Here is a 72,089-nt window from a genome sequence, read left to right on the forward strand (position 1 = left end):
AGATTCAATCTTTAGAGATAAAATGTATGGAAAGATTATGGTGGTGGTGTGGTGGTTAGTGATGGTGAGTGGTGGAGTTTGAAAAATATTAGAACAAATCAATGCTTCCGAAAAAGATGTTTTTTTAACAAAAAACAAACGAATCCGATAGATTTCTAATAAAAGTCATCGGATCTGACAACTCTTCTTTCAATGTCGAAAAAGATGAATTTAATCTGAAATGTGTCAGAGGAGATGAATTTAAATAAAAACGAGAAATTGATGACTTTTGAAAAATCACGGGCCATATAGATTTCATTGGCAAACCATGGTTTTTGTGAGGATGATTTTGGATTGAAAATTAACGGGAAAGACAGATTTCAATGGAAAAATCACGTCACCTTTACACGTATCATTAGCTGACTTGTTAACGAAATCTCACGTCACGAATCCAAATATATCGACGGAGATGAATTTCTAAGGATTAAAATGGGAATTTTTCAAAGTTGTGAACTATTTTGAATTTCTTTCTCCTGTTTTGAACTATTTGAGAAATTTCCCTTAAAGATAACTTATTAAATTTTTTTCTTTTTAGTTGAAGAAACATGAATTTGTATCATGGTATATGTTACTATAGAAGTTTTGGTATATATGAATTTTTTTATTTTATTTTTTTAAACTACATGGATAAAGTTACTAACCTCTTATTCTATACCTTAACTATTTTACCGCTTCTATTTGAGTGGGAATGACTAGTATATATATATGAAATTACCTCTAACATTTTAATAAAATTATATAGTATTCTTTTATGCGTTCCACGTAATTTTACTATTTAATGGTTTTACCAATTCTTTATTAAAAATACCCAAAATTATCATTGTTTTGTATAAATTAGTTGAAATTTTTATAATTAAAAATAAAACAAAATCCAACTTTATCTATTTCCTTTAAGTAGGAATATAAAATGTTGTGAATTTATCTTTATAATGACCCTTGTCTTTATTCGTAGGTATCGATAGATTGCGCGATAGTGATAAGTCCAAGTAAGCAGTCTCTTGTTTCCAAACAATGTGGGTTTGATGGTTTGCAGGTATGATGAAAGCATAGTCCAACCCAACTCGGGTGGATTGAAAGCACAGTCCGACCCAACTCGGGTGGTTAAATCTATAGCATCTTATGTTACTAGAGTTTGTATACATAATGGCTTGGTTAACACATGAATACTCAATCCAATCATGAATTTTGATATGCTTTCAATGATTTCTATATTTCTATCAAGTTCTTTTCTAATTTCTTTGGATCACTTGATTAACAATTTGGTTCGTATCACCGACTATGATTGGAGGATGTTGAGAGGCTGCTATCACCCCACGATATAGCTCAAGCAGATCATTAATGAGATACGATGAGAATAAAATAAAAATGATTATGATATGAATATGACAATGATATGGTATTGCTTAACTAAACATTATTCAATAAATAAAAAATAGGGATATTGATTTTTAATACTCTTAACTTTCACCCGTTGGTAAATAACATTCCAAACTTTTGATTTGATACCCATCACTTCCAACTTTCGCTCTATTTTCTTGTACCACTCCCCGTCTAATATTACACTAACCTCGTTAGTGTTTTGGACAAAAAATGTCATTCAAATTAGTTGAGGAGGTGGAAACGAAATTTAATTTGTTTAACTGATTTGTAAAAAGACAAAAGTACCATTACTTTAAAAAATAAAAACTATAATATTTAGTATATAAATAAGAATATTTATTGTGGGACCCATCTTCCCCTTTTTCTGAAACCAAAATTACCTTTTGTTTCTCCAGAAAATCAACCAAACCTCAACCTGTAACTCCATCTTATTCTTCTAGAGTTTTTATTCAATAAACTTATTCACAACTAAATTAATGCCAAATGGATCTAAAACCTTCCCTCCGATCAGGAACGTGTACAACAAACCAACACAATTTATTTTTTTTTTTTATCAAAAAACTCTTCAATGTTTACTCAAATCTTATCTTCAATTCTTAACAACCAACGCGTCTCCGATACTTCCCGATTCCTGTTCTTCTTGATTTTAGAGGGACAGAAAGATATGAATCGCCAGTGTCCTTTCTTTACCTTCACCGGTCGCCGGCCACAATCATTTACCTCCTCTACAAACGTCGCAAAGAGGTTGCTGGAAGTCTAGTGGCAATGTTCTGAAGAGAAGATCTTCACCGATGCGATTAGTTGTTAAAGGTATCCGGTACCGTGACGTCATTTCGGTGTTTAATGATGTTGTGTTTGTCTTACGCTTTCTGGCAAGAGTAGTCAAAGGCTTCAAAGTCACGTTAATCATTAGTTTGTTTCAATTAGATATTTAGTTTCTTTTTGTTTTTATGTATTGATTATTTTTCTTTTTTGTTTTGGATATTAGAGTTAATGGTATTTAGATTTCTTTTTCACACCCTCAACTAATGTGAATGATGTTTTTTGTCCAAAACACTAACGAGGTTAGTGTAATATTAGACGGGGAGTGGTACAAGAAAATAGAGCGAAAGTTGGGAGTGGTGAGTAACAAATCAAAAGTTTAAAGTGTTATCTACCAACGGGTGAAAGTTATGAGTATTAAAAACCAATATCCCTATAAAATATTTTTTTAGATATACTAATTTGAACTCAGAGAACACATTATGCTCGGTTACCTAATCAATTAATGCTTGTTTTATACTTGCCCGTTGTGTACTTTATGCAAACAAATAATAGGAAAATCCATAACAAGAATAAGGAGAGTTGTAGAAATTTATGACGAACTCAAGAACCCGACCAGCAAGGCAGTAACTCTGTAAGGATTTCAATATTATACACATTAAATAACTTCTTATGATACTCATGACGTGGGATACCTTTATTATTTTATAAAATTTGTTGATTTTAAAGCTATATTTATAGACTCATATAAGATTCATTTATCTTTTAGACAAATTGATGCGGATGCGGATGCGGATCAAGAACCGGTAGCTGATGTTTCAAGCATGTTTCACCTCGGTCCACCCAACGACCCGGTTGATTATTCGTGAGCTATGCGTGCATGGTTTATTTCAAGTTGGAGATTTCTTTCCTTTTTTTATTTTTAGTAATTGCATAACAACCAATCTTTGATTGATTGGGAGTTGATTCATTTTCCTTATTTTGTGGTTGAAGACTTTTTAATTGTTTTGTTTTTCGTTGCGGAATGAACTGTTAGTTTTTGAATGAGTAATTGAGATTCTTATCTCTAGTTCTTTTCTTTCTCTATTGTTGTATTCTTTCATCTTCAAATCCCTATCAAGTGATATCAGTTTCAGGACTGACGATCATGGCGGCAGAGGTCGATGACGGGTGGTCAATGGGACAACCTTTAAGTGGTTTAAGTTCGTTAATATTCATGCGTATAAAATCTGTTTATTCAGTTGAATTAGATAACTACGTTTACTCGTGTAATGACAGGTATGAGAAGATAGAAGATGGAATTACGGGAGCGTGGGCGAAAACGATGAAGAGAACGGACTTAGAACGAAAAAGTTATGGTAAAAACAAGAAAATGAGTTTGTGGTGAAAGCTACCGTAGCTTACGGTAGCCACCGTAAACTACGGTGGAGCTGAAGAATATTAGCTGCCGTAAGGCAATTTGTTGGCACCGTAGGCTTTTTAAAGCCACCGTAGCTAGCTTACGGTGGACGCGTGCTGCAAATTGTAACTGCCGTTTTTATTTGTCTTTTTGGACGGCCTTTGAGATGATTATCACATGGGATCATCTAAGAAACACCTGGAGGCGATTTTTGGAGACAAGAATATTATTTTGAGTGTGGTAATCTTTAAAGACTCTATTTTCTATTTTGATTCTTATGCAAACTATAATCGAAGGGATGATAAACCCAAACATGTGTGGCTAAATTCCTTTGTGTTTTCTCTCGGATTGTAAGGTTTCTTATGTTTGTTTGGTTGAATGTTTATGAAATTTCTGAGATGTTAGTTTGATCATATTGATTAAATTATTATGGTGTTGATGTATTGATTGATAGATTATTAGTTTATCGATTTTGTGTTCTAAACCGTCAGTTCTTGGTTCTTTAAGTAATCGAGATTAATCGGGAGGGATTTAGGGTTAGATAAACTAACTGGTTTTTGAGTGATCACCTTGCGTTGTTTAATCCAAGTACTTGATCTTCATTTATCGCATTCGTTTACATAAACACGAACTTTACCTATTGTTCATCTCAGTTAAACATTAATCGTAACATTCATGGAAACCTGAAACCGAGGGAAGGCATATTTTCGCATATTGATTAAAACTTGTTTATTGCTTTAGTTCTTTTTGTTATCAAAACCAAACAACCAAATCTTTGAATTTACTTTTTGCATTTAGTTTAATATAGTTAAATTTTATAGCTACTCAGTAACGCACTTTCCACAAACTCCCTGTGTTCGATACCCGCTTACTGCTATCTAATTAGTTGTAATCGGTTTATCTTTGAGTGAGTCTTCGACCTCACGTCAAATTTTGGCGCCGTTGCCTGGGAGTAGTGCGCAACGTGTGTTAGCTTTAGTAGTTTTTGTGTTATTTTCGGGTTTACGCTGGTTGTGTTAGTGTGCAGGTGTGACAACTGCCCAATCCGACCCGACCCAGGTACCCATTTTCGAATCCGATTCTTTTTATGATTTAAAATTTGATTATTAATCTTTGTAAATTTAACATTAAATAAATCATATATATATATATATATATATATATTTATAATACTTACTAATAATAAAAATTCCTTTCCGCCGTCCCGCCCTTTTCTCTCTTGTCGCCGTCCCGCTCTTTTCTCTCTTGTCGCCGTCCCGCCTTTTCCTCTCTCGTCGCCGTCCCGCCCCTCTGCTTAACCCTTGAGCCTTGAACCCCTTTTTCTCTTAACTCTTTGCTTGTCCTTTGGTTCTTCCCGCCTAAGGATGTCTGCGCAGCTCCACGCGCCAGACTCCTTACAAGGAAGCCTGCGCGAAGACCATCTGTTCCTGCGATACGCGAGGCGAACTGTTCCCGCAGCGCGCTAAGAATGGTAGTTCTTCCCGCGGCGCGCTAAGGATTATAGTTCTTCCCGCAGCGCGCTAAGAATTGTAGTTCTTCCCGCGACGCGCTAAGAATGGTAGTTCTTCCCGCGGCGCGCTAAGGATTATAGTTCTTCCCGCAGCGCGCTAAGAATTGTAGTTCTTCCCGCGACGCGCTAAGGATCGTTCTCTGTCTGCCTTCGCCCTCGCGCGCGCTCGAGCTTTCTCGCGCTAGACCTTAAGTCTTTTCTTCTGTTAGCCTGTATGCTTTTGAAATATCTTATCTTTTGTATGAGCACTATAGGTCAGTTCCGACATCTGTCCGAAAAGCCACTTTCGGCGCAGCATGCGCACCAATCCTATTGGTTGACAGAAAAAGTGACTGACATAATCTTTTGAAATCTTCTTTTGCATGTCTTGAACAGTGTTTTATCTGACACCTCCCATGCTTTGATCTGTAACCTGTCAGCTTTTCCCCATCCCCTGCAGCTGCCGGCATATCTTTGGATATCTTTTGCTTTTGTTTTCTTGTGCTTTTTAATATCTTTTGCTTGATTTGATAAGATCTTTTCCTCTTTTCAAGGGATTGTGTTCCCTTGGGTTTTCCTATAAATTAAGCTATTTTCTTGTTTATTAACACTTCACACACTACACTTAAACACTCCCCAAATCTCTCTTCCTTTGCTCTCGGCCGTAGTTCCTCAGCGACGCCACCCCTCTCTTTGCCTCCGTCTTCTCTTCTGTTCTGCCCAGAAATCTCGGTAAATATATATTATATAAATTTTGTTTAAGTAACTTACATATATTCAAGACATAAAAACCAATCGTTAAACCAATAACCTCTTATTTATAGGTTAACTTGTGCTTGTTTAAAATTTGGATTCTTGCTTATCTTTCAACGCACCGTTTACAGGTGAGTAATCTCGTACTTAATCCCCTTTTATTTTTAACGTTTTGGGATGTTCATGTGTTCTTACAACTTGAGTCTTAAACTTGTTTATGAAATTTATGTGCGCAAAACCCCATGTGTTATGGACGTTTACTTGGCTGTTTATTTGTATGTGTGAATCATTAACCGCTTTGTTCGGCCTATTCCGAAGTTTTCATGGATCCATTAGATGAACACGGGAGACCTATCGTTTACGGTTTTCTTGTTTTGTTTACACATGCACGTATGATTACTTGTTTTTGTGCTCGATTGGGAGCACGGATTGAACTATGAGCTATGATCTATTTAGGCTTGATCACAATCTGATTACACCCTATGTTAAACCCCAGTTAAGCACATGTTGCGCGCAGTGTTTGTTATTATCTATTTATATCTATTAAACTTGATTTCTCACCGACACGCAAGTGTTGACGTTTTATTTTAACACATGTTCAGGTTTGCTGTAGCTGCTTTTGGAATCTCAAGGACATGTAGGATGTTTTCTTTTTCTTTGGACCTAGATTAAAATGTAACAAGACAAATTATGTTATTTGGATATTTTGAGCTATGATATGATTTATGTTACTTTATGAGATTTGTGTTCTGCGCGTGCGCAATGAAAATGTATTTATTAAATATGGACACCCAAATAGTGTCGCGAGTAATGAAACAATACGTGGCGCCCCGATGTATAATCCGCCATCGGTCGGGGTGTTACAGATTGGTATCAGAGCTCCGTGACTTTAGGATAGGTGGTTAGACGTAACGACCTAGAATACCTAAGAGTCCCTTCTCGCGCATGAGAAATATCTCATGTTTGCGCGCTAATTGTTAATTACTCGATATTTATAAAATATGCTTGCGCATACGCAGCACATAATTTCATGTTTTATTCACAATCTTTCGATTTTTATTATTAATTTTCAATTTATTTCTTTACTTACATATTCGTTTGTTGTTGGGATTTAGCATTGAAAATCCGAAAAGTCATGGTGATACATGAATAGTTGATTTTCAATCCCCATTAACTTTATGTTTTAAATTGAAGATTTGAAAAGTCATGGTGATACATGAATTGTCAATCTCAAATATTCATTTACTCGATATTTTAAATTGAAGATTTGAAAAGTCATGGTGATACATGAATTGTCAATCTCCAACATTCATTTACTCGATATTTTTAAATTGAGAATTCGGAAAGTCATGGTGATGCATGAATTGTCGATTTTTAATTCGAATTCATTACCTGTATTAAGTTTGCATTTAAATTTATATTTTACTTCAAAATTTAATAGCATTTTACTCCGCGAAACAAGCTTTACGACGATATACTATGCGCTAAAACGATTTCCCATACCAAGATATTAACGAAAACTAAAACTTTTATAGAATGCCTCCGCTATCAGCTCGTTATCAGAGGAGAGAGGCCGCGCGCAGACGTAGGCAGCAACGTTCCCAGGAAATGGCCGCCGCAATAGCCCAAGCCTTAAACCAAAATAATACCAACCCCTCCGGATACAATATTAAATCCTTCAATGCGGGTAACCCTCCGAAATTCACAGGGCTTGAAGGAGCCACCGTAATGCTCCAATGGCTCGAGAAAATTGAGAACACCTTCCTCCATACCCATTGCCCTCCAGACCGACGAACCTTATACGCCTCAAGTGTCCTGGAATCAAGGGCGCTTACATGGTGGAACGGAGTAGCTCATGCGCGTGGCGCAGAGGCTGCTTCTAGCATGCTCTGGGAAGAATTCAAGGAACTTTTGACTAGAGAATTCTGCCCTCCCAACGAAATAAAGCGCCTTGAGGAGGAATTTTGGAACTTGAAGCAGTACAGTGGCGAAGCGCGCGAGTACGCTACGCGCTTCCACGAACTAAGTTTGCTTGTCCCGCACCTAGTTACCCCTTCCCGCCGAGCCATCGAGAAGTTTCTTGGGGGTCTCCCCATGGAAATTCAAGATTCTGTATGGGCCAGGAACCCAGTAACCCTCTCTGACGCCATCGAGTTGGCCGCTGTGCTCAGCGACAACCATGTCAGGGCAGGAACCCTGTCCCTGCGGGGAGCCGAGAAGACCAAACTCACCAAGACTGTCCCAGAACCAACAGAAACCAAACCAGAACCCTCAAACCGTAACAACCTTAAGCGCAGGCGCAAAACCAATCATCAAGCCTACGCGCTTACCAACCCGCTCGTTGTCCAGCAACCCGCCTACCAACCTCCAGTATACGCTCCTAACCCACTGTCAACCTACCCAACACCCCATATAGTCCATAACTACGCCATAACCAATCCCGCACTCCCTGCCCCGTCAACTAAGAAACCTTACACAGGAAACCAACCCTTTTGCCCAACCTGTAGACTTCACCATCCAACTCAAGTCCCGTGTCGACAATGTAACCGATGTGGCCGTACTGGTCACACTGTTGAGAACTGTAGAGTCCTTCCCGCCAACCCAATCGCGCAAACACCACCAACTTACCCGCTAAACCCACAACCAACATACCCTAATCCACGACCCAGGTCGTGCTATAACTGCGGTGACCCCAGTCATTTCCGGAACGCATGCCCAAGACTGCAAGTACAAATTACGCAAGCTAATCCGGTTAACCAAATTTCAAACCAAGTGACGCGCGGACGAGCTTTTAATATAACCGCGCACCAAGCGCAAGCGAATAATGACGTGGTTAATGGTACATTTTTACTTAACGGACTATATGCATCTATCCTTTTTGATACTGGCGCCGATAGAAGTTTTATTTCTCGCGCTTTTGAACAAAAACTTGCGCGATCGCGAGTAAACTTAAACGAAAACTTTTCAGTTGAATTGGCTAATGGTGAAACTATTTTAATAAACTCCGTGGTCAAAGATTGCACACTTAACCTTAATGAGCATGATTTTCTAATCGACCTCATTCCCATGCCTCTTGGAAGTTTTGATGTGATTATCGGAATGGACTGGCTCTCGCAAAATCGCGCCGAAGTAATCTGCGCCAAGAAGTTGATTCGCATACCTCGGGAAAATGGTCAAGATCTTCATATCTACGGCGAGAAACCATCCAACGGTCTTAAACTTATGTCATGCACTGAAGCCCGAAGACTTTTACGAAAGAAATGTGTCGCGTTCTTAGCCCATGTGGTCAAACCCGATGAAGGAAAGAAGAAACTTCATGAAATCCCCATCGTGCGTGACTTCCCTGAAGTCTTTCCCGATGATCTTTCTGGTTTACCTCCCGCTCGGGAAGTCGAGTTTCGTGTTGATCTTGTCCCTGGTGCATCCCCCGTAGCCAAATCTCCTTATCGACTTGCACCCGCTGAAATGCAAGAATTAGCAAGTCAACTTCAAGAGTTGACCGATAAAGGATTCATTCGCCCTAGCTCTTCGCCGTGGGGTGCTCCGGTTTTGTTCGTTAAAAAGAAAGATGGTTCGTTTCGCATGTGTATCGATTACCGCGAGCTGAACAAGCTCACCATTAAGAACCGGTACCCCTTACCTCGTATTGACAACCTCTTTGACCAACTCCAAGGTGCCTCTTGTTTCTCCAAAATCGATCTCCGTTCTGGCTATCACCAGTTGCGTATCCGTGAAGAGGATATTCCCAAGACTGCCTTTCGAACCCGCTACGGTCATTTTGAATTCTTGGTCATGCCCTTCGGTTTAACCAACGCACCCGCTGTCTTCATGGATCTAATGAACCGGGTGTGTAGGCCTTTCTTGGACCAATTTGTGATTGTGTTTATCGATGACGTTATGGTTTATTCCAAAACCAAGGCCGAGCATGAACAACATCTTCTGTTGGTGTTGCAAAAGCTTCGAACCGAACAACTCTATGCCAAACTCTCCAAGTGTGAGTTTTGGTCTGATGAAGTACAGTTTCTTGGTCATGTTGTAAACAGAATGGGTATTCATGTCGACCCATCCAAAATTGAAGCAATCAAGAACTGGATTGCACCGACCACTCCTACCGAAATCCGTTCCTTTTTGGGCTTAGCTGGTTACTACCGGCGATTCATTTCGAACTTCTCAAAGATCGCCTTGCCTTTAACAGCTTTAACACACAAAGGCAAACCGTATATTTGGGGCTCGAAGCAAGAAGAAGCCTTTCAAACGCTCAAGCAATTGTTGTGCGAAGCTCCTGTTCTAGCGTTACCTGAGGGTACTGACGACTTTGTCGTTTATTGTGATGCCTCCAACCAAGGTCTCGGTTGTGTACTTATGCAACGAGGCAAGGTTATCGCTTACGCGTCTAGGTAACTCAAAATTCATGAAAAGAATTATACGACTCACGACCTCGAACTTGGTGCAGTTGTATTTGCCTTAAAAATCTGGAGACACTACCTCTATGGGACTAAGTGTATCATTTACACAGACCATAAAAGCCTTCAGCACATTTTTGATCAAAAGGAACTTAACATGAGACAACGCCGATGGAACGAACTCATTAGCGATTACGATTGTGAGATCCGATATCACCCTGGAAAGGCTAATGTGGTAGCCGATGCGCTCAGCCGCAAACCCAGTCAACTCAACTGTATCTTGCCGCGCACGCAGCTTCATTTCGCGCCGATCCAAAACGATCTTGAATCGCGCATTCGCGACGCGCAGCGCGCATCGATCAGCAAGGGCAACCTACGCGCCGAGTTAGCGTGTGGTGCAGAAGCGCATCTAGTCCCTAACCTGAATGGAATTCTCTGTTATCTCAATCGCATCTGGATCCCCAATGATGAGAATCTTCGCTCTGTCATACTGAGTGAAGCGCACAAAACTCGGTATTCCGTTCATCCTGGTGCTGACAAATTGTACAAAGATTTGCGCCTTACCTTTTGGTGGCCCGGTATGAAAAAGGATATTGCTGTGTTCGTAGCTAAATGCCTAACTTGTTCTAAGGTAAAAGCTGAACATCAACGCCCATCTGGTTTGCTCGAACAACCTGAAATTCCTACGTGGAAATGGGAAAGTATAGCAATGGACTTTATCACCAAGTTACCCTTGACCGCAAGCAAACATGATAGCATTTGGGTGATAGTGGATCGATTGACCAAGTCTGCCCACTTTCTGCCCATTCGTGAAACCTACCGTGTTGAACAACTTGCGCATCTTTATGTCAAGGAAATTATCTGCCGTCATGGTACTCCTTTGAGCATCATATCCGATCGCGATGGCCGTTTTATATCTCGCTTTTGGAAATCTCTCCAATCTGCGCTAGGAACTCGTTTGGACATAAGTACTGCATATCATCCTCAAACTGACGGACAGTCTGAGCGAACCATCCAAACCCTTGAGGATATGCTTCGATCTTGTGTTCTTGATTTTGGAGGTAATTGGGATTCACACCTACCTCTGGTCGAGTTCTCTTATAATAACAGCTATCATTCCAGCATCGGTATGGCCCCATTTGAAGCACTTTACGGTCGAAAGTGCCGCTCACCGATTTGTTGGAACGAAGTGGGTGAAGTTCAAATCACAGGACCCGAACTAGTTCAAGAGACAACCGATAAAATCGCCAAGATCCGTGATCATCTGCTGACTGCCAGAAGCCGACAGAAGAGTTACGCAGATCGCAGGCGGAAGCCTCTCGAATTTCTAGTTGGTGATCTTGTTCTCCTCAAAGTGTCGCCCTGGAAGGGTGTTGTCCGCTTTGGGAAGAAAGGTAAGCTTGCGCCTCGTTATGTTGGTCCGTTCAAGATTCTTGCGAGGGTGGGAAAAGTTGCCTACAAACTGGACCTGCCGCCCGCGCTCAGCAATGTGCATCCAACTTTCCATGTATCCAATCTCAAGAAATGTTTAGCTGACGAGAACCTCCACATACCACTTGATGAAGTTCAAGTTGATGAGTCTATGCATTTCGTTGAGAAGCCTGTTGAGATTATGGATCGCGAGGTGAAGCAAACCAAGCGCAGTCGCATCCCTATTGTCAAAGTTCGTTGGCAGTCCAAGCGCGGAGCCGAGTTCACTTGGGAAAGGGAAGATCAGATGAAGATCAAGTACCCGCACCTTTTCTCTGCGCATCCTACTTCGAGATAAATTTCGGTACGAAATTTCTTAAAGTAGGGGAGACTGTGACAACTGCCCAATCCGACCCGACCCAGGTACCCGTTTTCGAATCCGATTCTTTTTATGATTTAAAATTTGATTATTAATCTTTGTAAATTTAACATTAAATAAATCATATATATATATATTTTTATAATACTTACTAATAATAAAAATTCCTTTCCGCCGTCCCGCCCTTTTCTTTCTTGTCGCCGTCCCGCTCTTTTCTCTCTTGTCGCCGTCCCGCCTTTTCCTCTCTCGTCGCCGTCCCGCCCCTCTGCTTAACCCTTGAGCCTTGAACCCCTTTTTCTCTTAACTCTTTGCTTGTCCTTTGGTTCTTCCCGCCTAAGGATGTCTGCGCAGCTCCACGCGCCAGACTCCTTACAAGGAAGCCTGCGCGAAGACCATCTGTTCCTGCGATACGCGAGGCGAACTGTTCCCGCAGCGCGCTAAGAATGGTAGTTCTTCCCGCGGCGCGCTAAGGATTATAGTTCTTCCCGCAGCGCGCTAAGAATTGTAGTTCTTCCCGCGACGCGCTAAGAATGGTAGTTCTTCCCGCGGCGCGCTAAGGATTATAGTTCTTCCCGCAGCGCGCTAAGAATTGTAGTTCTTCCCGCGACGCGCTAAGGATCGTTCTCTGTCTGCCTTCGCCCTCGCGCGCGCTCGAGCTTTCTCGAGCTAGACCTTAAGTCTTTTCTTCTGTTAGCCTGTATGCTTTTGAAATATCTTATCTTTTGTATGAGCACTATAGGTCAGTTCCGACATCTGTCCGAAAAGCCACTTTCGGCGCAGCATGCGCACCAATCCTATTGGTTGACAGAAAAAGTGTCTGACATAATCTTTTGAAATCTTCTTTTGCATGTCTTGAACAGTGTTTTATCTGACACCTCCCATGCTTTGATCTGTAACCTGTCAGCTTTTCCCCATCCCCTGCAGCTGCCGGCATATCTTTGGATATCTTTTGCTTTTGTTTTCTTGTGCTTTTTAATATCTTTTGCTTGATTTGATAAGATCTTTTCCTCTTTTCAAGGGATTGTGTTCCCTTGGGTTTTCCTATAAATTAAGCTATTTTCTTGTTTATTAACACTTCACACACTACACTTAAACACTCCCCAAATCTCTCTTCCTTTGCTCTCGGCCGTAGTTCCTCAGCGACGCCACCCCTCTCTTTGCCTCCGTCTTCTCTTCTGTTCTGCCAGAAATCTCGGTAAATATATATTATATAAATTTTTTTTAAGTAACTTACATATATTCAAGACATAAAAACCAATCGTTAAACCAATAACCTCTTATTTATAGGTTAACTTGTGCTTGTTTAAAATTTGGATTCTTGCTTATCTTTCAACGCACCGTTTACAGGTGAGTAATCTCGTACTTAATCCCCTTTTATTTTTAACGTTTTGGGATGTTCATGTGTTCTTACAACTTGAGTCTTAAACTTGTTTATGAAATTTATGTGCGCAAAACCCCATGTGTTATGGACGTTTACTTGGCTGTTTATTTGTATGTGTGAATCATTAACCGCTTTGTTCGGCCTATTCCGAAGTTTTCATGGATCCATTAGATGAACACGGGAGACCTATCGTTTACGGTTTTCTTGTTTTGTTTACACATGCACGTATGATTACTTGTTTTTGTGCTCGATTGGGAGCACGGATTGAACTATGAGCTATGATCTATTTAGGCTTGATCACAATCTGATTACACCCTATGTTAAACCCCAGTTAAGCACATGTTGCGCGCAGTGTTTGTTATTATCTATTTATATCTATTAAACTTGATTTCTCACCGACACGCAAGTGTTGACGTTTTATTTTAACACATGTTCAGGTTTGCTGTAGCTGCTTTTGGAATCTCAAGGACATGTAGGATGTTTTCTTTTTCTTTGGACCTAGATTAAAATGTAACAAGACAAATTATGTTATTTGGATATTTTGAGCTATGATATGATTTATGTTACTTTATGAGATTTGTGTTCTGCGCGTGCGCAATGAAAATGTATTTATTAAATATGGACACCCAAATAGTGTCGCGAGTAATGAAACAATACGTGGCGCCCCGATGTATAATCCGCCATCGGTCGGGGTGTTACAGCAGGTACCTACAGGTGTATACATACTATAGGTTCTAACATGCCATCACCGCTAGTAATTGATCCCGAGATTGACAGAACACTTCGAATAAATCGAGTCTTACTTAGGGAGAACAAGCTTCTTGGTTATCCAACCGCATCAAACAACATGGATTCACCACTTCCCACTTCGGGTCAAACGATCCCAACTACACCTCAACCAAATCCACCTCCACCAATCACTATCTACAACATCAAGTGAACTCCAACCACCACCCACAACTGAACCCATAGCTGTCCAATTCACCTATGCAACATCATCCACATTGCCACCTATTACCAACCTTTTTCCTACATTTGGTGCATCGTCATCTCAACAACATCAACAACCAACCTTTCAACCATCACAATCAAGCTACCAATATCAACCCCAACCTTTTATGCAACATTCAAGATCACAAGGTGACGGATACGGATATGGGTTTGATAGTGAATTTGAAGGGTATGAAGTGCAAGGTTACTACGTGGGAGGTGATGGAGGAAAAATGGTAAATCCGGGAACTTTTGGTTATGGTCAATGGCAACAACCACCACCGGTTATTCAACAACAACCACCACCAGTTCAACAATCTCAACAACCAGTTCAACAACCGCCAGTTATACAACAAGCTCAACAACAGCCACCGGTTGTTGTTAATCAACAAGTTCAACCGCCACAAATTGTTCAACAACCCCAAAGGCAACCTCAAGAACAATATTTCCAACCACAAATGCCCCAACCACAGTTTCAACAACAATATGCGCAGCCAAGGCCCGTTTATAGGCAAAGGGGCCAACCAAGAGTACCAATGGGGGTACCAAGAAGGCATGCAAAAGAGATAGTAAGGGGGATTGAAGCCCATTTCCGACCCATAATTACTAATAATCCGTCTCCAGTGGTTATCCCTCTCAATCATCAAGGGAGGACATTTGATGTAAGAACAAATTCACTTCAAAGTCTTCCGAAGTATAAGGGTCTAGCAACGGAGGAACCTTACTTTCACTTGGAGGCATATGACTCCATTTGCAACACAATTGGGGGTCAAGGTTTTACATCGGATGATGTGAAGTTGGTTCTATTTCAGTTCTCATTGGAAGACAAGGCAAAGTATGGTTTTACACTTTGTCTTCCGCGTCTGTTTATACTTGGGCCGAAATGCAACAAAGATTTTTAGAAGAATTTTACACGGCCCAAAAGACCAATGATGCGATAAGAAGTTTGAGAACCTTCCAACAACAATCGAGGGAAATGTTTCATGAAGCATTCGAGAAGTTTAACATGATGATCAAGAATTGTCCTCATCACAGTATTGCTTTATGGGAGTTGTTGAATGCGTTTCATGAGGGTTTGAGTATGGAAGATGAACGGGATTTGCGGTCGATCACTAATGGTACATTTGGTACCAATTATGAACAAGACGATTGGGAGTATTTGGAACAAATGGCGGTTACCTTAAAGAGAAAGGCTCAAACCGGTAGAAGAGCGAGACCGGCGATTGGTAGACCGTACGTGCAAGCTGTGGAAGAAGGAAATGTACAAACTACTAATCAAGTCATCAATGTTTGTACAAATTGTAACGAATTGGGTCATGCAATGGAGGTATGTACGGTAGGTCAAGTACCATTGGAAGAGGTAAATGAACTTCAAGGGGGAGGTGGTAGAAATTACAACATGAACTCCAACACCCACCACCCCGGGTTAAGAAATCACCCGAATTTTCATTATGGAAATCCGGCCACTCAATCTAACCCGAATTTTCAAGGAAGTCAAAGTAATTATGTTCCTCGTCAACAATATAATAACCAAGGTAATTATCATGGAGGGAATAATCAAGGATTTCAAGGTCAAGGAGGTGGCGGTCAAGGCAGGTCAACGGGTCAAAGTTCATCGAGTGGTAATGAGGTTATGGACATGTTGAAGTTGATGCAACAAGACGTGCAACGAAGAAAACAACTTGATGAGGCGCGAATGCAAAATGATGAAGTAAGAGATAAGTCCATCCAATCTTTGACTACACAAATGGGTCAACTCGCGACTGAAGTGTCCGAGTTGAAGAAGAATAAAGGTCAATTGCCAAGCGACACAAAGGTAAACCCTTCTCATAACTCTTCTCGTAATGTTCTTATTAATCACGTTAGTGTTTTAAGAAGTGGTAAAGAATATAAAAAAGATTTATCACTGGGTGTGGTTGATAGGGAAGTTGAGGATATTACGGGTAACGAAAGTGATGATGAAATAGTAACAAATAAACCCACTAAACATGTCACTTTTGAAAAACCGTTAAAAAATTCGGGTCAAACTTCAAATTTAAACGATGAAAATAAGGAAGTAGAACCAAAGGTGGTTCCATTTTCTTCGGCTTTACTTGACCCAGGTAAGAAAAATATAATTTCAAGAAGGGGTCCTCAAAAAGAAGAGATGTGGGAAGTTTTTAAACAAGTAAAGGTAAATTTACCTCTACTTGAGGCAATTAAGCAAGTACCCGCGTATGCTAAGTTTTTAAAAGAATTATGCACTCAAAAGAGGCAACAAAAAGTGCCTCTACGAGTGGATTTAACTGAGCGGGTAAGTGCGATTTTAAAAGGAGATCTTCCTCCTAAGCTTTAAGATCCGGGAACGCCTTTAATTAACATTCAAGTAGGCGATTTTCAAATGTCTAAGGCGTTACTAGATCTTGGGGCCGGAGTAAGTATTCTTCCGGGGGGTTTATACGACCAATATGATTTTGGTCCTTTAAAACGAGTCGAGACAACGGTTGTGTCAGCTGATTTGTCCCATAAACTCCCCCGAGGAATTGTGCGGGACGTAATAGTAAAAGTTGAAGAATTTTACTATCTGGTTGACTTTTTGGTTTTAAACTACTCATCGGTTGATTCGACCCAACAACAAAATGTTATATTGGGTCGACCGTTTTTAAACACCGCTCATGCTATTATTGACTGTCGATCGGGCACGGTTGATATGGCTTTTGGAAATCGGAAAATGCGATTAAATGTGTTTACTAACGGATCTAATGCTTTATGTGGTGATGTGTGTTTCATGGCAGATATTGTTGACACATGTGAACCGCACGATTATGAGGACGATGCTTTGGAAGCATGTGTTTGTGATTTTTCTGAACAGGTACATCTTTGTGCATTGAGGATGGAAGAGAAAAATCAAGACGTATTGGCGGTTAAAGAAGGACGACCACCATGGACTCATCAAATTGAAAGTTTGCCAGTTGTGATTGATTCGGGTACAAAACCATCATTGAAAAGCCCACCGAAATTGGAATTGAAGGATTTGCCAAGCCACTTGAAGTATGCGTTTTTGGGGGATAATGACACATTACCGGTCATTATTGCATCTAATTTGGAAGAGGCTCAAGAGCAACAACTGTTGAAGGTGTTGAAGACGAATAAAGCGGCCATAGGTTGGACAATTGCCGATTTAAAAGGCATTAGTCCATCTATAGTTATGCATAAATCATCACCGACGAGGAGGCAAAACCAACTCGGGAGACTCAAAGAAGGTTGAACCCCAATTTGAGAGAAGTTGTGAAGAAAGAGGTAATAAAGTGGTTGGATGCGGGAATCATCTATCCCATCTCGGATAGCGCATGGGTAAGTCCTACACAGGTGGTACCGAAAAAAGCAGGTATACAGGTAATTAAAGATAAAAGCGGTGAACAAATCGCCACCCGACCGGTCACCGGGTGGCGAGTTTGCATTGATTATCGTAAATTAAACGCCGCCACATCTAAAGACCATTTTCCATTACTGTTTATGGACCAAATTATTGAAAAATTATCGGGTCAAAAGTATTACTGTTTTTTGGATGGGTACTCGGGTTATAACCAAATTGCCATTCACCCGGATGACCAACACAAGACCACTTTCACCGGTCCGTATGACACTTTTGCTTTTCGGCGAATGCCATTCGGATTGTGTAATGCCCCGACCACATTCCAACGTTGTATGATGAGTATTTTTTTGAATATGGTCGGGGAGTCACTTAAGGTATTTATGGATGACTTTTCAATTTTTGGCCCAACTTATGAAAATTGTCTTAATGAATTAGAAAAGGTTTTAAAAAGGTGTGTTGAGACAAATTTAGTTTTAAGTTGGGAGAAAAGTCACTTCATGGTGCAAGAGGGTATCGTGTTGAGTCACGTGATTTCGGAAAGGGGAATGGAAGTAGATAAGGCAAAGGTTGGGGTAATATCATTTTTACCTCCACCTAAAAACATTAAAGGGGTAAGGTCATTTTTGGGGCATGCGGTTTTTTATAGAAGATTTATTAAAGGCTTTAGTGTTATCACAAAACCTTTATGTAATTTATTATTAAAAGATGCTCATTTTGATTTTACTAATGAGTGTGTGCAAGCATTTAATTTTTTGAAGGAACAGTTGGTGGAAGCTCCCATTTTACAACCACCGGATTGGTCAAAGCCGTTTGAGATCATGTGTGATGTTAGTGATACTACTATCGGAGCGGTATTGGGTCAATGAGTTGATAAAAAACCGGTGGTAATTTATTATGCGAGTAAAACTTTATCCGAAGCCCAACTTAATTATACAACCACCGAAAAAGAATTGCTTGCGGTGGTGTATGCTTTGGATAAGTTTCGCTCGTATATTTGGGGGAGTAAGGTGATTGTTTATTCGGACCATAGCGCGGTTCTGTATTTTATAGAGAAGAAGGATGCAAAAGCACGGTTAATTCGATGGGTATTGCTTTTACAAGAGTTCGATTTAGAGGTTCGAGATAAAAAGGGGTGTGAAAATGTCGTGGTGGATCACCTATCCCGAATTCCGTTAGAGGGTGTTGATGACCCGATGGAGATAAACGAACGGTTTCCCGATGAACAATTGTTAGCCGTGTCGACTACACCGTGGTATGCCCACTTTGTGAATTATTTAGCAACGGGGTCTATTCCAAGTCATTGGGTGAAGAAAAGAAGACAACGGTTCATGGCCCAAGTGAAACAATATATTTGGGATGAACCGGATTTGTTCAAGATTGGTTCAGATCAAATGATTAGGAGGTGTATTCTCGATTCTGAAGTGTGGGAAGTTTTGACTCATGCACATGCATCGGCGTGTGGAGGTAATTTTAGTGGTCAAAAGACGGGTTATCGGGTGCTCCAATGTGGGTTTTATTGGCCCACCATTTTTAAAGATTCAAGTGAGTATGCCCGACATTGTTTGAATTGTCAAAATTTGGGTAGTATCTCGAAACGGGATGAAATGCCATTGCAACCGATTTTGGTGTTAGAGATTTTCGATGTATGGGGAATTGACTTTATGGGCCCGTTTCCAAACTCGAATGGATTTTTATATATCTTGGTTGCAGTTGATTATGTGTTCAAGTGGGTAGAAGCGGTAGCGACAAGAACAAATGACCATTCGGTAGTTTGTAAATTCGTTCAATCAAACATATTTGCTCGGTTTGGCATCCCGCGGGTTATTATAAGTGATGGTGGGTCACATTTCAAGAATTTCAACTTTGGGAAGCTTCTAAAAAAGTACAATGTGAATCACCGAATTGCTACTCCTTATCATACACAAACAAGTGGACAAGTTGAAGTGTCCAATCGCCAAATTAAAGAAATTTTGATGAAGACGGTGCGGGTCGATAGGAAGGATTGGTCTTCTAAGTTAAATGATGCATTGTGGGCGTATCGGACCGCCTACAAAACTCCTATTGGCACAACTCCTTATCGGTTAGTTTATGGGAAAGGGTGTCATTTACCAATGAAGTTGGCACATAAGGCGTTTTGGGCAATCAAGAATGTCAACGCGGATTATAAGGAAGCGGGTGAATTGAGAAAGTTGAAGTTGAATGAGATCGAGAAAATCCGGGATGAAGCGTATGAATGTGCTTTCGCATACAAAGACAAACTAAAAAAGGTCCATGATGCAAAGTTGAGAAAACGGACTTTTGAAGTGGGTCAAAAGGTGTGATTGTACAACTCAAGGTTGAAGTTGTTTCCGGGTAAGTTAAAGAGCAAATGGATGGGCCCATATGTCATCACAAAAGTGGGCCAATTTGGTGATGTAGAGATAGAAGATGTTCAAGAGCAAACGAAACAAGTGGTGAACAGTCAAAGACTTAAACCTTATTTGGAAGGAAAGGACATCAATATGCTTGATGTGGACCGGGTGAGTTACTTGTTAAGCTCACCGGATGAGGAAACGAATTAAGAGGCCAAGGTATGTTGTATATTTTAGTATAGGTTAAATTAGTTTTTATTTGAAATTGGTTTTAAAAAATTACCTTCTTCGCTTTGGAGTTGTCCAAATCAAGTGTGGGGAAGTCCTTGTGATTTTTATACCGTGTTGAGGACAACTCGGCTTTTTCATGGGGGGTAGGGTAATTTTTATTTGGTAATTTTTATTTATATCTTAATTTGGTAAATAAGTTTTTATTATTGTTTTTATTTTTGTTGGTTTTTGTAAGATTTAAAAAAAAATTATTGGAAAACCTAAAGGCCACCGTAGCCTATGGTACCTACCGTAAGCTACGATGGGGTTGAAAAAACCCACGCTGGTGGAGGTCTGTTGTACGGTGGGGTTTTGTGAACCAAGGCTACCGTAGGCTATGGTGTCCACCGTAGCTTACGGTGGACATTGGGAGCTGAGCGACGGGATCGTTATTATTAAAAAAAAAACAAAAATCACAATTAACCTACACCACATACGTATTTCCTATCACTTTAACCATTCATTCCACCTACATCTTCTTCATCTTCTCAAAGCCTTCAAACCCTAACTCTCACTTCATACCGTCATAACTTTCTTATTTCCTAACCAAATCAATTGATTTTTGGCTCTAAATTGGCTAGAATCTCACAAGGGTTTCAATTATACAATTGTATTTGTGAGAATCTCTCGTTTTGGTGGTTGATTTTGGACAACCAAGTCCAAATTTTTTTGGGTTTTTTGTGTATTTTGAAGCTTGTTCATCTTCATCCTCTACAACAACAAGGTATGTAATCTGTTATCATTCTTGATGGTATATTGCAAGGAAATTGTAAGTTGTTCATAATTGTTGCTACACCCACACTTGCTTGAATTGTTGAATTGTTGAATAGTGAGTTTGAATGGGTTATGGTTGAAGATGATTAGTATGATTTGAAACATAATTATGGGCATATTATTGGTCATTTAGTGGACATAATGTCAAAAATTTTGTGAAATTGTTTGAAAGTTGGATAATATGTCTAAGTAACATCTTCAATCATAATGTCAAGCAAGTGTGGGGATGTTCAAGGTTGAAAAGTGATTAACTTGCTCTTTTGTTGTTTTGTTGTATGTTTAGAATGGGTTGAAAAGGAAAGGAAACAGTTGGGTCTTCAAGTAACCCGGCTGACCAACCGAAAAGAAGAAGGTTAATTATTCAAAGGGATGACCCGAAAAGTGAGGAGGAAGAGGATCAAATGGGGGAAAAGCCAATTTGGAGATCAGGGTCTTTGGCAGATCAACCTCAAGAATGGCAAGCGGAGCTCTTCCATGATCAAATGAACGCATTGAGACAGCAAACTGATGCGTTTATTTGCAAAAAAGAAGTTAGAGAAGAGGATTTTGGTCCATTTGGGGTTACCGCTAAATTTAGAGAGTTGGGTTGAGAAGCATCTCTGAAATGTTATGACAAGGAGTCAAGTAACCTGTTCGATACAGAAATACAAGAATGGATGGCTACCTTACGACAGGTTGCAGGTAACCATCCATCAAAGGACAAGTTAATTGGTACCGTCAATGGGGTTCAAGGGAAATGTCGTTTGATAGTTTGAGACGGGTGGCGAAATTTGATAGTAAACCGCATAACTGTTATATGTATCCAAGCTTGGATGATTTGTATTTGGCACCCGAGAAGCACCCGATGTGGAACACAATGTTGGATGATCTGTTTTTGCCCGGGACATACGCCGAGAAATTGTACCGAAAAAATTTGAAGATGGAAGCAAAATTGATGTTAACGATAAGCATCAATAACGTCATCCCGCGTCGGGGTGATAGGATCGAGGTACGATATCCCGAAGTTCCAATATTATACACGTTGCTACATGGCTCACCACTTATTTCATATCGATTTTTGGTAATAAATAACGCATGGATAAGCCGGAATAGTGTGGACTGGAAGATCATACCACATTGTCAGTTAATAACGGCATTGTTGAAGAAATATGGTGCTATTCGAGTGGGTGATAGGGGTTCTTATAAGAAATTCAAGCCATTTGACATTTCACATTTGGGGTCCGTTTGGGTATATTCAACTTCCGAACGGTACCACAAGTTGAAGAGTGACGGAAGGAGATGGAGAGTCTTGAAGGAAGATGCAAGACCATTAAATGCGGGTGAAGTGGATGACCCGGAAAGTGAAGATGAGATGAGTGGTGATGAGGCATATCATGATGATCCAAATGTAACTCATATGAATGTGGATCAAGCGGGACCGAGTGGGGATGGAAGGCAACCGGGGATGCAATCCGGTTATGTGGGAAGTGCATTTGACTATGCACGAAGGCCGTATGATTCGAACTGGGCTCACCAGGGAACGATGCAAGAGGTGGTCGAAAGCAAAAGACCGCCTATGTTTGGGAATTGGCCCGAATACTCCCAAACTATTTTTTGATCAACAAACCTTCATGGGTGCGAGTATGGAAAGGGCATTAAAGCAGAATTCTGATCGACAAGAGCAGTGGAACCGCACCCATGCATATGCCTTTGAGAATGACATGAACAGCCGATACCTTGATGATCGTCAACGACGGATGCATGACGCGTGACATGCGGGACAGCCGGTTGTGGCCGACCCGCCATATGTGGATTACACCACTTTGCCACCGTATGATGGTAGTGTGTCATACCCTACACCACCATTGCATCATTCTATGTGGGTGGATCCCAATCAAGGTTCAAGTCAAAGCACCTCGCAACAACAAGGAGGTTAGCAAGGTGGTGATGGTCAAGATGCATTTGGATCTAGTGAGTTCAACGATGTGATGACGTCCATTTTCGGGCCGGCCCGAGCGCCCTTTTTTTGAGGGAATCTCGTGTTACCAGGTGAACATCATTTTGTATAGTTTTGTATAAGTTATCTTTTGTGTTTTTTTATTTGTTTGGGTGGATGGGTGGTGGACAAAATACTTTTGATTAAGTATTATGGGAATGTGTTGGAATGATGGTGGTGTTTAACAAGTGGTTTGTTTTATTTTTCTTAAAACCGTACATTGGGGACTGATGTGCATGTGCGCGGCTTGTATAAAATATGATGGATTGGATATTTAGCTTTTGCACAAGATCATGTTTTAAATTTATAAAAGTGATTTCTACAAAGACTAAACACACACAAAATAGGCAAGTGTACCTATCGTATATGTAGAATAGTATTGGTAAGAACGAAGTATCGATCCGTGGACACAAATTTTTCTAATAATACATCGTTGTTTTACTTTAATCGGAGGTTTTAATCATCTTGGGGTTAATTTTTGAACTTTTTATAAAATATAAATACTTATATATAATATATAGGTGACCAAGACAAGAAATTCTAAACTAGTTGTTCAATTATGCGAAGGTTACCATCTAATATCTAGAATCCACTCCATTGTTCCTTGATGATTAATAGTTAAACATGTGATAGACTTGTCCTAATAATATATGATAGAATTATGATCCTCATTTTGGAGTGAACACATTCTATGACATAATGAATAATAGCATGCATATTTTCAAGTCCATCCTATGCTTAATAACATGCTGCCCCGAGAATGTCAATTTAAGTAGATAAGCAGTTGGTAAAGTAGAATGATTAGAATTGACTTCGATTTCTCAAATACCAATCCTAACAACTTGAGTGGTTGTAGTTAACTCACACAACCTCCCCTTGGTTGATTTATGTAGGTTATAATTACACATTCCGTTAACATATGATTTCTTTAACTAGCATGATATCCTAAGCAAAACCATTTTTGGATTACCAAGACTTAGAGAAATACATCATAACTTATATCTCATCATTTCTAAGTACAATATAAGGATCCATGTTTTGATAATGTATCAAAGTATTTCTATCTTTCAAGAACATGAATCGATCATGAACGATTGCCAATATAATTGACAATCACCAACTTTGAATTAGTATTTTAAGATGGTGAAACATTTCTCATCAAAAGATAATTGTAAGATAGCCATTTACTTTACCAAACTAAACCACATGTTTTATATAATCATCAAGTAAAACAAAGCTTCTTCTTAGATTTTAGATGGTAAATGGAGTTTAGCTCATAATGAGCATGATGATAAACATTAAGATGGATGATAATAACAAATACATGATTAAACTTGGAACAATCTAACCAACTGTAGATGAAGCTTCCTTCTTAATGATGTTGATGATGGATGATGATGATGGTTGATGGTGATGACCTCCAAGCCTTCAAACTCTTCACTAAATCTTCTATGTGAGTGTTAGTGTGTGTTTTTATAAGAGAAAGCCGGATAGAATTCTTTTCAAGGCACACCAAATGAGTGCAACATGAGTCACTATTTATAGGCAATCTGGAGTGAGAAGCATGGTCCCGTGCTTTCGTAGGCACGCCCCGTGCTTTTTAGTGACATGTGCTAATTATTTTTGTCGTTTCTGGAAGGTAGGCACGGCCCCGTGCTTCCTGAGGCACGCCCCCGTGCTTTTTAGTGACATGTGCTAATTCTTTTTGTCGTTTCTGAGAGGTAAGCACGGCCCCGTGCTTCCTGAGGCACGCCCCCGTGCTTTTTAGTGACATGTGCTAATTCTTTTTGTCGTTTCTGAGAGGTAAGCATGGCCCCGTGCTTCCAAAAGCACGACCCCGTGTCCAGCTGTTCACTATTTTGTCTTTTCTTGTAGATTTTTTTGTCTTTTCTGAAAAGTGACCAGAAGCACGGCCCCGTGCTTCCAAAAGCACAGCCCCGTGTTTCCCAAAAGCACAGCCCCGTGTTTCCAAAAGCACAGCCCCGTGTTTCCAAAAGCACAGCCCTATGTTTCCTGAAAGCACAGCCCCATGTTTTGCTGTTTTCTTTGGTTTTTCTTTGTTTTTTCATTCATTTCTTCGTTTGAGGCTTGGATTCACCTGAAAATACATTTTAGCATGATAAGTAGTTATTTTAACTATATTATACGATAGAAGTTGTAGTTTTTAGAGATTATTTGATGCTAAAAAGATGTATATTTTTATATACATCAGGGAAAATGTATCCCAAGTGTGGGGATGAGGAAAATTTTCGTTTGTTTTTGTTTGTTTTGGAAAATTTAAAAAAAAAATATATAAAAATAAAAAATCAGAAAAAATTAAAAAATCAGAAAAACAGAAAAAATTTAAAAAAAACGTGTTTAAAAGAATCAGAAAGTGGTAAGATGGCGGGGTAAAGTTTTGGTCCCTTTTCATGGTCACAATTCCCAAAATATCATGTGCCTAGTTGTTTTTAAAAATGAGATTATGTAGTTTTCTAACCAAGGTTAGCATGCTTTCGGTGTAATAACTTGCATAACACGTTCATTTACACTTGAGAATTGGGAAAGTATTGTTTGGTGAGACGGTTGATATTCTCCGATAGAACTTGTATAATTAGTGCACTTCGAGATCTTAGCTTGGCATAAGTGCAAAAGTGATAGAGGCACTTAGGTTAAGCCTTGTCTGGATGAGCGAGAGTGTGGGTTTTGGGGGGTTGGGGCCTTATACATTATACATATGAGGATGGTTATGTGAGGGGCGGGGGTTTGGTTCCTTTAGAAAACCTTATTGGGCCTATTCTTTTATTTAATCAACCACGGTGTTATATTGCGAAACGATCTGACTTAATAGGTTTCTATGTAATTGTTTTAATATTCATCAGTTAGAGATGTGAAGCATTATGTTTATCATGCTAGTATGTAATGTTTAAGTGTTATATTAGTTCCAAAAAAAAAGTTTGTATTAGAATTGCAATGTTTATGTATACAATGTTCAAAGTATTATGTATTGAGTGAAAAAAAAGAGAAAAAAAAAAAGAAAAGAAAAAAAGAAGTTAGTGATGTTTATAGTTGTTTATTTCATTGCTTACTTAGTTTGTTTGTAATAAGTCGGATCGGGTCGCTTGAGCTACTTTCAATATTCCCTTCCATACCCTTACACTTGGCCCCATTACAACCCGTTTAAAGACCTCTTGATTTGTATTCATGTCAATAAGCATTTACATAGGTGGAGATTTGATGATTGTACAAGCGTATGCGATTAGAATTGATTAAATATGAAATGTATGGATGATCACCAATAAAAATGGTAATGTGTAAATGTGTTATGTATAGGTAAAAGCCGAAAGCATGTTAGGTTTGGTTAGAAATATTCGGTTTAAATGGAACATCAAGCGAACTAGTGCACCCGATAAAAATAAGGGAATAGGGTATGACTTGGGACCTTAACTGAACCGGATTTGTGGTAAGATCGGTGGATACAAGTTGAAAATAATAAAGAGGTTGAGTTAACATGTTGCTTGAGGGCAAGCAACGTGTAAGTGTGGGAATGTGACGGGTGGTCCATGGCCGTTTAATCTTTTTATTCAGTTGAATTAGATAACTACGTTTACTCGTGTAATGGTAGGTATGAGAAGATAGAAGATGGAATTACGAGAGCGTGGGCGAAAATGGTGAAGAGAACGGACTTAGAACGAAGAAGTTATGCTAAAAACAAGAAAATGAGTTTGTGGTGAAAGCTACCGTAGCTTACGGTAGCCACCATAAGCTACGGTGGAGCTGAAGAATATTAGCTGCCGTAAGGCAGTTTGTTGGCACCGTAGGCTTTTTAAAGCCATCGTAAGCTACGGTGTCCACCGTAGCTTACGGTGGACGCGTGCTGCAAATTGTAACTGCCGTTTTTATTTGTCTTTTTGGACGGCCTTTGAGATGATTATCACATGGGATCATCTAAGAATCACCTGGAGGCGATTTTTGGAGACAAGAATATTATTTTGAGTGTGGTAATCGTTAAAAGACTCTATTTTGATTCTTATGCAAACTATAATAGAAGGGATGATAAACCCAAACATGTGTGGCTAAATTCCTTTGTGTTTTCTCTCGGATTGTAAGGTTTCTTATGTTTGTTTGGTTGAATGTTTATGAAATTTCTGAGATGTTAGTTTGATCATATTGATTAAATTATTATGGTGTTGATGTATTGATTGATAGATTATTAGTTTATCGATTTTGTGTTCTAAACCGTCAGTTCTTGGTTCTTTAAGTAATCGAGATTAATCGGGAGGGATTTAGGGTTAGATAAACTATATGGTTTTTGAGTGATCACCTTGCGTTGTTTAATCCAAATACTTGATCTTCATTTATCGCATTCGTTTACATAAACACGAACTTTACCTATTGTTCATCTCAGTTAAACATTAACCGTAACATTCATGGAAACCTGAAACCGAGGGAAGGCATATTTTCGCATATTGATTAAAACTTGTTTATTGCTTTAGTTCATTTTGTTATCAAAACCGAACAACCAAATCTTTGAATTTACCTTTTGCATTTAGTTTAATATAGTTAAATTTTATAGCTACTCAGTAACGCACTTTTCACAAACTCCCTGTGTTCGATACCCGCTTACCGTTATCTAATTAGTTGTAATCGGTCTATCTTTGAGTGAGTCTTCGACCTCACGTTAGTCGACCTACACGTAACGCCACACGTCGGGGTGGAGCGCCTGATGCTCCAGTTGTGAACCGTGACCCACGAGATATTGAAGAAATCGAGCGACTACAACAACGGATTCGAGAATTGGAACTTCAACAGGATGAGCGCAACGAGGAAACCGAGTCAGATTCTGTCGTCTGGGACGACGGTTTTGACAGAGAGGAGAATCCTTTTGGCCGCCGTCCGCCGCCGCAACTACGAACACAAAATCGCAACGAAATCCTCCGTTCTTTGGGGATACGCGTTGAGATTCCGGAGTTTGAGGGTAATGCACAACCAGACGAGTTCATCGACTGGTTGAGTAATGTGGAATGTGTGTTTGAACTCTGGGATATCCCGGATCATCTCAAAGTTAAAGTTGTCTCCATTAAGTTGCGCAAATACGCATCTTTGTGGTGGGATCACGTAAAGAAGAAGTGACTTCAACAGGGTAAATCTCGGGTTGAAACATGGGACAAAATGAAGAAACTTCTTTGTGCAAAATTTTTACCCGTCAATTACAGGCAAGATGGATTTTTTTGAATATCATAGTCTAATTCATAACAACTCTTCCGTCGAACAGTTCATCGCAGATTTTGATCGGTTACGCATGCGGTGCGGGGCCGATGAAGACGAAGAACAAATGATTGCCCGATTCTTGGGGGCGTTGCGTCCCGACGTTGCCGATATCGTCCAGTTACAACAGTTTTGGACCCTTTATGACGTCTATCGTCTTGCACTTAAAGTTGAAAAACAACTTAAGGCTAAGACCCGTGTCATTCCTACTAGGAACCAACCACCCGTGCGATCTTCTATCGCTTCCCGGACACAAACAGGGGCTGCTCCTATGAAGCCTTCAGTAGGTAAATCTACGGGAGATGCGAACCAAACAGGTGCACGACGTTGTTATAAGTGTCAAGGCTTGGGTCACTATGCTCGAGAATGTCCAAACAAGCAACTTGTTACTTTTGTTGATGATACAACGTGTGTTTATGATACTGATGGAGAAGATATGTTGCACATTGACCAACAAGTTTTGTACCCGGACCGAGGAGAAGCGTTAGTAGTGCAATGCGTCCTCTCTTCCACCGTTGACAAAACGAACGATGACACCCTTTGGTTACGAAACAACATTTTCCGCACTAAATGTACAGCAAAAGGCAAAGTGTGTACGGTTATTATTGATGGAGGTAGTTGTGAAAACATGGTGGCAACGACTATGGTGGACAAGCTTGGGTTACCGGTTGAAGACCACCCCGAACCTTACCAGTTAACGTGGCTAAAAAAGGGAAACATTGTTCGTGTGACAAAACGTTGTTTGGTACAATTTTCGATTGGCAATAAATATACAGATGAGGTGTGGTGTGAGGTTATTTCTATGGATGCATGTCACTTGTTGTTGGGGCGTCCATGGCAATATGACAGTCGAACCAAACATGATGGTTTTCACAACACTTATAGCTTCAAGAAAGATGGTCTCAACATTGTCCTTGCTCCCTTTGACATTAAAGATTCTTCTACATAAGCTCTTATTCTTACAAAATCAGATTTTTTGGAGTATTCTAGAAACATTGCACCACTTTTCTTACTTGCTCTAGTGGTGACAGAAGCAAACGACCAGATTGACCAGTTACACCCTCAAATTGTGCCATTAATATCAGAATTCATTGATGTTTTTCCTAATGATATTCCAGCAGGTCTTCCTCTTATGCGTGACATTCAACATTGTATTGACTTTTTACCCGGTGCAAGTCTTCCGAACAAACCTGCTTACCGAATGAACCCCAAAGAATATCAGGAGCTCCACCGACAAGTAACTGAACTCCTTGAAAAAGGGCTAATTTGCGAAAGCATGAGTCCATGCGTTGTGCCGGCGTTGTTTGTTTCCAAACACGGGGGTGCTTATCGTATGTGCATCGATAGCCGAGCGGTTAATAAAATCACCATTAACTATCGGTTCCCTATTCCACGGTTTGAGGACCTGTTAGATCAGTTACATGGAGCTAAAATTTTCTCAAAAGTCGATCTCTGAAGTGGGTACCACCAGATTCATTTACGGCCCGGTGATGAGTGGATAATCGCGTTTAAGACGCGGGATGGCTTATACGAATGGATGGTCATGCCGTTCGGTCTCTCCAATGCTCTCAGCACCTTTATGCGGCTTATGAACCATGTTTTTAAAGCTTTTATTGGCAGATTCGTAGTTGTCTATTTTGACGATATTTTGATCTTTAGTCAAAACATCTAACAACATTTAGAGCACCTTCATGATGTTTTCACTGTCCTTCATGATCAACAATTGTTCGCTAACCGTATGAAGTGCCATTTTCTCACTTCTGAAGTTGTGTTCCTTGGGTATTTGATTTCGGGTGACGAGATTCGGATGGATGAGACTAAAGTTAACGCTATTACTTCATGGCCTACTCCAAAGTCATTACATGATGTTCGTAGTTTTCATGGCTTAGCATCTTTTTATCGACGTTTCATCCGTAACTTTAGCACTCTTGTTGCACCCATCACTGAATGCTTGAAAGGTGGGAATTTTGTGTGGACGGAAGCTGCAAATAAGGCCTTTGAAGACCTTAAACACCATGTCACTAGTGCACCTGTATTGGCCCTCCCAAATTTTAATGATATTTTTCAAGTTGAGTGTGATGCATCGGGACTGGGCATTGGTGGAGTTCTGAGCCAAAATAATCGCGCTATTGCTTACTTTAGTGAGAAACTCAATGAAACGAGATGACGATATAGTACGTACGATAAGGAATTCTATGCTATTATTAGAAGTCTCGAATGTTGGCGACATTACTTGTTACCCGGTGAGTTTATTCTTTTTCTGATCATCAAGCATTACGACATATCCAGGGTCAAGCCAAACTCAACCCAAGGCATGCTAAATGGGTTGAATTCCTTCAAGATTATTCTTTTGTTATTCGACACAAAGCGGGTTCCTCCAACACTGTCGCAGATGCCTTGAGCCGTCGTCATTCACTATTGACATCGATACAACTACAAGTACAAGGTTTTGATTTATTTCAACACTTATATCATGATGACCCAGATTTCGCAACTGCTTGGAAAGGTTGCCCAAACCGTCCCTATCACGAGTTTTCAAAACAAGATGGTTTTTTGTTTAGAAAAAATCGGTTATGTATACCACGTTGTTCACTCCGTGACGCCATCATCTTAGAATATCATCAAGGGGGTTTAGGGGGACATTTTGGAAGGGATAAAACAGTGGGCCTCATAAGAGATCGTTTTTATTGGCCTCATTTGGTGAAGGATGTTTCCCAAATTTTGGAACGATGTCGAGTATGTCATATTGCCAAAGCGCATCATACCAATGCGGGTCTTTACACTCCACTTCCGGTACCGGATGGCCCTTGGGAAGATGTTAGTCTTGATTTTTTCTTGGGCCTTCCACTTACACAGCAAAAGAAAGACTCAGTTATGGTGGTTGCCGATCGGTTTTCCAAAATGGCTCACTTTGTGCCGTGTGCAAAAACGTACGATGCAAGCCAAGTCGCTCATCTTTATTTCAGCGAGATTGTGCGTTTGCATGGTATTCCCAAAAGCATTAACTCGGACAGAGACATGAAGTTTGTGAGTCACTTTTGGCGCACCTTGTGGAAACGTTTGGGGTCTAGTCTACAGTTTAGTAGCTCACACCACCCCCCAGACGGATGGTCAAACCGAAGTTACTAACCATACTTTGGGTAATCTCCTTCGCAGTCTTGTTGGTGACAACCCTAAACAGTGGGATTTGGTGCTACCTCAAGCAGAATTCGCCTACAATCGATCGAATCACGGGACTACAGGTAAGAGTCCGTTCTTTATTATTTATGGTCGAAATCCTTTTACCCCTCTTGACCTCACCCCGTGCCCCAGAACCGAGCATTATAGCGCTGAGGGTGAAACACGCGCAAAGCAAATACAAGAACTCCACATGCAGGTGCGTGAACAAATTATAAAACATAATCTACAATATCAACAACGCGCGAACCAACATCGTAAACGAATTGTATTTAAAGAAGGTGATCTTGTGTGGATACATTTACGGAAGGAGCGTTTTCCGAGGACTCGTTTTGGCAAACTTCAACCTCGTGCGGATGGACCATTTAAAGTTCTACAACGTATCAATGATAATGCGTATAAAATTGATCTACCGGGAGACTATAATGTATCAGCAACCTTTAATGTTGCTGACTTAAAACATTATGTTCCGGCTGATGGTGATGTTGCTGTGGACTCGCGGTGGAGTCCTTTTCAAGCGGGGGAGGATGATGCGGATGCGGATCAAGAACCGGTAGCCGATGTTCCAAGCATGTTTCACCTCGGTCCACCCGACGACCCGGTTGATTATTCGTGAGCTATGCATGCATGTTTAATTTCAAGTTGGAGATTCCTTTCTTTTTTTTATTTTTAGTAATTGCAAAATAACCAATCTTTGATTGATTGGGAGTTGATTCATTTTCCTTATTTTGTGGTTGAAGACTTTTTAATTGTTTTGTTTTTCGTTACGAAATGAACTGTTAGTTTTTGAATGAGTAATTGAGATTCTTATCTCTAGTTCTTTTTTTTCTCTATTGTTGTGTTCTTTCATCTTCAGATCCCTATAACAAATCTTTTTTCATGAGGGAAGAGAAAAGGAAAGAAAGTTGTCGCCATGAATCGATCATCTTATCAGTTCATAGATCGGATTGTCATTAATAATACTCCGTCGTTTGAAAAACACAAAGTTTACGGTAGATTGAATGATTATATTTTTTGCTTACCAAATGACAGTAATGCACTTGGAAATTGGGTCCAAAAATTGTTTATTAATGCTAGTTGTGTGTGTTAGAAATTGGCAAATAAATTTTGAAAATGAGCATTTGTAATGAGACAAACAGAAATGAAATATGGACAACTTTAAAGGGACGGAGAGAGTATAAAAACTAAAAATGTATATATATATCTAATACAAAAAGAAAAAAAAATCCTTTATGTTTGTGTGTGAAATTGACGTTTTTAAAAAATTATTTAAAACTTTTTATTTAAACTAATCGTATTAGACTAGAGGTGGGCAAATAAACCGGTTAACCGAACCTGTAACTGAACCGGTTTGAAACCAGCTATGTATAAACCGGTTTGGATGCGATTGAAATTGTAGGTTCGGAACCGGTTTGTAATTTTCTCCTTCAAAACCGGTTAACCGAACTAAAACCGATCAAAATCCGAACCGAAACTGATCAAAACCCGAACCAAAACCGATCGTAACCTGGTCTAGAAACTGGTTTCAGCCCGAACCGAAACTGATCATAAACCAACTTTGACTTTTGTTGACAAACCAAACCGGGTTGAGTTTTAAACCAGTTTGTACACCTCGATATTGGACCAAAAACTTCCTAACCAGGATGCCGTTTTTACCTGAAGCCCACTAAACCCTACCCGAATGAACCCGAAGCCGATTAACTAACGGGGCTTTAGAAGTATTAAGTTGGGCTTTCTATTGAATTTGGGCCATAAGTTTGAATAATAATAATAATAATAAGAAGAAGAAGGCAGAGGAAGAAACAACATAACATTGTATTGCAGGTTCCTTCCGATGGATTTCTCTGAGCTGACAGACGCCATGGCTTCAAGGTCGTACAACAAAGTCGCCGATATCTGTGACCAACTCATGCTTCAGGTAATATCACCATCGTCCTCTGCTGATTTCCTTTTTATTATTACTAGATTTGAAACCCTAATTTCATAACCCCCTGGCTTCAGTTCAATTCAATTCAATTCAATTCAGTCTTACTGTTTTTATTAGATTGCTTCTCAAGGCGTTGCGTTTCAAGACGAATGGCCGTACGCTGTTCATCTCCTAGGCCACATTTACCTAAATGATCTGTAAGCTCACTCACTCCACTTTACTCTGTTGTTTATGCGTATTTGCTGCACTGTCTTATTTATTACTTTATAAACACTCATTCAGGGGTTAGAGATTTTGAACAACAAACCCTAATTTTAATATTATGATGATGATGTTCAACAGCTTAAATTAAGTATCCGTTTCAATGCCTAGTTTGTAGATGGTATATTAGTTAGCTAATAAATTGCTAATGTTAGCTTGAACCAAAAACACTTCAAGCATAATATCGTAAACTACCCTTTAACTTTAAGTTTTCATATAACCATGGAATCTTATTCTCTTAAACTTAGTCCATGAAATTTATCAATTACAAGTTAGGGTTCTCAATATGACAATTTTCCAGAAAAATGAAAAATCACTACCGAATGAGGGTTTGAGTCCAAGATAAGAAGTTATTCCACCTGGCAAACACTTGAAACAAGAAAAAGTAAAATCTGTTTTATGGAAATTGTTGTCTGCAAACATTGGAACAAGTGAAGAAACATATAAACAATTACTCTCAAATTTCTTAGTGTCGGCTGAACATAAGCCTACCAACATAATCCTTCTTATTGAAGTAGGAACAGTTTCACTTTGGGAAGATTGTTTTTCGTTTGGTTGAAACTGGAAAACAAGAAACTTAGTCTTTGGTTTTTTCCCCCTAAGTTTCAGACTTCTGGGTATGTCTCGGTCTAGTGTCTCAAAGCCCCTCAGTTTCACTTCTTCCCTATGCAGTCAATCTCGGTGGTATATCGGTGGTATCTCGGTTATCGGTCCTCATGTGTAATATTGGTCAGAATCTCGGTACTGATAATATCGACGATATTGACCGATATTTCACCGATATTCCCGATATGAGTGTTTTAAGTCTTAATTTTCAACTTTTAGTGTTTAATGTTGGTGGTTTGAGTCTTGAACAGTTCCTACTTGCTACAATTGTAAGTGTTTTGCAACTTGCAAAAGGATAATTTGTTAATATTAGGAGAGTATTCTGAATTGTTAGTGTTAAAGTGCTTATATATAAATTTTGTATGATCTTAAAATTACCGATATCCCACCGATATCTCACCATGATAACCGATATCTCAAATATCGGTCCTTGACCGATATCCGATATTTTTCTGCATTAACTGCTTAGCTTCTTCCATCTTTATACTGTTTTGGGTCGTAAGTTTAAGGAGGGACCTAGTAAATTTTAGGGCTTTTGATTTGATATTCTATTAAGAAGACTAACTATGATAGAGGATACAGCTCTGCATTTTAAAATAGGATTTTAGACATCTGTAGGATAAAGAGGCCCGCATGTAAAAGAGTATATGCTTTAAATCGGCAATTTTAGTATAATACAAACTTTACACAATACATCAGCAAAGTATTTTTTTATGCCGCACAATACATTACTTGGAGTCACACACTAAAGAAAGTATGATAATAGATGAAACAGAGGATATGGTCTTTACCATGGACTTTTTTTCTTCATTTTTGGTATGCAATACAGTTTGAGTCGGTGAGTGCAGCCTTTTGGTTTTAGATGAAGTTCCTTTATTCAGAAGCAGATTAGATGACAAGAAGATTGTTGCTTTTGAAGTTAGTTGGGCATTATTTTCTGTTGGTGAAAGTAAAACTGGCCCTTCCAGAATCCGTATATGAGAAATTCGGATTTACTACTGCTGTATCACTATTTTGTATTCTAGATAGTTTCTGATCTATGTGAAGATCAAGTATAGACAACTAAGTGGTATACTTGATCAATTTTTGGTCATTAAGTCGTGGAAAGTGATGAGTTAACAATATTTGTTTTCACAAAGTGTGTTACTGATTCTGTAATTGAGGGAATGTTATTCCAAAATATTGATTAATAAATGTGTGATCCAATTATCTTTTTACTTCTACAATGTGATTAAAAGGAAGAATATATATTTGAAATTCAACATTCTCTCCGCCTTTTTTTTCCTCTTAAGATACACTTGATTTACATATTTATTTATTTACAATTGACAGAAATAGCGCCAGGTTTCTGTGGAAATCCATACCGGTTTCAATTAAAGAGAGCCGCCCAGAGGTGACCGCCGTCTGGAAAATCGGTCAACAGTTGTGGACTCGAAATTATGCTGGTGTGTATGATTCAGTTCGTGGATTTAACTGGAGTGCAGAGATTCAAGATTTTGTTGCCTCATTTGCAGGCAAGTTATCATTTTTTAAATCCTATTCTGTCACCAAATACATACAAACTTCAAATACATAATAGCTGTATACATTTCATCTACTTTATAAGATGTTTACTTAAATTTTGCAGAAAGATATACGCGAAGGATGTTAGCGCTACTGATGTCTGCTTATTCAACTATAAGCATTCAGGACACCGCTCTCTTTTTGGGAATGAACGAGAATGATGCCACAAATTGTAAGTTCATTGCTTTGTGGACAGTTTTATAGAATACTTTGTTGGTCATTGGGTCATTCAGTTTAATAGAATAAGTAAAATGGAAAATGCAGATGTATTGCAACAGGGGTGGACTGTGGATGCTGCTTCTCAAATGCTTACGGTTAAGAAGCACGCGGTTGTTACTGAGCAGAAAATTGACCCGTCCAAGTTGCAGCGTTTGACTGAATACGTCTTCCATCTTGAGCATTAGTAGTGTGTAAATTTCAATTCTGGTTTTGGTCACATACTTCATTTTGTTAGAATTTGTTATGATATGAAGAAAAACTCTACTGGCTCAGATCGGTTGTGGATTGGCTTAAAATTGGGGACAGTGAGGTATAAAATTTGGTACCAAGAACTTAATCGTTAATCATAGCTCGTATTGAACCATTTCGGCGTATCTAACACTGTCTTCATTATGGATTGGTCAGACTGGGAACCATTTAACCGGCCCGGTTGAGTTTACACGAAAAACCTTCATTTTAAATGCTGGTTATTATTAAAACTAATTTCAGTTTTTAAAAAAGGATTTTCCTTTTTTGAGAGTTTCATTCATTGATTCATTTACCACTCCATATTTGCTTTAACACTGTGAGCGTATGCAAAAAGAAGAAAAAAAACCAGAAAATGTGGAAGTTTTATATTTTGTTTCTTAAAAGTATTGCGTCACCCGGTTTTTGAAACTAATCTGATCAGTCGATTGGAGAAGACGGGCCTGTTTGACAAAATATATGGTTGCTTTGGACACTGGAAGTTTGCAAAATTTGAATGTTTTAACTGTTGCTTTGAAATTAAAGAAAACTAGTAGTTTACCCGGCGCGCTCCGCCGGGGCAGGTAGGTAAAACCCAAGCGATGATAAAAACCCAAGCGTTGTCAGTTATGGGTGTTGATGCGGTAGGTCAACGCAAATTGATCGATTTTGGGCTTGGAGTTTTCTAGTGGAGATCCAAATTTGATCCTCATTTGTCACTTTTGGCGGATTATGGAAATGAAGGATTTAAGTTAGGCCTTGTGAGGTGGCCAGATAGAATATCGATCCCACCCGGGTATTCGTCCCACCGCATGTTACGCCAAAGAGTTATGCTCTTGTAGCGGCACAACGACTTTCAAGTGGTAATCGACGGTATGATTTCCCGGGAAACGCCCAAGCCAAACTTTTAAGCCAGCGTGGACTGATTAACACGACACAGTATGGTCAGAGTGGAATAACAAAGCTCTTCAAAATTAGAGAATACAATGACCTAATAACAAAAGAAAGTCATCATTAAATATATATATTAAAAAGAACAACAAAGTATAGAGAGTACGGATGATAACTCTATCTACAAACACCCAAGGTTTTTACAAAACACCGACCCTATTGCAGCGGATGATAACTCTATCTACTGCGGATAGAGAGTGTTTTAGAAAAATGTGTTTTTTTTGTCCTGGATACTCCTCATAAGTGAGACTTCATTCTTGAAAATTTTGACGATAATATTTATCTTTGATAATTTTCGGTGATTTTTTTTGGCGGGAAAATCGGAAAAATTTTGCTCTAAAGCAAACCTTGCTCGACTAAAGAACAACCTTGCTTTCTGAAGTGTAGTTTGCTCGAACTAACACTTAAAAGAATTCTAGAAGATAACTTTGCTCGAAAGTAAAATACCTTGCTTGAATAAGTGCTATGCTTGCTCGAAGTGACAAGTTTGCTCGTATTCCATACTTAGCCATTTCTTTGAGGATGTTGAGAATATTCCAATCTTTCTTTGTCAAATCTTGATCCCAACAATTTAATTTGTTAATTTATTCTTGGATCATATTTTAATTATATGGAATAATTTTAAGGCGTGAGACCTCATTGAACAACATTTGGTATCGGCGTATGGCTATAATGAGATGTTTGGGAGATATGTGTTTTATTGCTTATAATAATGCATGTGCGGTGTCCTCCTTTGCCTAGGAGTTTTGTCTTTTTGTTTGGATAGTTTTAGCTCATTTGGTCCTGATATCAACAATAACTATACATGAAGAAATGGTTATTCTATATAACACTTTTATCTAGAGCATAGCATGTGTCATAAGTATGATTAAGTTTTTCATGTTGTGTTTTAGACAGTTGATGGTTTTTCTCTTTATGATCCGCTAATGAACATTTTTGTCATTGTCACTATCGGTTGGCAGCCCAACTGCGCCGCAACGCAGCGTGTGAGCCGACTAATTCTATATAATGATCGAAGTAAATAGTTAGTAGTAGGTTAAATGTAAATTCATGCACACACAATAGATAAATAAACACGCATAACTTTACTTGCATGTAATCGTTATATGGCATTTGCTATATACAACATCAAATATATTAAATGTATGTTCTCTCTATCGTAGGGATTAATATTTCTTCCCAAATACATGTACCCATACCTGTTTATATGTATCGGTCTATTCGGTATCAATATTTTACGGTTTTGGTATTCGGTACTTATGGTTACGAGTATGGGTATTTCGATACTCGAAATCCTTTCAGATATGTAGTGGTTTATATTGGGATGTCCAACACTCAAGCCGCGGGTATAATCTTCAAGCGGTTCAAGGCTTCAAGCAGTAACCGTTGGTACCAGTCAGGTATCTGTTCAAGGCTTCAAGCGGTACCCATGGTATATGCTGCGTACCGGTTCAAGGCTCCAAGCCGTTCTGATTTTGGTGTTATAGTTAATTTATTACATGTTGGTACATACCTCTACCCATACCAATTTTGCTAATCTGGTACCTGTCGCGTACTGGTAACTGGGCCGATTTAGTTTATTTGTTTTCCGTACCGGTATCAATATCAAGTTCAATGGGGATTTTCAAAAAATGATACAAAAACGGGTACTACCGAAAGTACCTGTATCATAAAATTCGGTTCCCGGTTATACTAATCTTTGTTACGGATATAGTACCAATCTTATTGGTACTCTATCGTATGCGATTTATCCTACTAGGATCAATTATGTCATTTGAAAAATAGTACGCAAATTGTTTATCGGTTTATTTATGTTCAAATCATATTTAAATCTTAATTTCTTTGTTAAGCTGTTATAACTGGAACTGTGTGACCTTCTAGCAACACTACATTATTAACAATATAGTTATACGTTATGTTATGTAGGCCGATCCAATGGCCAAACGAAAAGGAGGAACTCGCATGCCCTCCTATCTTTTTCTTTAGTTATGGATCACCATTTATATAAAACACTATACTTTATTTATGAACATGAACTAAATGCAGAAGCTAGGGAGTTAAATAAGTTGTCTACCCCAATGCATTAAGTAGAAGTGCTTTATACTGTTATCACAATAAAATTGTTTCTACAAAATAATCATAATTATATTTTTAAATTTACGTGTATGGGATCAAATATAGCAACGTTATTAAATGTTTAAGTAGGCTCTTTTTAAGATAAATCTTTTATGTTGTCTTCTCAAATAATCTATTAATCAGATTGTGGTGGGCTTTAACAGGGAGCGGAGTATGTTGACGGGCGGTAAGAGGGTAACTTCCATAATAATTATATAAGACGGAGTGGACGGGAACATGGAAGCCTGCACCCATCGGTACAGAAGAGTGGGAAGGACTAACTGGGACTACAACAAAGATCCGGAAGGATTATCGGGATGGAAGTTGAATTTTGGTTCAAGATGGAGCGGGAATATCGTCCAACCCATCTAGATACTGAATCGAGATGAGGGGGTGGTGGGACTGCCATCACCCTAAGGGGGTAAGTGGTAAGGGGGCTTTATTGCCTTAAACTACCACAGTGGGGCTTTAACGCGGCGTTAACTTGCACAACAACCGGCTAGTAATAACTATTCAGGTTAATTGCTTAATGTTGAAGGAAAAGCAGTGCAAATTCAATACATGATAATTATTAAGAGTTTTATTTTCGTACATTTTTATGTAAAGATTGTAAACTACTAGCAATGGAAAGAAATTATAAAAACGTTCATTTCATCACAACCAAATTCATCTGATTGAAAAATTCAGACAAAAATAATCAGAAAATTGAATTTTAATAATTAGAAAGCTTAAAAGTTTGATGACGAAGATGATGATAATCCAAATATGTATCAATCGATATGATCAAACTCTTTTGATTTGACAAAGCGAAATCAAAGTCAATTTAGATATTTAACCGTCAAGAACTCTATCTCTTAACGAAATTGCTTTCAAAGCATGAGTCAGTACGTCAATAACATGTAACGTAGAAATTCAAACATTATCAAAGTGAATCAAAAAACGTAATAAATTTACAAGTCCCAACTTTTTTAAATCAACCCACAAGTGACGGACCCATGATATATTTTTTTTCTAATGGATCGAGGCTTGATCAATTACGTACTTACTTCGTAGATTTCAGCAATAGATCTAAACTTCTTCCTCTTCCTTCGGCTATCAACGACGCTGGAGGTTATGTCATAAGCATCTTTAACGATTTGTTTTCTTCTCTTTTTCGTCGTCGTCGTTGATGTTTCGCAGACGGAGTTACTGCGCGCTTGATCAGCATCGGAGTCGCCGCTGAGTTGAATCAGGACCTCCATCTCCGGTGCCGTTAGTTGTGTAGGGTGGAATAATTTGGTCATAGCAATTAGGGTTACCGGAAAGAATAAGGTTGGGTTATACACTTGTATGCATATATAGTAATATAGACGAAAGCTTATGCAATATAACAAAAGATACGTCACAAGCTGGGACTTTGTAGCTCTAGTGTCCCACACGGCCTTTTCTTTTCAAAGGATGGATTTTTAATTTATAAATTGTGAGTTTCCTAGAAATCTATCATTGTCAGGGCTGATTTTTATTTTATTTTTATATATACAATTCTATCTCATTTTTTTTCTTTTAAATTTATGCTTCAATCGTGTTAGTAGGAATATGCGTACCCTGTAAATGACATGAGTGGCTCGCGGGCTAGGATGGCATGCATTTTTAAATAAATATAGCTCAAATCAATCTGAATCTAAATGAGTCTAAATATCTAGGATCACCTTGATAAATAGACCAATCCTTCGTTTGAAGAAGAAAATGTGGTGACCCGACTCATCCACCTATGGGGAAATACAAAATTGCGATAACCCCAAGCTCAATCTGGAGCAAATTATTTAAGGTGAGATCTGAACTTATGACCTCTCATAAAAAAACCATAGAGTAAATTGCTTCACGCAAGACTCAAATCCATAACCTTCTTTAACAAAAACCATAGAGCAATTGCTTACAAGCCTAAATAAGCTTACAATTTTGTATACTTTTTATTTAATATACTAAATAACTATTATTAGAATATATATTTTCTATAATGATAAGTAAAACAAAATATACTATGTTAAATATTACTCCCTATGTCCTATTAAAAATATCCACATTTCATTTTTTATTTGTCACATTACTAATGTTCACTTTCAAAATTTATTTGCAAATTTTCAAGTTTAACCTTAAACATACACAACTAACAGTAATGAACATTATTGATGAACTCAATTTTCAAGGGCATTACTATCATTTGGTAAGCAAAGAAAACAATAATTTAATCTACCTTAAACTTTGTGTTTTTCAAAGTAAAACAGTTTGACCGAGATGGTGAGAGTACTTCTATAACTTAAATATATAAAAGATAATAGTTTTATGTAATAAAATAAAAAAAATATTTAATAAACGAGTCGATCACGAGTCATGTTTGAGCTTAATAATATGTTCACAAGCCGAAGTCTAACTTCGATCCTCTCAAGTTAAACGAGCATAAGGCCCAAACCTGAATCGGCTCGTTTGCCATCTTTCGATATAATAAATATGATAATTGTGTAACGAGAAAGAAAAGAGTAGTTATGATCGTTATTATGATACAACGTTGCTAGTGTGACATATATATATTTTCCGAAAAAAGAAAGTAAGTAATATGCTAGACTAGTTTTTAGACCCGCTGCGTTGCGGCGAAGGTTAAGATGTGTAACATACAGTTTTGACAGCTTTTACATGCATTAGCATAAACCCCGCGTAATACATTCATTTTGAGTAGCAGCTAACTAATTAAAACCAATCTGATGCTTAAATCTGATGCAAATAATGGTCTTGACAGAGAAGGATTATCACACTTTTGACAACTTTGAAACCAACTTATGCAAACCAGCTGATTCTTTTACTTTAGCTTCACCTTTAGTTGTGCTTCATACCGATCAACCTATTCACTCCCAGCAAGATAAAAAAATACATATAATTCTTTTGGTCATTTGCATGTTACATAAGTGTAAACAAATTGAATGCAAAAACCTAAAAAGGCCAAATGTTACCAATGTTTTTACAATATACAAACTTGAAACTTTGACTAACCTTATGCAGGATAATGGAGACACGGGACACCCACATCCTTAAAATTTACAAAGAACTACACATATTTAATTAATTTTACAACATTATTCTCAATCAAGAGTTTAGCCTTGATTTCATTAAAAACATAAATGTATATTACTATTTTGACCGTATATAATCAAAAACATAGTTACAGTCACTTAACCCAGACATAAACAATGAGACTTCAACACACAATAACCAGTAGCCACTTTGTCAAACATTAATTGCATATCCAAACACCTCCACTAACTCCCAAAATTTAAAAGTCGTCCAGCTGTATAAATATTTCCTAATTTTGAAAAATGCAAACGAAATTGGATTTAAGGTTTTAATGTTGTGCATGTGATCCGTACCGAGCCGAATACCGACGTGAAAAAAACCCATTTTTAGTCGGGCCGTTATGAGACAACCCATTAATGACTCGAACCCCTTTTTAGTCGGCTAGTTATGAGACAACCTGGTAATCACTTGAACCCTTATAACTCTAACCAACGACGACCCAAATCCACGTTAACTGAAAAAGAAAAAAAAAGAGCAAACTACAATACCTTTCAATTGGGAATTTGGTGCATAATGATGACCGAATGAGCTCGAGAAACATCTTGCTAATTAACTTATCCTTGTTTTTTTTGGCAAAACAGGAGGAAAATGTTCCTTTTCTTAATCCTGCAATGCACAGCACACACAAATTTCAATTCTTACTCGAAAATTTTCTACTTCTTTTTTGAAAAGAAGGAAAATATAAAACGGCATAAGTGGAAACAAAGTTAAAGCATGTTCACAAAACAAAATAATACTTACCAATATGTTACTCTAGAATACATATCATCCAATGGGTTAAGTCCAACCTACAATTGTTTTCTTTATTCTGTAAATAAAGTAAACAAAATAAAACATAAATTAATTTTCTATCTATAGATTCCTAACCCTTATTTTTGGCTCTATTAATAGAGCAATTTAATACCTCTTTGTTCTTTTAATAATGGAGTCAAATAGTTTTGTACAAAAGTAATTTGAAAGAAAATTGTTGAAAATTTACTATAAGATGAACGGATATTTTATTTATTATTTAGTGAAATCATTAATAACACTCTTAATATGGTGAATTAAAAAAAACTGTTGGGCTATACACTAGAAAACCAACGGTTTAAAAGGTTTTATCTCAACGTTTAATATTTCATTTATGTATAGCCTTTTCTGTAACTTACGTATTGGAAATGTTTAAGTCCTAACTTGTTTGTTAGAATTACTGATCGGAAATGTTTTATGTAAACATTTACTTTTCTAACGTATACGTTAGAAATAATTAGAAATAGTTTCTTTTATATACTTTATCCTTAGAAAATGTTATATGTGAACGTTCAAGTTTATAACGTGCGCGTTATAATATGTTTTTTTACTTGCGTTCTAGAAACCGTTTTAGTACATGGGTATTGAACCTAAACCATATAAAATCGTTTGATATTTTAGGTTTTGATTTTATAAACCCTTATTGATATTGTTAATATAATATATTACAAAACTAAAGAAATGTTTTAAAATGATTTTTAAACAAAGTTTTGCATATTTTAGATAAGGGATTACTCCATAGAATAATAACCAACTTTTAAAGTTGTTTCAATTAGGTCGATGATAAAAACTTTTGTTCCTATCAGGTCATTGAACTTTCATTTTTTTCCAATTCTAGATATTTTACCTAGATAGCAGGTAATCTAGATTTTTTTAAAAAAAACCCTTAAAAATTCAAAAAAAACAAAAAAAAAACCATAATTCAAAATAAAAAACAAAAACAAAAAAAGTAAAAAAAAACTAAAACGTTTCATTCGTTGTCCTTGTTCAACAAACAATAACACAAAAAAACGACCTGAAACCCGTTTTGACCTTTCCGACCTGAACCCATTCCGACCCGGACCCGTTCTGCCCGAACCTGTTGACCCTAACCCGTTCCGACCCGAACCAAAACAACCCATTTTAGTCAAAACGTGCTGAAACAAGCTGTTAAGCGCTTAAACCAACTGAAAAATCGCTTAAACAAGTTGTTATGTGCTGAAACAAACTGAAAAATCGCTTAAACGAGCTGTTAGATGCTGAAACGAACTGAAAACTCGCTTAAACGACCTCTTAGGTGCTGAAACGAACTGTAAAATCGCTTAAACAAGCTGTTAGGTGCTGAAACGAACTGATCGCTTAAACAAGTTGTTAGGTGCTGAAACGAACTGAAAAATCGCCTAAATGAGCTGTTGGGTGCTGAAACGAACTGAAAAATCGCTTAAACGAGCTGTTAGGTGCTGAAACGAACTCATAACTCGCTTAACGAGCTGTGAGGTGCTGAAACGAACTGAAAACTCGCTTAAACGACCTCTTAGGGGCTGAAACGAACTGAAAACTCGCTTAAACGACCTATTAGGTGCTGAAACGAACTGAAAAATCGCTTAAATAAGCTGTTGGGTGCTGAAACTAACTGAAAAATCACTTAAACGAGCTGTTAGGTGCTGAAAAAAACTGCAAAATCCCTTAAGTGAGCTGTTAGGTGCTGAAACGAACTGAAAAGACGCTTAAACGAGCTGTTGGGTGCTGAAACTAACTGAAAAATCACTTAAACGAGCTGTTAGGTGCTGAAAAAAACTGAAAAATCCCTTAAGCGAGCTGTTAGGTGCTGAAACGAACTGAAAAGACGCTTAAATGAGCTGTTAGGTGCTGAAACGAACTGAAACATCGCTTAATCGAGCTGTTGGGTGGTGAAACGAACTGAAAAATGGCTTAAATGAGCTTTTATGTGCTGAAACGAACTGAAAAATCGCTTAAAGGAGCTGTTAGATGCTTAAACGAACTGAAAAATCGCTTAAACGAGCTGTTAGGTGCTTAAACGAACTGAAAACTCGGTTAAACGAGCTGTTTGGTGCTGAAACGAACTAAAAACTCGCTTAAACGACTTATTAGGTGCTGAAATGAACTGAAAAATCGCTTAAATAAGCTGTTGGGTGCTGAAACGAACTGAAAAATCGCTTAAACGAGCTGCTAGTTGTTGAAACGAACTGAAAAATCGCGTAAACGAGCTATTAAGTGCCGAAACGAACTGAAAACTCGCTTAAACGACCTATTAGGTGCTGAAACGAACTGAAAAATCGATTAAACGAGCTGTTAGGTGGTCAAACGAACTGAAAAATCACTTAAATGCGCTGTTAGGTGCTGAAACGAACTGTAAAAATCGCTTAAACAAGCTGTTAGGTGCTGAAACAAACTGAAAAATCGCTTAAATGAGCAGTTGGGTGCTGAAATGAATTGAAAAATCGCTTAAACGAGCTGTTAGGTGTTGAAACGAACTGAAAAATCGCTTAAATGAGCTGTTAGGTGTTGAAACGAACTGAAAAATCGCTTAAACGAGCTTTTGCTGTTAAAACGAGCTGCAACGTGCTGAAAACGCACCGATTCGTTGGTAAAAAAAACTGACCCGAAACCCGTTTTGACGCGTTTTCACCCGTTTTGACGCGTTCCGTCCTTGACCTGTTCTAACCCGAACCTGTTGACCTTAACCCGTTCCGACACGAACCAAAAAACCTTTTTTTAAATGACTCGTTTCGACCCTAACCCGTTCCAACCCATGACCCATTTCGACCCAACCCAACTCATTTGCCACCTCTAAATTAACAATATAACTAAAAGGATTGTATTTATTGCAAATTTCCAAAAAAAAAAATGAACATTTTTGCAATTTTTTTTTCTAATTTTTGCAATTTATTGCGATTTTCCGAACTTTTTTTGTAAATTATCGGAATTTTAAAACTATATTTCGCATTTTTATTATTTTTCGCAACCTTTAAAAGTTACTATACAATGTAAAAACATTGTGAAAAATTTTAAAAAACCTAGATTACCTGCTATCCAGGTAAAATATATAGGATTGGAACAAAAATGAAAGTTCAGTGACCTGATTGGAACAAAAGTTTATATAAGTGACTTGATTGGAACAACTTTGAAAGCTGGTAACTATTCTATGGAGTAATCCTGATAGATAATTCAAAATGATTCGCTACTCGTACTAAAAGTAGTACATGTTAATCTAAGATGACATTTTCAATTATACTTTATGGTGGAAAACAACTTCGTGTTGTGAGTGTTTAAATGTAGTAATTGTAACAACTTAATGTTGTTTGTAACATATTTGTTCAAGACTCAGGAGTATAGTTTTAAAATTGAAACGAAGATATGAGGATATGTGTGCATGGATTTCTATTTGAGGGAGACCCTCGATACATAACATAATATGATATAATTGAGATGATTCATGTTATTTGATGAAAGTGTTGAATAATAATAACACTTTGAGATTTGATATCTAGATGTTGTCTATTTATCTATTGAGTATAAGTGTTTTACACTTTATGTTGTAGTTTTAGCTGTAGTTTTCAATATTTTCGGATAACATATGCAATTTTACAACCAAATACAACAATATTTATTGTGACGTACAAATTATTTTATAGAGATTTTTAATGAAAAATTTATGCTCTTTTTTTAAAGGAATAATTTTAAATGGATAATGCAAAAAGAATATTGCATAAGCAAGAATTTGTGAGTTGTTGCACTCACAAAAGTCTAATGCGAGACATCAAATGTATAACCACATCATGAGAGTATCATGGAATAATGTGGTGAATGTATTAAGATGAAATACACAAGAATGTGGTATTTAACTCCTGAAAAACCAGTAAATGTTAACTAATATATGTTAATGACGTATTTAACTCCATGAAGATTCACTAAATGTGAATTGTAACATGATATACGTTAATGAGATATTTATATCATAGGATATTCATCTTTGAAACATTAATTGCATATCCAAACACCTCCACTAACTCCCAAAATCTAAAAGTCATCCAATTGCATAAATATTTGCTAATTTTGCAAAAGGCAAACGAAATTGGATTTAAGGTTTTAATGTTGCGCACGTGATCCGTACCGAGCCGAATACCGACGAGAAAAATATCCATTTTTAGTCGGGCCGGTATGAGACAACCCATTACGACTCGAACCCCTTTTTAGTCGGCGAGTTATGATACAACCCGGTAATCACTTGAATCCTTATAACTCTAACTAGCGACCAACCAAAACCACGTATACAGAAAAAAAAAGAACAAACTACAATACCTTTCAGTTGGGATTTTGGTGGATAATGATGACCGAATGACCTCGAAGAAATATCTTCCAAATTAACATATCCTTGTGTTTTTGGCAAAACATGAGGAAAATGTTTCTTTTCTTAATCCTGCAATGCTACACACAAATTTCAATTCTTACTTGAAAATTTTCTACTTCTTTTTTGAAATGAAGGAAAATATCAAATGGCATAAGTGGAAACAAAGTTAAAGCATATTCACAAAACAAAATAATACTTACCAATATATTAATCTAGAATACATATTATCCAATGGCTAAGTCAAACCTACAATTGTTCTCTTATTCTGTAAATAGAGTAAACAAAATAAAGCATAAATTAATTTTCTATCTATAAAATCCCGACCCTTATTTTGTTGGCTCTATTATTAGAGCAATATAATACCTATTTGTTATTTTAATAATGGAATCAAATAGTTTTTTACAAAAGTAAATCTGAAAGAAAACTTGTTGAATTTATTATAAGATAAATGAATATTTTATTTATTATTTAGTAAAATCATTAATAAAACTCTTAGTATAGTGAATTAAAAACAAACTTTTGATAGAGTTTTATTTATGTCACCTGATGAGTTTTATTAGAGTTTATGTCTTAAATCAAGTGAGACTTTTCACTCATCCTTATCTCTTGTATAAATTTGCCTAAAGTGAAGAAGATGAATTTTTGGGAACAAAAATGATGATCATCAAGAAGAAGCTTTCGGATATTTCTTTTCAAGAAACATTAGAGATGAAAAACTCTCTAAAATTCATCTTTATGTTATCAAGTTCAAGCACATTAAAGTATCCAGTGTAGTCTCGGGCGCGTAGCCTTTTCCGGCACTACATACTGTTTTGGCTGTTGTACCCTGGGAAACAAACGTGTTGTGTAAGTAGAGGCGTGAAATCTGTTTTAAGGGAAGCGTGTTAAACACATATCTCAGCCTCAACCGTCAACATTTTGTTTTCTTTTTTGTTGTAGTCAATGCGCTTAGTCGAAGACTAAATGTGATTAAGACACAAGACAAGGATATTAAATGAAGACATGTTAAACTACCCGCTAAAGACTTTGGATCATATCAATTTTGAATATAAAAAGTTTGTATTTTTTTAGTTTTGTAAATGTTATCGTACTAGAATATTTCCCATTACTAACGAGAGTATCGTTAGCATTTATTTTATTTTATTTTTTAAATAAAATGTGACCAATATCCTACAAATTTACACCAAGTAATGTTGAGTATGACTTGCCACCATTGGAGGTCTCATAATGCTGAAACTCCTGATTTTGAAAGCTACAACAACATCAACAAAGACCTTAAATTCTTCTATCTAATAATCTTTAGAATAGTTTTGAATTCGGTTCAATCATTCGATTTTGCCTCACGGAATAGGTATTGATTGATCAAGCAAGCAACTTACCTATGATTCAGAAAGAAAGTGGCAATAGGTAGATCGACGGTGGAGAGTGATATCTACGGCGGTGGTCCTCAGTCTTCTCGGGCTGGTCTTCCTCCTCTGCCTCTTTCTCTTTTCTTTCGATAAACTCAGCAACTTCCATTCTCTCTGTTTGGTAGTGTTTCAGCAACATTCAAGAAATTAGGAACGGCAAATTAGGTTTTTAAACTCGATTTTACCAATAAACATTAAACATAAACCACCTGCAACTACCTGTTGAAGAACACGTCGCATAAGAAGAAAGAGATGGTAATGGATGGAAGAAAACATTAATTGAGGAAGAACCCTTAGACGTGGGCATACCACGTGCCCGGTCATCGCTACACGTGTACGCCCCACTAAGTGGAAGGAGAAGCCGGGACTATGAGTGGTGTATAATTTTATATACAAGATGTATAACTCATGATGTAGAAGTTTGTTTGTAATTTTATATATAACTAGGATGAACACCCCTCGTGTTGCTGTGGGGGCTTGAAACCGTGTGATTACACGTCAACTCCATTCGAAAACATCACGTCACCTTTACCAGCACCACCGTCTTCGGTCACTATCCCCTCTCACGTGACTAGTAACTTTCGTGAACCATTAAGAAAACTAAATAAAAGTAGACGTAAAAATGTTAAACCATAACACCAGTTGGTGGTTGTTAACACACAAAAAAGTTAACTTGCAAAATTTAGACAAAAAAATTAAACCAAAAAAATTGTAAAAGATGAAAAGTATAGTACACCAAAATTGAAAGTTGAAAATTGTTGAGATTAAAAGGTAAAAAAATGTTTTATGACAAAGACGTAAAAAGATCAAAAGTAGGACTAAAAGTAGAAAATAAAAAATAGAAAAGCTGGTGAAGAACACATATTATATAGAGTGATAACCGTATAAAGATTCAAACACAATGTACAAATTAAAACAACACAAAATCAAGTGAATAGTAATAATGTGAGACAAACTACCTTTTGAGAATTGTATGTATATATAATAATAATATATAAATTGTAAGAAATAATATTTTTTATAAATGTCATACACTCATCCTAAAAGGGGCCACCTGTCAACAAGGAGGGCCCGTGGAGGCCGTCATGAACGGTCTTATTCAAATTTATTGCAACCGATTCATACGGTTACTTCGATTGAATCGTCGCTCATTCAATAAGAGTTGTAGTTTCGATTGTTGTTGTACGGTCATATCTTCTCCAGAAGATTTGTTATTTGGTTGGATTTCATGGTACTTGGCTTTCTCTCTTTAGTCGATCTTTACACAGTGACATTGGGAGTTTCCACTTATGGCACTCGTGCGTTATCATTGTGGGTTCAAGGTGCTTAGTTGTTGTTGCTCGCATGGTGCCACGAATGTTAGTCACCAAAGACGGATTGTCACTCGCCAACTGCTAGGCAGTATAAAACTATAAATTGTTTCTCTTTTTGTTGTGCCTTGGAGACAAACGTGTTTTCAGAGACGCACAATTTATTTCAAAGGGATTGCAGCCAAAGCATCAACAAATCATCTTTTACCCGTTATCTGCATTTCAGAATTTTCATTTGTTATTTGTAGCATAAGTTCTTTTCATACCAATGCTTCAAGAACTTTTTTTTAAACGGATCGGGATGGACTTAGAAATGATACGACTGGTTGTACTGGGCACTTCATACCCGTATGATTAGTTAACAATGTACATCTATAAATTTAATAAAATACAACCTCGTTTAAAAAAATCCACATATATGAGGATGAACATTTAATGTTGTAACGGATAAATTTGATCGATGGCAGAAACTGAATTTGATTGATGGTATAGGAAATGAAGGGCCCTAGGTTAGCTGGTTAATTAGAAGTTATGATCATTTTTTCAATCATCATCGTACTCAGTATATCCCACCAATAGCAAAGCTATGGTAGGGTCTGAGGAGGGTAAGATGTAGATAACTTTACCTCTAACCTTTAGAAATAGAGATGTTTCTTCCGGTGAGACCCCCGACTCGATTATCGTCACAATTTTAATATCTGACCTTTATGATTATCTTCACAATTTTAACCTTAGTATGGTGTTAGTCTTAGTTTAAGTGGTTAGATTATATGTTCTTCTTTTGACTGGTATTCTTTATTTTGTTTGACGGTATTTGTTCTTGTATCTTTGTATATGGATTTGTAAAACTTTTGTTTCTTTGCACAGGCAATAATAAATGTTCTTCACTTAAATCACTTTTATCAATTTATTTGATTTAAACTTTTTATAAACATCTTACTTTCTGGCTATTCTTTACATTAATTTTTCTTACACTATTATGGGGAGAGGGGCACAATCGGCAACCATAAATCGGGTTGGTGCCCCCGTTGGGTACACCATCCCCTATTGTTGTGTGAGAGAGAGGGGGGGGGGGTGTTAGAGATAGGGGTGTTCAAAACTATCCGAATTTGAATCCGTATTATTCGACTATTCGTATCCGAATTTTCGGATATCCGAATCCCGTATATCTAAAAATTCGGATTCAGATAACAGTTTTCAGATTTTTCGGATATCCGAATTATCTGGTATTTTAATTTTAATGTTTTTTAATTTCATTTTATATTATACATAATAATACAAACCCTACCTAATCACACACAAGTTATAATAGACAACACAAGCAGGCAACAACGACGCCTCTTTCTCTCACACTAACCCTCGTTGCCGCCGGTCACACAAACCCTAGTTCACACACATCCGTCTCTGTCACTTTCTCTCACACAGTCATGACGCCTCTTTCTCTCACACAGTCACGAAGTCATCCGCCCGTCTCCGTCTCCAGCCAGTCATTCATCTCCGTCTCGGTGCACCACCAGTTTTTTCTATTTCTTTTTCAGATATTCGGATATCCGAAGTTTCGGATTCGGATTTGGATAGTGATTTTCACTATCAGAAAGGTTCGGATATCCGATTTTGAACAGCCATTGAGATAGAGAGAGAGAGAGAGAAGAGTTACATATTATTTAAGTAATTTTAAAGTAATATATGAGGTAAATGACATGGCATGATGTGACCACCCCTTTTACCCTTATTACCCTAACTTCATTGAATATTATTTGTTTGTATTCATTGAAGTTTGATAAATCAAATTTTCATCCGTCAGTCTCTGGCCAGTCATTCGTCTCCGTCTCGGTGCGCCACCAGTTTTTTTTATTTTTTTCAGATATTCGGATATCCGAAGTTTTGGATTCGGATTTGGATAGTGATTTTCACTATCTGTGAAGGTTCGGATATCTGGTTTTAAGAGTTGTATATTATTTAAATAATTTTAAGATAATATATGAGGTAAATGACATAACATGACGTGACCACCCCTTTTATCCTTAATACCCTAACTTCATTGAATATTATTTGTTTGTATTCATTGATGTTTGATAAATCAAATTTTATATATTACAATTTTGTCTGATTTTATGCAGTGACTGTTGTACTGTGCGTTTGTAGTGTTTGTACTTTGCATTTCTCATCTTTGTTTGCCAAGAATCCTTGCAGTTGCTACGTGTATGTCTTCAATATTTCAGTCGCTTCTCCTGTATTCTCACCACTGCCATTTTTTTTGTCTTACATAATCCATTGGCTCCCGGTGACAGCTTATTGAGATGTTATAACAGAGAGAGAAGGTGATTCTAGAGAGAGAAATAGAGAAAGGGTGTGCATGTTGTTGACGGCGGTTCCCGACAGTGGTTTCATCGGCTTTGGCCGACGAATGATCATTACTGGCCGTCTATGGCGGCGGCTCTATTATTTCTCTCTACTTGGGGAGGTGTCTTGTCTCTTATCTCTCTGTACTCGGATTGTAGTTCTACTTTCGGATTGGGAACCGTGGGTGGCAGTGGAGTGGTGTCTCAAATTATTCCCAAAGGTTCGGTTTAGTTATCTGCAAAGTCTTATTTTGCTCTTTTTGTAATTATTGGATACTTAGTTTGACAGAATGATATGTTAGGGCTGTGATTTACTTTTCAATGTTGGTGATATCTGTTATTATATTTTGATGTAGCTCATTGACTAGCTATTGTCTACCGGCTATCATTGTCGGGTTATGATCGGAACCATAGGTGGTGGTAGATTGGTTGTGGGCAGTTGTCTGTTGTGGTTGACGATTATCGGTGCTCAAACGTTGTCCGATGACAATGTGTTCGGAAAACCATATGGCCTTGGGATTTTGGTTGTTATCTCAGTGTTGGTGAGTGTTGGGATTTTTTCGTGTATGGACTTGATAGCTTTTTCGTTGCTAAACCCTGTCCTTTTTTGGGTGTTCAAGGCTATGATTATGGGCCTCGGCTCAAGTGAGCCGTGATTTTGTTCACTACGGTTTGGGATATGATGATGGGTCTTGCCTCACCTGAGCCACAATTTTATTTGCTATGCGCGTTAACACTTTTTCGTTTATTCCTGGCATCTGTGATGGTCATGTGATTGAGTTTTGCATTCACAAGGCAACCACTAGCAGCCAAGATGGTTGTGTGAGTTGTATTTGAGCCTCATATTTGGTTTAATAATGTTGGTGGCAGTATTGTTTGATTGCTTTGCGTTGTACAAGTTTTGAAGCTTACAGCTTATTGTTGCATCCATCAATTCTCTTCTGTCACGTAGCGTTTATCTTTAAACATGTTATTTTCAGAGGAGGCTGTGATGATGATTTGAATTTGCACAAAGATTAAATTTGTTGTAAACATGGCAGGGAAATCGAGATGGTCATGTGAGTTTCTTTACATTTACATGGCAACCGATCAATGTACAGCCAAGCGAATCTATTCTCATTCTTTGATGTTTCCATATGTGAGCCTCACTATTTTTTCATTATTTTACACATGTTTACTTTGTTTTGTTGGTACCAGGTCCCTTCTTGTTTGATAATGAAACTAGTTTTGGTACTAGGTTTGTGTTTTAGGATGAATAATAATATAGAGAAAGAGAATTGAGTATTTTGTTGTAAAGGGAAAAGCTTATTTTATTCAATAGAAGTACTTGGCTATATATAGCCTACATGACACTTACTGAAAACAAACTACAACCACACAAAATGTGGTAGAATTATTCAAAACTAACTCTAAACATGTGCACCCCTCAACGTCCACATCCCTCCTAAATCAGTCAACGCAACCACTTCTCAACTACCTAAGTTGGTCAACCCAAGACCAGTAATTAAACAATACTAAAATACTAATTAATAAAACACAATAAAACTAAAGTCAAGATTAAACCCAACATGTTTTTGGATTACTATTCTTATAGGGTTTTCACGTGTTTACTTTCACTCGGAAATTGGTTTCTATACGTGGTAACGATTTGGTTTGACGTCGCCAGCATTCCAGTTGCCTACTTGGTTACTTCAAGAAGTGAGCAAATTTCTTATTCTTCTACCGTTACCATAATTATTAGTAATGTAGTTTTTGAGTTTTTTCTGTATCAAGCAGCTCCTTATTTCCTTCATGGGTTTTGTGGAATATGGTCAGTAGTTAAGTCTTCTGATTATCCTACATTCTTTTTCTCCTATTGCTAAGATTGGCATCTAGTAGTGGGGATAACTTTCATACCAAGTGATAATATTTTTGTTTTTATGTTCTTCATTATGTTACTCAACAAATCTTTTTAATGCAAACTAAAAAGGTTTTTATGCGGCCTCCTTATGTCTTCAAAAAATATAGAATCTAGATCACCCATGCATGTCAAAGGTATGTTGTTATTTGAAGTATTATTGTTTAATTTCTCACATTTGTTATGATTTTGAATTTCTGATAATGTTTTTGTTTTCACATTTCATTAACATTGTTAGGTGCTAAAGCCTTGGAAGGAGAAACAAGGAATTAAATGTGTTAACTGAAATGGTTATATGCGAACCGAGAGAATTGCCCATTCTCGCAGGTTGTCCTACTAAATGGTTCGACGGTTGTGCGTTTTCTATATAAATTAGACCTTGAAACTTTTATATGAAGTGTGCTTTTGGTTTTTAGGCAGGTTACTACCAAAAGGTGAAAGTATAATTTCTAAAGAAAGAAAGAAAGAGTGCAAAACATTGTAAAGCTTCAAACATTGTAAATGGCCATAATAGCTTAAAATAACTAGCTGTAATTATTTTTTTGTTTTGATTAACTATAATTTGCCATTACGTTTTTTCATTACATTCAAATCGACTGCCCCCGCAACGCGGGGGGGGGGGGGTGTCAAAATACTAGTTAAGTTCTAACTATTAATTTCAACATATTGGGAAAATAGGAAAAGGATTTTATTTTATGAGCTCCATGGAACATGTTTCAGCTTCATGCCATCATGGAAGTCATTTGAGATTTATGATTTTTTTGTTATACAAAACCAGTCTCATCGTTGGAAAGAGTAAGCACTTTCACTACATACCATACAACTCATTTGTCTTAGAACGGAGTAACGGATAGTGTTTTAATTGGGCCCATGAGAGTGTTGGTCCTGTTGGAGATGTTATGAATCATTATTTATTAAAGTGACTATCCACCAACGCTTAGCGTAAAGTAACGTACGTCTCTTGTATTGTTTAATTCCTCTTTGTAATACTTTGTGTTAATGAAAGAAGCCTATAATGACTTTTTACTCCATGTTACAATATGATTTATATGAATAAGAAATCATTCCTTCATCCTCTTTATAGTTAATAGGTTCATAATCCATTATGAGCATTGCTCTTGAAGTTTAATTCACACTACAAGAAAATTGCTCTGATAAGACCGCCTTTACGTCAATATAGGTTGGTCACTACAAAAAGGTCGCAACAAATCAAATTTGTGGTCGGTATAAATTTAGTCAGTATACCTTACCTTTCCAGACCACAAGTGGAGTCAAAAAATTATGTCACAATTTTTTTACTCATTTAAAAAAATGTAAAATAAAAAACTAAAAACTATTTCCGACAATATGTGGTCGGTATAGGGTTTATTTAAAATACCTTTACCGACAACTTGTGGTAAGTATAGATATTATGAATATTCAAAAAAAATTATTTTATAATTTTTCCAGATTTTTTACCAATTAAAATCTAATTGTAAAGCTGTAAATTTTATAGATATTTATACAAATAAAACCATAAATCATCAAATTACAAAATGTTAAACTAAATAGTTTAAATAATTGTCATACAAACACACAATAATTATAATCATTCATATCGGTTTCTTAATCATTTTGGCGCGGCCTTCCTTTGTTTTGTTATCACTTAATTTCATCATCCTTAGCGTGCAATTGTGTCAAATGTTCTTGCATGACGTTTCATTGTGATGGTATTGGTTGTTAGTGCACGCACACCACATTGGTGGTTGTATTTTCACCTTTCGCTGAATATCCAGTTCCCAACAATGGTGTACCTAGACCAAGTGAACGTCGAAGACACCCGACCACATCAACCAACAAATCACCCGCTTCACTTTGCCTCCGGGTGAGCTCGTCTTGAACTTTATCCCTATATTAAACACACATAAAAACATGTCGGGTCAAACAGTCTATGTTCATAATATTAACATAAATATGCATAGATGAATTATAAATGAACTCTGTGCGAGAAACCGTTCATACCTCAGATGGATAAGAACATAGACGGGGATTAAATAGAAGATCGATATGTAAAAACAGTCTGCGTTATGAACAACAAATAAAAAACATAAATTAACTCTCTATAGCAGGTTATCTATTACACACGCATATCTTTATCATGATGACTTTTATTTTGTTGACTTTCAAGATAAAACCTAACACTTTTAACATAGCTACGAATAAAAATGTTTAATTGTTAGAGCTGTAAATGAGCTGAGCCAGGGTGAGTTCAGGCTCGGTTCATTTAAAACCTGAACAACTAGCTCGTTTACCTTAACGGGTTCAAAATGTGGGCTCGGAATCAACTTCTTAATAAACGAGCCTAGCCCAAGCCGCCTCGCAATCCAACTTATTTAAGAATATATATATATATATATGTATATATATGCCACCATCTTCTGTTGTCGATGGATGACCTGCATCAGACTAAGTGTGAAGTTTAATATTATGAGACAAACTTACTTCATAAACAATAAATTGACTCGAACGTGACCCGTAATGATGGAGGCAGTGGAGGCTGTTGGTGGTGGTGAAGGCAGTGAGGCTGGCGAAAGTGGTGAAGGTGGTGAGAGAGGCCGGTGGAAGTCTGTGGTGGTGGTGGTGGTGGTGGTTTAGACTGTGGCTATGAAATGGTGGTGTTTGTGTCTGCATGTGTGTATATACATATATATTATTTGTTTTTTGTTAGGTTTTTCTTTATTTTAATAAGGTATTTTTCACATGGCATGCCACATAAGCAAAAACATGCCACATCAGTAAAAAAGCTAACGGAGTTAGGCTCTGTTAAGTTCCGGAGTGACAGAAGAAAACAAGTTACAAGTTGGGAGTGGTGAGAGACAAATCGTTAGTTTGAAGTGTTATCGTCAAACAGTGAAAATTGGGGGTATTAGAAACCAATATACCTAAAATAAAATAAAAATTAAAATAACAAGCAACCTATCCCGACCACATGTGGTTGGAAAAAGATTTTCAAATGGCCCCAAAAAATTTGGTGATCCGGCTACGTAAAATAAAATAAAACTAAAATAGAAAACCTATCACGACCACATGTGGTCGGGAAAAGTTTTGTAGATGGCGCACAATTATTTAATGTTCCCGCCTCTGATGCACGGAAACGTGACCTAGGTGCCGTACCCCGTCCCGGAAACTCGCCGGGGAGGTAACGCCGTCGGGACGGCATGAAACGTTTCTTGACCGTTTCTGTAATGTTGGGGACGACCCTTGACCGTTTCGAAAATTCGAATAGTGTTTCGATACGTTTCCAGGACTTTGGGGACGATTTTTAAACGTTTCCGGCGCTACATACAGTTTCCGGCGCCGGAAAACGGATGAAGAAGATGAAGGAAGAAGAAGAAGAAGACTGTTTTATTAATATAAGTTTATGGTTTAAACAATAAACCCCTTGATATTTTAATTGTTTTCATTTAGTCCATAAACTTTGTTAATATTTACATAAATAGTATTAAATTAGGTTATGCATTTTAACATTTAACCCACACTATCTAGACTAGCTTACATTTGGTCCTCAACTTATAAATTTATACGTAAAATGTTTAAATGACATTATATATAAATAAAAATTATATATTTACTTATTTGTTACTAATAATTAATTACCTATGTAATATATATATATATATATTTTTTATATGTATTTTTTGTCGTACCGGTGTCGTACCCGTTTCTTGATTTTTTGAGTTTTGCCGTTTCCCGTTCCAGTACCCGTGCCCGTTTCCCGTTCCCGTATCAGTTCCCGTGCAACATAGGTTCCCGCTAACTTAAAATGAGAGAAAATTTAAATAAAAAAATCAATCTATCCCGACCACATGTGGTCGGTATAGGGTTATCCAAACCCTTCATAGCTAATAAAATTAAAAACAAATATTACCAACCCTGTACCGACCACATGTGGTCGGTAAAGGTGTTGCGAAAAAATTTTCACACGGTCAAGAATTTAAAAAAAAATCAAAAATAAAATAAAAATAAAATATATTTATTTTTTTCCGACCACATGTGATCGGGATAAATTTTCACATGACGCCAATATTCTTGCAAAATCTATCCCGACCACATATATCAATCAATCAATCAATCATGCCCAGTAAAATCCCACCGACAGCAAAGCTATAAGTAGGGTCTGGGGAGGGTGGGATGTAGGCACACCGTACCTCTATCCAAAGGAATAAAGAGGTGGCTTCCAGAGAGACCCTCGGCTCTAAGAACATGCGTATGAAGCAAAATAAAGGAAAATAAAGCAAAATAAAGGAAATCAAATTTTAACAGTTATATAAAAACTACTACTAATTATAATAATATTAATATTAATATTAATATTATTATATAATATTAATAATAAGATCACAGTTTAACAGCTATATAAAAGCTAATAATAATAATAATAATAATAATAATAATAATATATGCAAGGGAAATACCATTATGGTATGTGGACTAAATAAGTTAAGTCTAAGCCCTAAGGTATTCAATTCTCTCTAAAAATCCTTAACTTTAATTCTACGTCTCCACGAATTCCTATCCTCAACCATGTCCTCGGAGAGGTTTATGTCTATCAAATCATGCCTAATCCTCTCATCCCAAGTCAATTTCGGTCGTCCTCTACCCCTCCTCCCCTCTATCCCGACCACATGTGGTCGGTAAATTGTTGGTCATAAGTGAAATCTGGTCAAACTCTATACCGACCACATGTGGTCATTATAGATGTTCTATAGCGACCACAATTATGATCGGTATAGGAGTGGTCGTGTGAGAACAATTTTCTTGTAGTGCCATATAATCAACAGGGTGAGTGTGTATAATTGATTTTTTTTTCTCTTTTAAATGTCTTAATATCTCAAAGTAGATCCCATATTATAATTCACATAATTTTAGGTTATTTTAGAGATTTTTCCCCTCCAGTTATTCTTAATCCAAATTGTTTGATTAATCAAGTTTTGTTATTATATTTGATCTCTCAAAACAGTCCGTACTGTAATCCATATATTTGTAACATCCGACTTTAATCGAAATAATATACAATGAAATTTCATTATAGCTAGATATCAAAATGTCGCGTTGTGGCGGCTTACCGACACAAATTCGATTGTTATTGGTTAAGCCCATTACGGGATCAGTAGTAAACACAAAATAAATAAACTCGTAATCAACCAAATGGTATCGACACAAGTACAAATCGATCAAAGCGAAACGAATTTGGTTGGTATCGGTTATGAAAAAATAAATTACTACACGCTTGGAATAATAGTGGTACTCGTATGGCTTATGAAAAAACATATTTCAAATGACACTTATTCGAATAGTAAAACCCGAGCGTTGCGGCGACAAGCCGACATGAATTCTCGGTCAGTATAGATTATCTTCGTTATGGTACCAAAAGTAAACCAAAAAAACTAATTCCACTAACATATTTGAAACAAAAATAATAAAACTCATTCTTAAAAAAAACTATTAAATATTATAAAAATCGATTGTGGTAACGAGTAAACCAATGCAAATTAATTCTTTTGGTTTCAGTTACGTTCATAACGATACTAGATTAAAAAAATGTTAAATGTTACAACAAAATAAAAAGTGAGAAATCATTAAAATGTTGAAAAAAAAATCTTATGAACACCACACTTAGACCGACCTATGACACATTTTGACTCATCTATGAGAAACAAATACAAAATATATATATTATCAAAAAATCACCATGAGATTCAAACTTACATCGAAACGTCAAGAAAAACTCTACAAAAACCACATCCATCACACCCTATAAACATCATATATCCATAGTATCAATTGAATTGCTTAAAAGACTCAAAGATAATATTTTTGAAGATTCTATGGCACCAACCACTTGCTATTTATCTTATGTATATATATATATGATTGTGTGTTACTATGTTGAGTGGTGGACTTGAAAATAAAAACATGAACTTAGGAGTGGTTATCGGTTTAAGGTCCATACGCTTAGCATATAAAATCACTTTAAAGCCCTCCTAAAACACTAGATCTTGTTTCCATCCATTCCACCTACGCCTCAAGAACACACACTACTCCAACTCTTCACATTTTCGGATTTATAAGCTAGATCCAAGACACCTTTAAGTATTTCCTATGTCCGTAACAATAAGAATGAACAAGGAAAGGCATTGTTCAAAATCTAAGCTCAAACTCGACTTCTAAAGGCATGTTTTAGATTTAAAAAGATTATGAAATTTATGTTGGATTGCCATAAAACTAGTAGGACGTTAGATAGAGGTATGGTTTGTATTAAAGTGGCAAACTTAACTTAAAAACAAGTTTATTACATGTTAAATGACCAAATATCGATTCGTAAAAAAATGGCTCATTTATGATCCACTGGCCTTGAAACCAATAATAATAGTGGATAGGGTATTATTTATGGATAAAAACCCAAACTTGTTGTTAAACGAGTTTAGCTTAGGGTCGGATAAACTTTGATCAAAAGAAAATAGTAATAACAAAAGAAAGAAATGCTGCTAAAAGAGTATATGAGTGAATATTAAGGGATTGAAACACGTATCCAAGGTCTTTCAAGTGGTTAATGTATGGTGGTTTCTCGAGAGAGAATCCTGATCCCAAAATAGATTTTTTTACTACATTTCATTGTGTGTCATTTATCTTCGAAATTGATATGTTTTATCCTTTATGCTATCAAATCTAATAGTGTTTGTCCTTTGAACCTAACCTAGTTAATTTTTCTCGTTAAGTTAGATTATACGTCTTGTACATAAGGGTAAATTGGTCATTTTGCTATTAAATTAAAAGAAGCCATTTTAAGAATTAAAATTCATATATAATCTTCAAATGAGATCTGGATTGTTTTGAGATCTGGTAACTTGTCACGACCCCACCACCGTCCTTCGTCACTACCTCACAACCGTCACCGTAAATCTTCTCCGGCGACCACGACAACAATGGCCGTCGTCTTCTGGTCAATTTGTCACCACCGACACCATCAGTCTAATAAATTCCCTTTTTATGATACCTTAAGGCTTCAATCTCTCAAAAAAATCCCTAGGCTTCAATCTCTCCAAAGTCCATACATATCTAGATTTAAAATTACAGAACTGGATGAACCCTAGGCTTCAATCTCTAAAAAAACCTCTTTGTAGTTTTTTGTGAAAGAGGGGGAGGAGATGTAGTGGCAAGGGTTGATGGTGATGGTGGTCGTGAGGTTCAATCAGCTACAACAGGTCTATGTTGAATTCGATATAATAGATGAGAAGGTATAATCAACAACAACTGTATAAACAACACGTAGAATATATTAAATATGAAGAAAAAAATGAGCAATTTGAGTGTTTGATGAGAAGTAGCAGTGGAAGCAGTGTTATGGTGACCAATTTGGATTGGTTCATGCCTAATTTGGTACATTGGTGGTGGGGGTCGGTGATGTCAGTGGTAACTGTGGTTTGATTTTCAAAGTAGATAGAGAGTCACTACGTGAAAAATGACCTTAGGTAACACGAAAAAAGTGTGTTCGTAGGCCTTTAGCCACAGACGTCTGGTTCAGGTCATGTGTGACCAAAGGTCACGACATCGTAGGTATCATATGGCCACACACAGCTTTTAGTGGCTTTATGTGGTTATAAGTGTGGCTAAAGGGTACCAACATTAGTTGTTGGCCATCAAGAAGCCTCTCCAATAAGTGTGGCTAAACAGTAGAAAATGGGCACATGACTATTTATTAGGTGTGATCATTGCACGTATAGAGCAACATGAATTCATGTTTCAGTCACATGAATTTTATAATAATGTGGCCAATAGGGTTGTGGTAAGCGAGCATTGTGACCTATACCGTGTGGCTATAGCAAAACAATGGCCACTTGAATTTAATAATGGTGTGGCTAATTATATCATATAGACACTGGATGTTACATTAAATGTGGCTAAAAATGTTTACTTGCCACTCAAACACTCCTTTGTATATTATAGTGTGGCTATTGTCTTACCGTTTGTCACACATAATGTTTTTCGTAATTTAAAGTGTGGTTACTGTCAAAATTTTCGTCACACATAGTGATGCATTGTGTGGCTAATCATATCTATTGTCTATACTTTTGGCCACACCTATTTAATGTGTTTCTATGTGGCCAATAGTGTGTAATTAGGCAATATATAATTATTTTTATTTTTTGTGCAGTAATATTAAATAGCTGTAAACAAGAATGGAAAAACAAAATTAGAAGCAAATTATATTAACAATAATTTTCACTTAAGCAAATGTATACATCTTTTTGTAAGATATATGCAAAACAAGCTATACCTATATATATACAAAATAACGACTACTTATGTACTAGCTAAGGCATCGATTTTCTTGGCACAGCTCCTTGTCTTCTGTTTGGTCACCTTGTCTATCGTTGTGTACTTTGCCTTTGGCTTTTTGCTAGCTCTGTCTATTTTTTTTAGGATGGGTGTGGTGGTAGCTGGAATAACAGAATATGAAAAACAAATATGTATAATGAATGTCATATTTTGTAATTGAATAGAAAAAAATAGGAACAAACCTCCTTGTCACAAAAGATATGATCTCTTGTGATATTTTATAATTGAATAGAACAAAATAGTAGGTCTGCAAACGAACCGAACGTTCGGTAAACTGTTCGTGAACCGTTCGGCGGGAAGTTTGTTTGGTATCGGTTAAGAAAAAATAAATCACTACACGCTTGGAATAATAGTGGTACTCGTATGTCTTATGAAAAAAACATATTTCAAACGACACTTATTCTTATAGTAAAACCTGAGTGTTGCGGTGACAAGTCGACATGAATTCTCGGTCAGCATAGATTATATCCGTTATGGTACCAAAAGTAAACCAAAAAAATAATTCCACTAACATATTTGAAACAAAAATAATAAAACCCATTCTTAAAAAAAAACTATTAAATATTCTAAAAATCGATTGTGGCAACGAGTAAACCCCGAGCGTTGTAAGGAAATGTCGATGCAAATTAATTCTTTTGGTTTCAGTTAGGTTCATTACGATATTAAATTAAAAAAATATTAAATGTTAAAACAAAATAAAAAGTGAGAAATCATTAAAATGTTGAAATAAAATCTTATGAACACAACACTTAGACAGACCTATGACACATTTTGACTCATCTATGAGAAACAAATACAAAATATATATCATCAAAAAATCACCATAAGATTCAAACTTACATCGAAACGTCAAGAAAAACTCAACAAAATCCATCACACCCTATAAACATCATATATCCATAGTATCAATTGAATTGCTTAAAAGACTCAAAGATAATATTTTTGAAGATTCTATGGCACCGACCACTTGCTATTTATCTTATGTATATATATATGATTGTGTGTTACTATGTTGAGTGGTGGACTTGAAAATAAAAACATGAACTTAGGAGTGGTTATCGGTTTAAGGTCCATACACTTAGCATATAAAATCACCTTAAAAACCTCCTAAAACACTAGATCTTGTTTCCATCCATTCCACTTACGCCTCAAGAACACACACTACTCCAACTCTTCACATTTTCGGATTGATAAGCTAGATCCAAGACACCTTTAAGTATTTCCTATGTCCATAACAACAAGAATGAACAAGGAAAGGCTTTGTTCAAAATCTAAGCTCAAACTCGACTTCTAAAGGCATGTTTTAGATTTAAAAAGATTATGAATTTTATGTTGGATTGCCATAAAACTAGTAGGACGTTAGATAGAGGTATGGTTTGTATTAAAGTGGCAAACTTAACTTAAAAACAAGTTTATTACATGTTAAATGACCAAATTTCGATTCGTAAAAATATGGCTATGATCCACTGGCCTTGAAACCAATAATAATAGTGGATCGGGTATTATTTAAGGATAAAAACCCAAACTTGTTGTTAAACGAGTTTAGCCTAGGGTCAGATAACCTTTGATCAAAAGAAAATAATAATAACAAATGAAAGAAATGCTGCTAAAAGAGTATATAAGTGAATATTAAGGGATTGAAACACGTATCCAAGGTGTTTCAAGTGGTTAATGTATGGTGGTTTCTCGAGAGAGAATCCTGATCCCAAAATAGATTTTTTTTACTGCATTTCGTTGTGTGTCATTTATCTTCGAAATTGATATATTTTATCCTTTATGCTATCAAATCTAATAGTGTTTGTCCTTTGACCCTAACCCAGTTAATTTTTCTCGTTAAGTTAGATTATGTGTCTTGTACATAAGGGTAAATTGGTCATTTTGCTATTAAATTAAAAGAAGCCATTTTAAGAATTAAAATTCATATATAATCTTCAAATGAGATCTGGTTTTTTTGAGATCTGGTAACTTGTCACAACCCCACCACCGTCCTTCGTCACTACCTCACAACCGTCACCGTCAATCTTCTCCGGCGACCACGACAACAATGGCCGTCGTCTTCTGGTCAATTCGTCACCACCGTCACCATCAGTCTAATAAATTCCCTTTTTTTGATACCTTAAGGCTTCAATCTCTTAAAAAAAGCCCCAGGCTTCAATCTCTCCAAAGTCCATACAATTCAAGATTTAAATTACAGAACTGGATGAACCCTAGGCTTCAATCTCTAAAAAAACCTCTTTGTAGTTTTTTGTGAAAGAGGGGGAGGAGATGTAGTGGCAAGGGTTGATGGTGACGGTGGTCGTGAGGTTTAATCAGCTACAACAGGTCAACTGTGACACTCGTCAAATTCAAGTTAACTCCGTTAACTCAAACTCCGTCAATTCAAACTTAAGATCACTGGATCTATAACGCACATCTCATTACATTTAAACTAAGGTTGTAAATGATGCTTGACAATTACTACATGTGTAGTCTTTCGGGAATTGCACCGAAACGCAAACGAGTTGACGCTAACAATTGGTGAATAAACGAAAAACATCAAAACAATAATTATGTGATAATTATGTGTTAGACTTATGTGTTATGTGATAACATTTTATAAAAACACTAACTCAAGATGCAAACAAGTTATTTTTGCTAGAAAAGTAATAAATTGAAGTTGAAGGGCCAAGGTGTAACATATTATTATTTATAATATCAATAAAACCCTAACTCTTTCCCCTCCCTCTCTCTCTAAACCCGACGGCCAGCCCCCCCCTCACCTCTCTTGCGATCGGCAGCCCCCACACACACACATATCACCTTGTTTTGATCTTGTTCTTCATAATCGGAGCATCCTACATCCGTTTCTAAGCATCTCTCACGTTTCTCTTGGTTGTTTCTGCGTTTTTAAGGTATAAACATGAAACCCTAACTATTGAATATCATGTATTAAGTGTTTTATGATTGATTATTGCTAGAGGATGATTGATTATGTGTTAGTGATTGATATTGATGATCATATGTGGTTTTAAACGGTGAAAGATCTTTGAATCATTGATTGTTTGTAAACCCTAGAAGGTTACTACTGATTTCTATGATTAATTATGTGTATTACATGTTTTGAGTTATGTCGTATGCTTAGGATGCATGTTAGATGATTGTTTATGCTTGCTGAGTTTTGACAGCAGTGATTGTTAAACTTGAACGATGTGTAACTTGTTGAATATATAAGCAAACTGAGCTAATTATGAGTCTACAAGGTAGTACTCTGAGTCTAGTTTTCAAAAGTCCAACCACGCCTAATTTGGAGGTGTTTTGGTTACTCTAACGATTTAAATATGATTAAAGGTCAAAACTGGTACTGGACAGATTGTAAGTTATGTTTAGACAACTGTAACTAATTGTTAATGTGGAAATTGGCTGAGGTTGTTAACACTACAGGGTACTATAATGAGTCTAGTTTCTATAAAGTCTAAGTTTGTAATTTTTGGACGAGTAAAAGTTAATCTTTATGATTTTACAAAACTGAAGTGCAAATCTGAGTTGTGAGACCTGCTATTAGGTTTTTTTGTAAATATCATATCTCATAAACTACAAGACCAAATGGGTTGGTTCCACTTCTGGAAGTTAACTTGTTGAGTGAAGAACCTAACTAAATTGGTCTTGCGTTAATTGGATTTTTCATTTAACGGGAATAACAAATAACATTCTGTTGCGCATGAATTTGACTGCTGTGAGTTTGTTGTAATGTTTTGATCATTATGAGTAAACTATGTAGAATAAAAATACAATAAAATATTTTCTGGAAACCTAACTCATGTATGCTTTTGTGACGATTTTTGGTGAATTAATTGAGATGCTATGACCTGTTGAATAGAGTAATATTTCAAGTAGAATTTTGTCTTGATGAAACTAGCTGCTAACTTTGTGAAAATACATGAAACGTGCTAATTGCTAGATAATTGTTATGTTTTGACCAAATTGCCCTTGCGGGGAATAATTGCTAGTAATGTACACCATTAACACTTGACACGTAGATAGTTGTTCACACACGTAACGTATCACTAATGTGCTTGTTGAGACACACACGATTCACAAACGAAACACGAAACGTATCTTGTGCATAGGTATTATGTGCCGAGTCTAGAGACTCGATAATAGTTCCGACACTTAGAAAATCTCCTTGTTGTTTTAGAACGCTAGTGAGAGTTTTCTGTGACGCGCATCACTTGGGTGACTTGTTTTTGGAATTCTTCGCAAACAGTGAGTTTCACTTTCCCCTTTAAACTTTTTAAACGCTTTTCACTTGGGGGTGATAACATACTGCGAAACACTTTTAGATTTTGTTATGAAATTATATATCACTTGTAAAGGCTAAGTGGCAAACGAAACAATTGAAGTCCTTCACACATCGAACCGTTTAGTATTGGAAAATAGCGAGTCAGTGTTGAGTAGTACTACTGGGTTTGACAAACCCCGCCCAACGCTAAGCTCGACTGGAGGTCGAGTGGGTGTAATTTTGGCTAACACATTACCATGGTCGGGATAGACCTGGTGGCAAGGCACATGATAAACAGTCAGCTTCGGTGTCGAACACTTAGTAATACTTGCTTTATAGGCTAGCTACCTATAGATATATAATCGATTTAACACTATCTGGTAACGCTAAACGCAAAACGCTAAACGCAAACGCTTTATTTTATATACACTTGTGAACTCACCAACCTCGTGTTGACACTTTTAGTATGTTTTTCTCAGGTAGCCGAGGCGGGCGCGCGGTATAGGATCATGCATTAATTTGAACGTTACTGTTTATGCAAACTTGTTTTAAACTATTGTTATTGGGTTTTAAGTCGTCCTGCGTGACGCAACGCTTGGCTTATGGTTTTTTTACGCTTCCGCACTTATTTACACTTAAATGTTTTCGTGTTTTGAAAACTTTATTTATGGTTTGATTGTAACTAATGTTTCCGATCCTGTTAGTTCACACCCTCTGACGGTAAAACTCCGTTAGTGGACATTGAGGGTGTGACATATTGGTATCAGAGCCATTGGTTATAGCGAACTAGAAACTGCATGCATACTAGACTATAACCGCAACGACCAATTAGTTATAATTATACGCACTGCATATATAGTTTGTGTAGTCTTTCGTTATCTCTATCTCTTTACCTTATTCGCTCATGTGCGCGCATACACGACTTACCTGTAGGGATGTCGACGCTACAATCATCATCATCCGATCAGATGACTCATGCTCATGGGAAGGAACCGCAGTTACCTACCTCATCGCCACCCCGAGTAGTCCCGGAGCTAGAAGCCCCTGCACCGAAGAGGTATCGCTTATCCGGAGGCATGTACGAAGACGAAGTTAGCTGGGATTGGTACCCGAATATGATCAGGCGTATGGTCTATCGCGAACAAGTTCCCCCACTACCTCACCCGAGTCGTCCTGCTTACCCCAACATCCTACCACCCATAACCGAACCTGTAGAGCGTGTTCTCGCAGCTGTTGTCTCTTGCTTAGAGCGTGACGTGGGTTTTACGCGCTCGACGAGAGCGAACGTTTCCGGACTATTAAGAGATGGAACCGAAACTAAGGAGGAAATCTCCCTCCTGATAGCGGCTATGAAGGAAATGCAAGATGCTAGCGATCAACAGATGAAGATTATGAGAAAAATGCCAGCCGAGATGATAGACTTGCAAAAGCAACCCCAAGTGGCAAGGACCCGAACCGAGATAGCTTTAGAGCGTTGCGATGTCTTATAAATGCAAATTGCTCAGAACGCAAGGGAACCTGAGGCAGAGTGTAACACCCCGTAACCGCAGCGGAAACGTACACGGGATGCAACAGACACATCTGATATCAACAGCATTGCTTATAAAGAAAATATCACTACATTAATTTATAACATATTACATTGTTGCGAGTTTCATTACTGTCTAGGTGTTACACACATATTTTACCGATAAGACATTAATAAATTCATTACAAAACAAAGAGCAGCAAGCTTCCAACAGGTAGCACAGATAGTTAAGCAAACATCAATCAATCCAACTTGGGCATACCTAGAAAACATGTAAAGAAAACGGGTCAACTACGAATAGTTGGTGAGTTTCACTAATTTAAATAAACACTGACGAATCATTTTAATAATCATTTATTAACAATATAATCATGCTGGGAACTTTGTTACCCCAGAACATTTCCAATAACTTTCTGGGAACTATGTTACCCCAGAACAATAAATACCCCTGGGAACTATGTTACCCCAGAACAATAACAACCCCTGGGAACTATGTTACCCCAGAACAACAATAACCCCTGGGAACTATGTTACCCCAGAATAATAATAACCCCTGGGAACTATGTTACCCCAGAACAATAATAACCCCTGGGAACTATGTTACCCCAGAATAATAATAACCCCTGGGAACTATGTTACCCCAGAACAATAAATACCCCTGGGAACTATGTTACCCCAGAACAATAATAACCCCTGGGAACTATGTTACCCCAGAATAATAATAACCCCTGGGAACTATGTTACCCCAGAACAACAATAACCCCTGGGAACTATGTTACCCCAGAACAATAATAACCCCTGGGAACTATGTTACCCCAGAACAATAACACATTATAAACATTTTATATATTCTATGCATCAGCCCATATATATATAAATGTATAAGTATTTCCATACGATCGGTATGTACTTAAATACTTTAAATAAGACATGTTTTCCGCCCCGGGAAAATATAATTAAAACAATTCATTAAAAGGGGCTCGTGAAAACTCACCTTGTCGTGAGTTGGTGAGTAATATAAGGAACAGCTACGTGCCTGGATCTGTAATATAATATCTAGTCGTTACTATATAATTCCCATAACTTAAATACATATCAATCGGTACATCTGGGAACATTGTTAACCCAGTACTGTACTCGATTCGGGGACAATGTTAACCCCGTGACACTTCTAAGGACTCAGATTGACATTGCTTAGAGTTTGACAGTCAATTTAGTTAAGGTGATGAAATTATAGCTCGGTTTGACACCCCGTTTGGCCGTGAGGCCCGTTTCCGGTATTTCGGTGCCGGAAACGGTAAAATCGGGTAAAATTACCCAAATCATCCGAATTATTTTCGGATGATTTATTTTTACTTAATTTACTTAGATTTATGAAATAGTCTACTTTTAGAGTTTTCATGTACCAGTCAGCTCGCTTATGCGAACTTTGCCGGTTTACACGTTTTAAGCTTTAAAAACTTGTTTTTATGTTCTTTTTAGCACAAATAATTACCCGATTAGTCTCGGGTCTTGAAATTTTGCACAAAACTTAATTTGACAGAAAGGAATTTTGTAAAAATTTTCCAGATTTATTTTCTTATATTTATATTTATTTATCTATTTTTAAATCTTATTAAAATACTAAATATATCAAAAATACCAAAACACTTTAGAAAAATCCCAAGTTTTTCTGGGATGATCTTTATCATCCTCATAACTTTCTGGAATTTTCCCAGATTTATTTTCCTACATTTACATTTATTTATCTATTTTTAAATCTTGTTAAAACACTAAATATATCAAAAATACCAAAACACTTTAGAAAAATCCCAAATTTTTCTGGGATGATCTTTATCATCCTCATAAGTTTCTGGAATTTTCCCAGATTTATTTTCCTACATTTACATTTATTTATCTATTTTTAAATCTTGTTAAAACACTAAATATATCAAAAATACCAAAACACTTTAGAAAAATCCCAAATTTTTCTGGGATGATCTTTATCATCCTCATAAGTTTCTGGAATTTTCCCAGATTTATTTTCCTACATTTACATTTATTTATCTATTTTTAAATCTTGTTAAAACACTAAATATATCAAAAATACCAAAACACTTTAGAAAAATCCCAAATTTTTCTGGGATGATCTTTATCATCCTCATAACTCCCTGGAATTTTTCCAGAATTTAAAACTTATTTTTCAAGCCATTTTCACCCAAAACCGAGCTAGAAAGCCCTAGAACTCGTTTCACCGAAAAGCCTACTTAGACTTTTCCAACTGAGCTCAAATTTTGTGGGTGACTTTTATATGTTATAAAAAGCTTATCTTAAATTTTCCGGAATTTTTCATCATGTTTTGCTATTTTTCACTATTTTTGGCCAAAACCGAGCATTAAATTCACCAAATATTCATCTTTTATCCAAAAATTACCAAAAATTCACAGATCTCATATTTTCATGTGTAGATCATCTCTGTGAAATTTCGTGACCCGACTCTAAGCACACGTAACTCTGTCCATTTTTTCATAATACACGAAAACCGAACTATTTTGTGTTTTCTAGCTTTAGATCGCAAGGATCTCGGTTTCTAGCCTTTGCTAGCCGCTAGATACAACACTTACAAGCACAATATCACTACACCAAGCAAGTTACACCAATAACCAAACCATTTCTTTCAAAGTGTCGGTTTTTAAGTAAAAACAAAGGTTTTAACCGTAGATATCCATTCCCGACTCTTTTTACTCATTTCTTGGACCAAGATCCCTTGTATAACATGTATACATCTCTTGATCATGCAAGAGTCGGTTCCATCTCGGTTTTTCACCCATCTTTCACTTGGAAACTCATTTTAACAAGATTTTAACCGTAAAATTCTATTCTAAACACTTTTAACTCATTTCTTGGATCAAGATCCTTTGTATAACTTGTATACATCCCTTGATCATACGAGAATCGGTTTTATCTCGGGTTTTCACCCGTCTTTCACATGGAAACCTCCTTTTCTCAATATTGTAGAATTAGAATCAAGATTTAAGCATAAAAACCATGTTTATACCTTCAAAGTCTTGTTAGAAATCAAGGATTTTGAATGAATGTTGAAAGGATTTGAGAGATTGAGAGAGTTTTGATTGTGTTAAGTTAGAAAAAAAAAAAGAAATGAATGTGTGTGTGGGTGTATAATGGCCGGCCAAAGAGGGGGTGTGGGGGGGGGGCCCACATCTCAAATATTGTCCACACATTTGGATTGTGTAATCCGGATAATGTTGTGGATAATCTGGTTCAGTTCGTTTCTCGTTTAAACTCGTAATTCGGCTTGAAACGGGCCTAAAATGGTTGTT

The 72,089-nt window shown here is 37.2% G+C and overlaps 2 protein-coding genes and 1 pseudogene across 2 annotated transcripts; all 3 read left to right on the top strand.

Annotated features, from left to right (window-relative positions):
• Positions 1 to 28,310: 28,310 nt before the first annotated feature.
• Positions 28,311 to 29,813, top strand: LOC143577597 (uncharacterized). The gene is made up of 2 exons (XM_077061406.1): positions 28,311 to 29,256; positions 29,329 to 29,813. The coding sequence occupies exons 1-2, from the start codon at positions 28,311 to 28,313 to the stop codon at positions 29,811 to 29,813; spliced, it is 1,431 nt and encodes a 476-aa protein (XP_076917521.1).
• A 282-nt stretch (positions 29,814 to 30,095) lies between these two features.
• Positions 30,096 to 30,524, top strand: LOC143577688 (putative mitochondrial protein AtMg00860 pseudogene; annotated as a pseudogene).
• Positions 30,525 to 33,300: 2,776 nt separating this feature from the next.
• LOC143580964 (COP9 signalosome complex subunit 8-like) lies at positions 33,301 to 36,382 on the top strand. Its single transcript, XM_077063885.1, has 5 exons — positions 33,301 to 33,452; positions 33,579 to 33,658; positions 35,661 to 35,846; positions 35,960 to 36,063; positions 36,156 to 36,382. The coding sequence occupies exons 1-5, from the start codon at positions 33,369 to 33,371 to the stop codon at positions 36,293 to 36,295; spliced, it is 594 nt and encodes a 197-aa protein (XP_076920000.1). The 5' UTR covers positions 33,301 to 33,368; the 3' UTR covers positions 36,296 to 36,382.
• Positions 36,383 to 72,089: the final 35,707 nt, after the last annotated feature.

The sequence above is a fragment of the Bidens hawaiensis genome, unplaced genomic scaffold (assembly GCF_021521415.1).
Source record: "Bidens hawaiensis isolate Kalapana, Puna unplaced genomic scaffold, B.hawaiensis_p1.1 tig00000142_1, whole genome shotgun sequence".
Classification (NCBI taxonomy): Eukaryota; Viridiplantae; Streptophyta; class Magnoliopsida; order Asterales; family Asteraceae; genus Bidens; species Bidens hawaiensis.

Excerpts from the sequence above, each read along its gene's own strand:
- LOC143577597 (XM_077061406.1), top strand. The coding sequence starts at position 28,311 with ATGGATTTTTTTGAATATCATAGTCTAATTCATAACAACTCTTCCGTC. Across the intron at positions 29,257-29,328 it reads TTATAGCTTCAAGAAAGATG|ATTTTTTGGAGTATTCTAGA; the intron begins GTCTCAACATTG and ends TTACAAAATCAG.
- LOC143580964 (XM_077063885.1), top strand. The coding sequence starts at position 33,369 with ATGGATTTCTCTGAGCTGACAGACGCCATGGCTTCAAGGTCGTACAAC. Across the intron at positions 35,847-35,959 it reads GTTGCCTCATTTGCAGGCAA|ATATACGCGAAGGATGTTAG; the intron begins GTTATCATTTTT and ends TTTTGCAGAAAG. Across the intron at positions 36,064-36,155 it reads CGAGAATGATGCCACAAATT|ATGTATTGCAACAGGGGTGG; the intron begins GTAAGTTCATTG and ends TGGAAAATGCAG.